The 71,920-nt window shown below is 43.4% G+C and overlaps 1 protein-coding gene and 1 long non-coding RNA gene across 8 annotated transcripts; one reads left to right on the top strand and one right to left on the bottom strand.

Moving 5' to 3' along the window:
- Positions 1–13,542: 13,542 nt before the first annotated feature.
- Positions 13,543–55,151, bottom strand: ELOVL5 (ELOVL fatty acid elongase 5). 7 transcript variants are annotated; one of them, XM_033009883.2, is made up of 9 exons: positions 55,081–55,151; positions 51,712–51,801; positions 30,631–30,699; positions 28,502–28,689; positions 21,225–21,302; positions 20,408–20,579; positions 18,771–18,895; positions 16,767–16,901; positions 13,543–15,463 (listed from the first exon to the last, which is right to left on the bottom strand). In XM_033009883.2, exons 3-9 carry the CDS (start codon positions 30,686–30,688, stop codon positions 15,332–15,334), a joined length of 888 nt encoding a protein of 295 aa, XP_032865774.1. In that variant the 5' UTR covers positions 30,689–30,699; positions 51,712–51,801; positions 55,081–55,151; the 3' UTR covers positions 13,543–15,331. The 7 variants fall into 7 exon arrangements, with proteins under 7 accessions (XP_032865774.1, XP_032865773.1, XP_032865776.1 ...); XM_033009882.2 differs by lacking the exon at positions 55,081–55,151 and adding an exon at positions 54,226–54,793; XM_033009885.2 differs by lacking the exon at positions 55,081–55,151 and adding an exon at positions 54,226–54,793 and having other exon boundaries at positions 30,631–30,696.
- Positions 55,152–58,347: 3,196 nt separating this feature from the next.
- On the top strand, positions 58,348–66,801 carry LOC116965652. Its single transcript, XR_004409518.2, has 3 exons — positions 58,348–58,716; positions 59,435–59,517; positions 65,647–66,801. It is a non-coding gene; the product is annotated as an uncharacterized LOC116965652 (long non-coding RNA).
- The last annotated feature ends 5,119 nt before the right edge of the window (positions 66,802–71,920 follow it).

Below are 71,920 nucleotides of genomic sequence, written 5' to 3'. Positions count from 1 at the left end.
CACGTGCAGGATTCACAATATGTCCTTACACATTGCTCTAGTTCATTTTCTGTCACTGTCTTTGACAACCTATGTAGAAAGTTCACAAGGTAAAATGACTTCGAACTCTTCCTTGGCTAAACAGGCCTGGTAAGTACCTCCGGTTAAAATGCTGTGGGGCAGTCAGCTGCTGGTTTCAGTTTTCCTGCTTCTCCTTCTTCCATGATACTGGTTCTTTTTTAGTATGGAAACCCAAGCTTTGCCATAGTCTTCAGACAGCAGATGACCCGGACTGACTTTCAGGATCTTGAGAAATCAACAGTTTCTACAGAGATGGCATGGAGGGCCCCACAGTGCTGGAGATGCTCCAGCATAACTTCAGGAATCGCCACGTCACCTGAGCTGTGCAGAGGGCAAATTCCCATTTGAATTGGGTGGGAACTGGAAGCAACAATTCCTAAGCACAAGTTTGAAAGGGACATTTATAAAGTGCTCAGGTTGTTCTGGAGGCAGATATTATCTGCTTGTTTTGGGTATTACTAGCTCCCATTTCATATGATGTGCCTTCATATTTATCACAGCTACCTGAAATTTAGAAATTGTTCCAGATTTGTAAAAATTTGGAGTAACAAACTTGGAAACTCACCTAAACCTACTGCTTGGCTGAATTGCTTCTTTCTGGCCCAAGCTGTATGCTGTTTGTGCCCAAATTCCCAATGTTTTTCCAGTTTTGCTTTAGGGTGTTTTTTTGTTTGTCTGTTTGGTTTTTTATTTGTTTGTTTTTGGTTTTTTTGTTTTGTTTTGTTTTGTTTTGTTTTGTTTGTTTGTTTGGGTTTTTTTTTGTTTTTTTTTTTTTTTTTTTAGGGGAAAGCTTTCTGGGGTGACCTTAATAAATAAGAAATGGACACCTATGTTGCGAAAGACCTCAAACATTACATTGGAAAGTAAATAATACACATCTAAAATAAAATATGCTTTGTACTTTTCAGTGGTAACTAAGTATCAACCCTGAATTGATTTGAAAATCTCAAAACTACTTGCCAAGTATTTTCAGAGAGATGAAATGAGCTGTGCATACTGAGATCATTAACAAGACCAAGAAAAGATATATTCAGTGCAGTTTCCCATCTATTAGATTACTCTGCCTCTCCAGCAGCCTCCAGAGAGAGCCTCTGGCAGCTTCTTAAGGTCACTGAATCATTTCACTACAATAAATGATCTCTCTCGCTGGAAATGTTGGAGAGGCTCCCTGCACCTCAGTGTTGATGTATCAGTGAGTCACTTTAATCCCTGCACTCATGGGAGAAAATGCACCACACCCAACCTGCCTGCTGCCCCATCCATTTTGTGTTCTTTGTCTTCTTTCATGTTCTTTTACTTTCCTAACAGCATTAAACTGACAGAGATCTGTGTGTTTTACAGTCTGTGGACAGAATGAGATTAGAGACCCAAAAAAAAAAAAAGAGGCAAAACCCCCCCAAGCATGACTTGGCCTCCCTGCTCTTGGGAGTCCTTGACTTTGCCACTTGTAGGCAATTGCAGGGAGGAGTCAGCAATGTTCCTTTGGGGCCCTGACAGAGCAGGAGGACAAAGTGTCCTGGGGCAGGAACAAAGCTGTCTTCTGCACCGCCTAAAGCTCGAGACAGTAAGTATTGACAGTCAGGACATTGAAAGGCGTGCCGGTTTAAGAGTAGATGACACGCATGGTTTGGCACACCATGTAATCAGTAACAAAGAATAGTAGGTCCCATCAGCTACAACTCTGTCACAGAGTGGTGGCATCCCCAAGCTGTGATCCAGCAGAACATGGATGAAGACAACCAATGTATCTTTGATAAATGCCCTTATTTCCCTTGATAGGAGATAGCAGGCTGTTTCCTTGGTGAAACAAATTCCAAAACGATCACTTTCAAGCTCTCAGTAACATTTTCTCTCCTTGCCCCCAAGTGTGCAAGACTTTTATCTTACAGCTTTGTTTTCTATTTTATCTTTATAACTTGCCTTTCTTTAAAGCTCTGCTCCCTATTTGACACTCCCTGTAGAAGATAGGTAAAAGTAAGCAGCACTCTGTTACTAATAGAGTAATTCAGTAGCACTGGTTACAAACCAGGCTATTGTCACTTTTTTCTTCTATGCATTATAGCACAGGTGAGCTTTAATGCGGTCCTTGGGAGGCAAAGGGGCTTTGAATGGGGAAGTGTTTCCTTACTTGGAGGCAGCAGAGTTCAGAAAAGGATCAAAAGAGCAAACGGACTAAGTACAACCTGGGTCTTAGGTAAAATGTTAAGGCAGCTGAACAGAGGCAGGCCAAAGAGCAAGGGACTTGGGAAGTGAGGGTGAATTTTTCTGACAACAGGTATTAACATATATGGAACATATCTAATATCTCAAAATTGCTATGGGGCTGCTTGTCCAAGAAGTTGAGTTTTATTTATTTGTTTACATAATGTTTAATAAGACAGAAGAAAACCAAGTTAATTTAGCAATGACTATGCAAGAAATGTGGAAGTCTGAGTGGTGGCATCTGACATAAACAAAAGACATAAATAAAACACTTGAAACAGATGGGTGCCAAGCATAAGCTATGACTATCAGATTTTCTTGATGGCATCTTTCCTGAGATCTAGAGAAAAGGTAAAAGCTATGCTGCATCTGATGGGGAAGATCCAGTGTAGAAACCCCAAAAACTGTGGAACACCCACTTAGGCTAGTAAAAATCAAGTTTCAGGTATTTTGAAAATTGTAATTTAACCTTCCTGGGCTGTACTCAGCTGAGACATTCAGGAAGAGAAGGCCTAGCCCTGGAGGAGAGATGGTGGTCCTGGAGCAGGACAGCCCATGAAGCATTAACTACAGCTGAAAAGAGAAGCAGGAACCCTTTGGTGCCAGCCTTTGTGCTTCAGCACTGCTCAGCTGGGGTAGTGGGGGAAGGATGATGACAAGGTTGTGCTATTTGTCCTATTATTGCAAAGCTCTTTTTTAAAAGTTCAGGTTTCAAACTGTTTGCTTTAGGGTGACATTTACTTCCTTCTCTTAGTCACTCTTAGAGTTCATCTGTACAAAGTTCACATGCTACAAACTTGTCACTGGCTTTCCATTGCAGCAATTCCTGTGCAGGCATGCTTGGTTTGGGCTGAGTCCAAGGTACTTCACTCCACTTTTTTGGAAGAGCAAAGCTATCACAGTTGCTTCCCCCTATCAACAAGATTTCAGACATTTGTCTTCTCTTGCTCTCTGCACTGCCACAATCACAGAATAATTTGGGTTAGAGGGGCCCTCTGGAGATCAGCCAGCTCAAAGCAATGCTAACTTCAAAGCTACATCAGTCTGCCCAGGGCCTGACCACCTGAAATTTGAACTGCAAGGATGGAGATCCCACAGCCTCTCTGGGAAGTCTGTGCCAGTCTTTGACTGCTCTCACCATGAAGGATTTTTTTCTTATATTTAATCTGAATTTCCCTTGCTTCAACTGCTGTGCCCCTCCAAGAAGAGCCCACTCTTCCTCCTCTGTATGACCCTCCAAGCAGCTGAGGATAGAAATGAGGTTTCCCCCCCTTTACTCTATAGCTCCCTGAATCGCGATGCTCTCTGGTAGACAGAGGACCTGGAAATACAGATACTTTGCCAATAGGCATCCTCAAAAAGTGAGGACAATTGAAAGACTTCAGCTATCTTAAGCACAAACAATCCACTTCAAAATATCTCAAGTATCCTAGAAGCCCAGTGGAGTCAGGGAAAAAGGTCACCCCTCCCACTGAACATTAGTGGGCTGGGTATCCAACCTCACTCAATTAGAAGTTAAACATGGGATGCTGCCTTTACTTATTCCATTCTTATGCTCTTGAAGGCCCAGGTAGGATTTGATCTGGGATCTTCAGTTACAAAGGATGAAAGAGTCAAGCTCTAGTGTCCTCTAAGTTTGCACCTTGCACACCTCTTCATTTCCCCACCATATTACATTATTTTTAGAATATGTTCAGTCTCCTTATGACCTGGTTTCTTCACATTATACCATGAATGATTAACATATAACCTTTCCCTCAGGAGGAACCTGCATCTCAACAGCCAGCGGTTATTACAGTTCTTCAATTCAAGCGCACTTCTCGTCCAATCATCAAATATATCTGTTATCATTATTTTGAGAGAAAGTTGACGCCCTGAAGTGATTTGATCTTTCAGCAGCTGGAAGGACAAAGCTCGCTTTACAGGTGGCTGCTTTAGTATGGCAAGTATTAAGCAGGCTCCCGGACACCGAGGACTGTGTGTCCACCTTCAATTTATGTTTTAGTGCTGCTTGTAGAAGAGTGGTTTTGTACTGTTTCTCTGTAGATCACTTTGACAGAAATGGAGACATGCATTTTTTTCCATAGGGAAAAAACCCATCTTTTCAACAAAATGGCTGAAAAATAGCAGCTAAATAAATAGCAAGGAAATGTTGTCTTAGGACCTCAGTGGCACCTGCTGTTCAGGTAATGGACATGGTATTCCCTGGGTGAGGGTTTCCAGGCACTTGCCAGACCACTGCAGTGATCGCATCTGAAAGGACAGAATTTGATGCAGAAGCATCACAGAGGAGAGAGAATGAAACCTCTCTCCCAGCCTCTGGCCACCCTTGCTCCCCTGGGGGTGCCGTGGCAGAGAACAGCACTGAGGATGGGCCTGGGGAGGTCAGTGGGACTGAGGAGAGGAGGAAGACCAGCAACCATTTTCCTTCCTCTCCCATATACCCCATATGTCACATTATTTCAATTTTCCCTCAGGATGGGTCTCAGCTCATGCTGAGCTCCCACTGCCCAGGACAGAGGCTGGGTGCCAGGAGAGAGGTGTTCCCCCACAGCCCACAGCTAGCCAAACTGCTTCACCTGAAAGGTGTCAAGGGTTAGCATGACCACCAAGAGCTGTGGCACTTGTTTCAACGTCATTATTGGGATGCTATTCATGCTACTCTGAATGTCAACCTATTTCTCCCTCTATAGATATTTTAAATAATCCTACTCATCAAGACTGGAGACAGGTATAAGATGCAGAAGAGCCTTTTGGGAAGCAAAATACTACCAGGTAGCCTACTCCAGAAGATGATACTAACAAACAGCAATATCAGTAGACTCAGTTGAAGTCCACCACCATCTGGGGAGAAAGGAGGAAGAGAGGTAGCATGACTGCCAGCTGACCTGGTAATCATTTGACCAAGACTAACACCCCAAGAAGCAAAACTGTGCCTAGACAGTGAATGTGGCCATTTGACATAAGGCCAAAGGCAGAAAGGAGTAAAGACAGAGAACACGTGTCTTAGTGCTGCTCGTCAGAAACCTACCCTTGCATCAAGCCTGAGATGCAGCTACTCTGCAGGGAGCAGGGATGGTTTTGGGTGTTCATTAAGTACCTACTGCTGAGACAGACAGTAAATATAGCCGATCAGAATAGTGATCTGGTGTCGTGTTTGCATCTATACAGAATCTCCTTGCCTTGCTGAAAATGAGAGCAATTCAGTTCATATTCTCCAGTTTCTCTTCCTGTCTCTCCTCAAATCTGCCACCAGGGCATCCTTTCTTGCCTGTTAGTCTCTCTCTCTCCTCATTAGCATTTTTTTCTGCCAGCTTGTGTGTTTTCTGCTTCCTCCAAAAGTTTTCCACTGAACCGTGTTCCCTCATGTTTTCCTGAACAGCCTCCTGCTTTGCTCAACAGAAGGGGCCAACACTGATCGTTCCCCTGTGCTCTATCTGTGATCTCTGAACAACTGCAGGACCTTGGCTATCATTAATTCTAATTAATACAACCAAATCCCTCCATCCCTCACTCACCATACTGTTTTAGAAACTCACTCTTTTCTATAATCTCAGAATTCTGTACATTTTCACATTTGCTCACAGGTGACTCTGATCCACACAACTCTGAGGTGTCAGAGCAGGCAGGATGCTTTGTTCTGTAATACAGAGGAGCTGCTGTCCTAGCAGCACCCTTCCTGGTCCTCTTCCAAGGCCAGACATTTTGAGGTTTGCTCACCCAGCTTTATCTAGTATAAAGTATGATAAATACTGAATGCTATTAAATAATTACCAGCCATTTGTATGTGCTGGACAGCTGGTGATGTATTAGGTTAATAACCATTACAGGCTAAGCTTAATGTAAAAATACATTTGATTTGACATTTTGGGCTGAGTTTAATGAGTTTGTTCTTTTTATCTTCCCTGCTTAAATGCATCGATTCACCTCTACTTGTAAAATGCTCTGAAATAGTCCTGGGTATCAGGATACACAGATCTTCATTCTGGGCATTTTAATCAAAATAGCTCCTGTTTTTCCCCGAAAGCCAGCACTCCCAAGGTTATTTGTGTAATCTAGGTTAGATGCATTGTAAAAGCCATTACGTAGAATACGCTTGCTTTTAATCTCCTCTTTACAACCCCTGTTTCCACACTAGGAAAAGCTCTTGATTACAGAGTGTTTGCAGTGGTGAAGTAAAGGGCAACATGCTATTTTATTCTTGTCTCTGTTATGCAAAATTGATTATACTCTGATCATCCGTACTACTGAGAACTACTGTGCAGATGTTTCCAGTATAGGACAGGAGCTCTGTTTACCTAATACTTCTCTGTCTGTCTAGTTGTCCTCTTTTAAAAGGGCAAAGCGTGGTCTTTGAAGAACACACTACAGTGCACTTGCAAGGAAAAAGTCTCTGGCTGTGAAAGCTGTATCATAATGTAAATATTTATACGACATCCTCGCTTGTACTAAATGCTGGCATATTTGTCCGTGGTGTCAGCTCCAGCTTTTTGTGAACTCCTTCTGGTCCTACCACGCAGAGAGGCACCAGCCCGTCCCCAGCTGTCACCTCACTGGTGAGAGGGCATCGGTTTATAGTGCATCCCCTCGGGTGCGCATCCCTGAGTTATGCTCCCCAAACCCCCCGCCCTGCTTTCCACCCCCCTGGGCTGCGTGGTGCTCGCCCTGGTTACCAGGTCCCACAACCACCTCCTCCACTTCCCCTGCTTAGCAAGGCTGACATCAGTCCTGGGTTTAACCAGACCTAACTTTTGGAGGACCTGGTTTAAAATCCCTTGGTTTAAAAACATCATTCTTAAAACCATCTGTGTAAGAGACAAAACACCTCTACAGGTGCTGCTTAGAGCTGCTCTCTCTACTTTTGAGGCCAGAATGCAAAATTTAACGTAGTTATGTCTTGGGGTTTTTTTGTCTGTTTGTTTTGGCATTGTTTCAGCAGGGTGGGATGGATGGGGTTTGGTTGTGAGAGGTCTAGGTGTTGTTATTTCCTTGGTTGGTTTTGGGGCTGATTTTACTTCTACTTTTATAAAGTAAAATCTCACATTGACTATCATTTTTTCTAAGTGCTCGGTCCAGCTGTAGCCAGGTAGTTGGCCCTGCACTTTTCAAGATTTCTGAAAACCTTGCATTGCATTCCTTTCTGACCAAATGAGAGTTAGGTGCTAATTATTCTGATCTTTCTGTGTTGCAGAGGAACTTCAGGTAAATACTGTATGTTGAAAAAATGTTGACAAACCATGCAGAGCATCCATCACCAAGTCGCCTGATCTGGTTTCAGGAGTTCCCTCTCATTTAAAAATCTACATGTACAGCTTTATAACAGCAGGAATAGGCAGCAATTCTTCCCATTTAGTTAGCGTGGAAACCAGAGTCAGATGTAAAGACGACTTCTTAGCTCTTTATTTAAACTTCTGAAGACAGAAGGGCTTTTTCATGATGATTTGAAAAAATCTGTACAATCAATTTAAAAAGGAAACAAAGCTGATAATAGTTAGCCAATAATAGTTCTGCCATCTGTATGCATGGGAGATATTTCCTGGTCTTTTTGGCAAACTCATCATTATTCTACTGAGCAAAAGTGCATTCGCATCAAAGATGTCTCAAGTCCCTAATAGCTCAGCACACCAAGAGCCATTCTTGCTCTCTCTCCCAACCCTGAGTGCTGTGGGAAGCAAAGCAAATTGATAAATTAACAGAAGATCTTTTGGAGAGGCAATCCCTTCTAAAGGTACAGAAATGTGTTAGGAACTTAGACCTAGCCAGTCCCTGAAGCACCAAGACCCCATTGATTTTAAAGAAAGCAAGGTACTTAGATAACTGCATAGGCTACAGATTATTTTTCGTTTCAAAAAGCTCCAATTTCTGCCATGTGAGCTGAGAATCTGATTTCCTACAACAGCTGGTAAAATTGTATTAGTAGCATTTGGTAAACATTTGCTTCTAGTGGCAGACAGAACAGTTCATGAAGACATACTTCCCTCTTGCTAAATGGGATGAGACACCATATGTCTAATCAGCTACACAAATACCATGCTTCAATATGTGTGGAAGAAATTTTACTTGGCTTCACTTTAAATACTTTTACCAGGTAATTTATCACCACATAGCATTACCTCTGGCTAATCCTAGAGGGAACACAGTGAATATCCACTTAGACAAGTCTAAGGCAGTAATAGTGCAATTGTGCCATAGGGGTTGTGCATTCGCCATTACACCAGCTCAGGAGCAGCAAATGCACAGGTGGAGACAATTCATACAGGATTGCATTTTTATGTCAACAGATTCAGTTACCTTGAAGTTTTACCTGTTCCTGAATGAAACACAACAGAACAAGTTTGCATTTGTCACTGTCACACAGCTGAACCATCCCTGTTTGAAAAGCGGGAGCTCCAGCTGCTTCTGAAGGGTGTGAGGCAGTTCCTCTCATGAAGAAATTTAGGACCTTTCTAATGACAACGAGCTTCCTCCACACATGGTGCCACTGCAGTACCACCTTCCCTCAGCAAACAAGAGGTTCCTTCACTGCCTTTAAAAACTTTCTAAGAATTATGGGCCAGATTCCTGGGAAAGGTTTTGCTTTAACATGAATTAGACTTGGAAGAAACAAGGTAAAAAAAAAAAAAAAAAAAACAAAACAAACCAAAACAATTGCTTCACTCCAGGGAGCATGTTTTCCTGGACTACAAGAGCTCTGGCTGTACCACGATGGCCAATTCCCTTTAGGCTATGTCTTCTGGTGCCATGGTACCTTGCAGCCTTTGATAGAACTTCCTTACAATCAAGGAAGCACCTTCTGGCCAAACTGCTGGAATTATAAGAAGAAAATGTGCCCAGGTGGGGTGGGGTGACCTTGATCAGCTGCCAGATGCCCACTCAGCTGCTCTCTCCCTCTCCTTAACGGGAATGGGGGAGAAATAAGATTAAAAGCTTGTGGGTTGAGATAAAGACAGGGAGGACACTCACCAATAATTGCCACAGGCAAAACAGATTTGAGAAAAATAACTTAATTTATTATTAATTAAAATAGAGTTGAATTGTGAGAAACAAAGACAAAAACTAAAACACCTTCCCCCTGCCCCCTACTTCCAATGCCCAGCTTCACTCCATTTCAGACCCCTCTACCTTCTCCCTGCTCCGAGTGGTGTGTGAAGGGGTGGTGGTCAGGCGGTAACAGCTCCTGTCTGCCGCTCCTTCCTCCTCATGCTCCAGCGTGGGTGCTTCCCGTGGGCTGCAGTCCCTCAGGGTAAGCTTGCTCCAGCGTGGGCCTGCCACAAGCTGCAGTTCCTTCAGGGCACGGCCACTTGCTCCACCACGTGGTCCCCCATGGCCCGCAGTGTGGCTACCTGCTCTGGTGTGGTCCTCTCCAACCGCTGCAGGGGAATCTGCTCCAGTGCCTGGACCATCTCCTCCACTCCTTCTTCTCTCACCTTGGTGTCTGCAGGGTTGATTGTCACACTTCTGTCCTCACTCCTCTCTGCTGGGAAGCGTTTTGCCCTTTCTTAAATATACTTTCACAGAGGTACCAGCAGCTGCTTTTTGCCAGAATGCAGAGTGGGACACCAGGCAATCTCATCCCCCACTCCTACAAAATTTAAAAGTGGCCAGTGCCCCATCTTCAAGTAATCCCCCAGGCCTCCACATTACTCTTACAGGAAAACTGCTCCAGAGCTGTATCCCACTAACAAAGGCCCTCTTTCAATTTCTAGCCTAAATTTACTCTTGGCTATTTATACCCATTTGTTTTGTGTCAACACAATTATAATAGCTCATTTTCCTTCATGCTGTCTACTGTCATGATGTCTGTGTAGGTTGCAACTACATTCCTCTCAACCTTGGTCTTGCTACACTCCCATTTTGCAAGACTTTTCCCTTTTTCTGACCATCCCAGTAACTCTTCTGTACAGCTGATGTTTTAGAATCAGTTTTCTTGAGAGCAGGTGACCACAGTGGAGGAAAAACGTGTATTCATCAAAAGGAAGTCTCACCAGAGCCTCAGCCTCACCCTCCCACTCTAGCACATTCCTCTTTCTACTAAAAAGAGACCGATTAGCAAATAAGATTTTTTTCTTCTCTGTTTTCATACTAGCAGCTCTAAATTGATGCATAGATGATTCTGAAATCTTTCCTTCTCTCTTCTTCAGTCATTTCCACCTAAAACTCCTATGGAAACAGCTGAAATTCTGTTACTGGTCCCTAAGGGGGATTTACACTAATCTCATCTCTCTTACTCCAGCCATCAAGGTCGTCTGGTTTGTTGCTGTAGGATATATAATCTTCCTTGGCACTGACAGTGCTTCCTAATGTTGTCATCTGCAAACATCACTGCAAATATTCCTACTTTCTATACCAAGGTCATTACTAATAACATTATTACTGGGCTCCGTTCAGGCTGAAAGCATTGAGACAAAACATCTCATCAGGTTGACCCTTGATTGTCCATCGATCCTGTTGCTGGTCACCACACTCTCTAGTTTAGATAATAATTTCTGAGATTAAGAATAGTACCTATTTCAGATGGATAGAAGATTTCCTTTTTCCTTATTTCCTTTTCCTTATTTCCTTTGTCTACACAGTATTTTTTATTAAACAACAATATGGGTAAGTCAGGTTTGATCACTTCCAGAAAAGCTGTTACATTTTCTCCCATTTTCTGTTTCCTTCCTTGTACTCAATCAGTGTTCTTCTCAATTATTCTGAAACCTTTCATCATCCTGAAATCAGACTATCAAGCCTACCAGTTACCGGGTACCACTTTTTACATCCTTCCTATAGAAAATATCTACATTATATATCCTTGAAACACAAAACACATAATTCTTTTCCCTCTTTCTCCTCATCACAGCTTGAGTGTCTTAAACAAAACACACTTCTTTTAAATTTTATTTTCTAACTGGACCTTTGTTACTCACTTTCTCCCTTTCTATCTGAGATGTTTTTAACACCTTTGACTTAAAATATAATGCTTCTGCTACTGTTATGTCATAGGAGCCCCTGGGTACTCTAGCTTCCCCTGCTCATCCAAATTCACTCTACTGACATTCAGAAACACATGGATCTTGTTTTGTATATCCATCTATTTAAATTAAATGGATTGAAAGTTGAAAATGGAATTCAAGTTCGCTTTTAAAACCAGTTCTTGTAACATCCTGATGATTACAACTAATTACCTTTGTTGATTCAGTAATTCTTGGCAAGAGGATGATAGTGGCAGCATAAGTTAATCATCTGTACTAGTGCAACTCTCAGCAGCATTTCCCTAACACAAGATCTCTACCCATATTTTAATCACCTCCTGCACTGCTCAATGGGGTTCCCAGCAGAACCCACACCATCAAAGTAATTTGGTCTCTGATTTTATATATACTTTTCTTCAGTGTCTAGCTTATCTCTTTTTTGAATAATGCGTATCTTTTAACAACATATATTCCAGTCTCATACAACACACACACACATTTCTATCAACTTACACCTCAAGACAGCTACCAAATATCAAAGGTAGAGGCAATCCCCAGAACAACTCTCAATTAGGTTTAGGGGTTTCTTCGCCCCAGTTTTGGTGGCAGAAGTCCTATCAGAAGCTCCAGTGCTTACTTAATATCTGCCTTGCATTAAATAAAATACACAATCAACCAGAAAGATTTCCTGGATTTCCAGGATTGCTCTTTGCTTTTCCACTGCCCTCTGCCAACTCAGGAATCCCAGTGCCTGAGTTCCCTGAGTTCCAGCACGTCTGTAACACAGCACTTGGGGTCTTCACACCTTGACCACAGTAAGAAAAGCCATGTTCTGGGCCCTTGAATTTACCTACCCCAATCCCAGCTTAACAGAATTATTCACCTCCCACTCCATCAATTGAGCTGTAGGGCCTGAGCATGGGATTTGGTCATCTTGTGAGCTTACCAAGATCTTAACAGTTTGAAGCTTGGTCATTCACTCTTTGCAAATAGGTATTGAAGTGTTTCATTCTCCTCAGCCAACTTTACATTAAACCTCTCCATCCCACTGGAAGCAGTTGGTCTTTTTTCATCTCTCCAGCCTTTACAGCTCAAAATGTCCTTTCAGAGGACTCTTTCATAATCCTAAACACCAATCACAGTTATTACCTATTAGGAAAACTGCAGGCGATTGGGGAATCGAGTCAATACAAAAGCTGTTACTTGCCCCAGGTCAGGTAATGCTTTGGCAGCTGAGCAGGGTAGGCAGACCCAAGGCTCCTGCCTCAGTGTGTCGTCTGGTTGTCAGTTATGGTAAAGTGATGTCTGATCCAACCCCTACAGCTCTCAGACACTTTGTGGTTGCTGCTGAGACTGTGGGAGAGTAACCAGGAGCAACAGTCTTCTACATGCAGGTATAAGCACTTCTGACAGTATACATCTCCCCAAGAACACATCTCCTGCCAGTTCACATTTTGTTACAGTGTGAAGGCTGAGTCTGGAGTGCAGCAGCTCAATTACTGCTGGCTCACTGGGCAAAGCCAGGTTGGTGCTGTGGCTTCTGCCTTCCAGTTACTCCCTGTAGATTTGACTTATCATCCAAAGAACTGCACCTTACTGAGCCCCATTTAGAAAACCCTTCGATTTCAAAGTTGCATTTGCACGTGCAGGAGGCAAAACTGTCTTAGCAACCATCTAAGGCATTTGGAGCTCCCTCCCAGAGACCAGCATAGCATGAAACCTCTGAGCCTTTCACACAAAGTGCAAAACCCACTTCCCTGGTCTAGGTTTCTTGTTTTAAGAGCCAGCAAGTGAAAAGACAGACAGCTAGGTAAGTAGTTCTATTTTTACTAAGTCCATCACCAAGCTATCTAGGCTTGTTGCAATACAGTGGTTGAACACTCAAATCAGAGAGGGCTCAGAAACAATCACTTAAGGGCAAGGGGAGCTATACGGAAATTGCAAACATGTTCCCATTCTGGAGAGAGGTATTATTAACATTTTAGAGGCAGGATATCCAAGGCAGAAAGTCCCTCTCAGCCACATTAAGATTTGCTCCTGGCACTCATCCTCTCAGAGCCATTCAGGCTGCTCTGCATTCAGTAAATCAGTAATCCCAGTGGGAGGTTTAATTAAACAATTATTATATATTCCTACAGCTAGGCAAAGGAACAGCATTTAGTAACAGCCAAAGGTTTCTTTAAGGGATTTGTTACCAAATCTCTGGTATGCTAAATTTTTCTGAATATCTGCAGCTGTCCTTCCATCATGACGGCTCCTCCTTGGCCTGATACAGGATGGGGCAATGCACTAAATCTGTACAAACCCACGAGAATTCAGGCAGAGATCATCAAAATTGTTTTAATGATTAAACCATGTCAAACATTAACAATGTAGGTATATTCAGATGAGCCAAGGGTTTATTTCTAGCACATTTAAACAGCCTATTTTGAACATTATAGCTGCTGTACTGAGCTATGTAAAGACTCTGCAAACCAGTACCTAGAAATGAAGACACACGCACAAGCTTTGATAATGTAAACATAACAGACACTGTGTCCTTCAAAATAAGGAATGAAAACCCACAAGGCTAGTAGGAGAACTTACTAATTCCCTAAGAGATGTGCAAAAATTTTTTAAAAGATTTAATTTAAAAAAAGAATTAAACATGTTAAAACTGGCATTTATATAAATATCAAAAACCAAGTAGTTGAACTTGAGCAATGACCAGCAGAACGTCTTGCACAATTCAATTTTTCAGAGCTTAATGAATAAAATATTCATAAGCCAAACTCCACCGTGGCAGATACCAGAATACCAGCAATAGATACTGACTTTGCAACTGACTTCTCATATGTGCAAGGCAAGATTTTACAAGGAGAAGTAACTTTAACAAGCACTCAAACCAAATCCTCGGATAACAAGCCAAAACATTACCGGTGATGTACACAACTCACATTACAGAAACAGACATTTCCAGCACATTTCAGTAACATTTAAAAAACATTAGGTATGACTTAGACTGTTCAATTTTGCTTGTTTGGGAAAAAAACACATTTGTGTTAGGCACATTTTAAAAATGAACATATGCTGCATGAAGAACAGTACAGATACCAACTTAAATACAGACAATTCCAGCCAAAAAGCATCTTTCTGTCTTCATTTTTAAATACACTTTCAGATATGTCACAGACTTAAACAGTAGCTCCTAAAAATGTGGATATGGCTATGGTAATAACACTTGAAATTCTGCCAGTTTCCATATCAAAAACCACTCTTCATTTAGCATTTAAGAATTCTCAGAAACAAGAAAAAAAAAAAAAGATAAAAGAAAAGATGGGTCCACCCTGTATATACTCTAAACCTTAGAGACAATATTTAAGTCTTACTGGACTGTGTAAGCGCCAATTAATTTTACATTAGTGATATACTTCAAATAAAAAAATAAGATCTATTAAAAAGGTAAAATAACTTTGCCATCCTGTTTGTGACTGTTTAGTCAATTAAAGCCAAATATACAAAACTAAATGTGCCATTTCCAATTTCACTGTGTCGCGTAAGAGATACGTAACATTGTGTATCACATACAGAACAGTAAAATGATCAATGGATTCTTCTAAATGACTTTTTAATAAAAAGTCAGTCAACTGAAAAGCTGAAACATACCCTAATTTTTAAACCAGTAATAAGCTTTGGGCCCTGCTTTTTAATTTAAGGCATGTGTGTTTATCTACTGAAACCAGCATTGTACAAATTACCTCTACAATCACATGCATGATCTACAGTAAAAAAAATGGAGGTTTAGATTACAGTGTTTTCAAATTGTGAATCATAATTCAGCACCTATCATATTGACTAGTAAGGCAACAGCAGTGTCGGATACTATGATAATACTCCCTTCCACAGTCTATAGCAGGGTCAGTGACAGCCCAGAATTATTTTTAAACTTTAACCTACTTTTATGTTCTGTATACAGTTTCTAGGGTGTTTGCACTGGTTAAGTCCTACATAAATCACACTATTCTAGGCAGGAATAGTTACAGTAGCCATTAGAGTATTAGTGCACAAGTCTTATTGTGCTTACAATCAGATGATTTTGTTGTTGGGGTTATCAAAATGGTTTTTCAGTTTGGTCTTCAATCCTTCCTTTGTTTCCTTTGTTTCACATTGTTCTCAAGGGAAGAAAAGCTGTTTGTATACCCGTTCACAGTGGCTGTAGAGCCGTTCTGATACTCTTTCCTCCTCGAGGATGCCTTCTTGTTGTAAGTCTAGAATATACGGAGACACATGTTTTTGCTTAAATAGATATAAATAACCACTTCTTACAGTAACTCAAGAAACTCAAAAATAAACTTGCATCCATCATTTGTAAAGACCTCATATCGGTGGCAGAGTCTAACAAGCTCTACCATTTTTTATGTATGAAGCTATACTATGCCTTTCATTCATCACAACAAGAGAATTAGTTCACTGGAAAAGAAAAAGGCTAGGTAGTATGCTGAAGTTCAGAGACAGAAATGTGAAAGGAATTTGCACTGGTCATCTCGGGAAGCAAAAACTAACCAGGATCAGGGAGGCTTGGGACAACAAAAAAAAAATTACAGACAGTGAAAAAATATATATAAATTAGTCTTTGTCAATGGGGCTCAGTCACCTGACAAGAGTGTGTTTCTCAAAATATGGGTGTGAAAGAAAGTTAAATTATTAAAAGTTAGAATATGAGTAAAATTGATGAAGAAAGTCAAGTAATATTTGGAATATACCATCATGTTTAATTGGCATGTTCATATGCAGCAAGTGATATGAACCACAGGACCGATTTCATGAAGTATCTGAAGATCAGATAGGGAAGCCTGCTATGTTTCCCCCCACGAATCACTCATACTAGACCCAAAATGCTCAAATCTTTCAAGAGACTTTAAAATATACAACAGAGTTTGCTTGTTTGGGGGCAGTAGGCTGTGTTTGATTTCTGAAGGTGGGGCCATCTTTGCACAGAGCCTGATTATGAACTACTCAGAACAACAGATACCAAGTCTGGATCTGTTCAGACATGAAATCAGTTTTGTAGAAACACAACTCAAAATGCAAATTTTTCATATGAAAATACAAACAAATGCCTGTAAAGGTGAACAAAAAAATGGATTTCTGTACATTGGGAGTTTCGGAAGTTTCCTTGGATATAAACCAAGAATATTCCCTTGTAAGAGCAGTAATGACCAATTCCTTTGGGTGCTTCACAGGTTCACAGGCTGCTGTTTTACTTCAGACTGGAAAGCTGTTTCTTACATAAAGGTCTTCCTCTCCCTTATCTGCAGTTAAATTGCATTAGTAAAATGCCTTTTTGTGCTACTCTGCTTACTGAAATTACTAATTGTTCTGAATTACGGATACAAAATATCAGAAGATTCAAAACTTGGAGGGCAGACCAACAAGTACAGTACTTTAAGAACTTATGTATGTTACTGGAAGATAACAAAAGGGTATTTCAAGCATATCTTTCTGTAAACAGCTTTCCAGTTAGATACAGCCAGCAGAATGCTACAAGGAGTAGATGAGTATTACTTTTACCTGAATATAGAAATTTGTGAAGAGGATAATCAAAGAAATCATATAAGAAATCTGGAAATACAGCCAACCCTGAGGAAATGCACATGGCCAAACAACACCACAGCTGGTCTGGAAGATTGTCAGGACAAACTGAGTCTGGGGAGAGAAAAAATAAAGAAAAATAGAACACATTAATGCAAGAAGGAAAAAAGCCATTAGTGACCAAAATCTCATTAGTTATTTCCAAAACAAATAAAAAATATGTAATACTGTGTGTTTGACAAGTTTATCTTCTCTGTCTTGCTAACAGTGTAAACCTGAGTTAGCAGACATTCAGGTTGTGGTATCCTATTGTTTAGGTGGTTTTATTTAATTAATATTGTTCCATTTTAGAGCATTAGAGTAAGTTGATTTATAAATATACTAAGGAACAAAGACCACCTTCTTCCTAGTGAGAACTCACTGGGGTTTGACTCTATCATCCTAACAGAGTAAATCAGCACCTCACTGCTTCAGTTGCAGTTCAGATTTGGGGTCACTGGGTCTACACACAGACCCTGCAACCCCCTCCCACAGACAGGACTGCCTCACATGTGGCTGCAGTGAAAGAATTTTTGGGGTAAAGGCTGCAGGGAAGCTGGGGAGACAGGGAGGAGGACCAAGGTTTAATTATCTTCAGTTATGTCTTTTGGAAGAACAGAGTTTGGGCCTAAATGCTACAGAGGGCCTGAGGCAAAATTCATCCTCACACGAAGGCTACCAGATTAGGGAATGTTTATTTAAAAAGGGAAAGACTGTTGTGTTCTGCTCTGCTGTTTTGCTGCCCTAACAGCTATGCATGCAAGGCAGGCAGGGAAGAGACAGCAGCTATGACAATATCCAGGGGAGCAACCAAACCACTGAGACACTTGCACTATGTAGCCCTCAAACAACCAGGGTGAAGAATAGAGCCTAAATCTGGAAGGGAAAAAAATCCCCACAAAGCATCCCCACCACCCTCAAACAAAGATCCTCACTGCTACAATACTTAGCCACCCTTCAGGAAGGAAGAGTGACACGGAAAAAAAAAAAAAAAAATAGAGAATCAGCACTCTGAATTGCTGGCAGCAAATGTTATTAATCATCACCAGCATAATGTTATTAAACCTATTCACAGCTCTGAGAAGGTGCTAAGGAGCAGGGGGAAGATAAAGACCCTCTCTAGGCTTCAGTTTCCCCACCTACAAAACGATGAAGACTGAACACCCACGCATGTTTCCTTGTGGTGTTCTGACATGCTATACACATTGAGACCTGGTTCCCGTGCAGTATCACTACAGCATGTGCCATATTGCTTAATTTCATTGCTCTTTTCACCTCCAGTATGCAGCATTAGGGCTTCATCACTGTACACACAGGAAACAGTACAAATGGATACAAGGAGTCCAACACAGAATTACAAGAGAAAAAAATCTGCCCACTTAAAGTGTAGAAGGAGACCAGAAATATTGAACAGTTTTTAATAAACCATTTGCAACTGCATGCAAAAGTGAGACAGAAAAGCCATTGTCCCACAGGACTAGAATGACGGGCCTTGTTAGCTTTGGACTGCGTTGCAGTCAGTTTCTGGTCAGTCATCTCAACATCAGCCTCAGCAACCAAGCACAGAGAAGAGCACGCTAGCTCAAGTGGGCTTGGAAGAAAAGCTTCTCCCTCCTCCCTGGTTAGCGAGTCCCAGAAACCCCAGCACCGTGACTCCCAAAGACACCTAAGCCATACAACACGGGGAGATGGAGAAAGATCCCACTGATCTCAGCACTGATTTGCGTACACCATCAGTGCCCAGCTCCCCATCGTCCTGGAAGAGAGAACGGAGGTGCAGAAGCCAGACTTCTAAGATGATTTAGGCACTTAAGGATGCAGAAGGTCCGAACCTTCGTTCTGCCTTCTTCTACCCCCTGCCAAAATTTTCTAACTTGGTAAAGAGAAGAGGTCCTCATCATGAATACCAGAGCCTGCTGAAGCACTGAAGGGCTAATCACTCACCAGCTGCCCCTGAGTGATGTACTTCTTCCACCACAGGTAAGGACGCATTGCTGGAACAGCAGACAATCCATAGTAGGAGTACATGAGGACATGGATAAAGCTGTTCAGTGTGGCACCAAAGTAAGCTAAAAAAAGGGCAAGGGAAAAAGAAAGTACACTTGCATTACCAGGAACACTCTGTTTCATGGAACCTACAAAAACAACAAGTTCAAAATGTTACTATTTAAAATATGATTTCTCTCAGGAGAAAAGCGAGAGATTTATTTTTTTCCCCTGCTTTTTCTTCTGCTCACCCAATGAATTGGCTGAACTGCTTTGCAGCTCTGCTCTTTATACCAGCCTTGTGGTTTTGTTTCCTCAATTTATTCTTTTTTACATCTACGTTACGGCTTCTCAAGGGAACTGAGGAAGCTGATAAAAAGGAGGCATGTAAACATGCCCAACAGTTGATAGCTTCACCCATCTAATTTTAGGCTTATTTCACTTCCTTCCAGGCAGAAGCCTATTTCGTCATTTATAACCAAAAGCAACAGGTATCTTCAGAAGCTGAAGGTAGACATATTTGTCCTTGTTTACAGCACCTTTCGTCATTAAACAAAATTTTAGCTTAACACCAAACTGCATAGAACAGTGATGACCAAGCAGAACATTAAGCTTGGAAAGGAAGAAGAAAAACACATTACTGGAAATAGCACAGAAGTTTTTTCATGACCACACAAACACAAGATAGACTCTAAGTATCTGCACTTTTGACTGCTGTATAAACAGGGATCAACTTCCCTGGAGGGGAATGTGGTTCCAGATGCACACTTTTTATAAGTTCAGCATTAGTCACTGTTGTGCTGATAACATGGAACAAATAAGAGTTTCTGTGTTGTTTGGCTCAGAAAGCAGACTCCTGAGCAACCCGGCCTCTTGGTCTGCACTGCCAGTAATTCACATCCACTGAATTTGAAAAGGTTTCTCTTGGATGAATGTTCAACAAAGCCAGTATCTATAAGCTGCACATCTGAACCATGCTAATGCAGTTAGGAAACTAGATGCTAGCTAAAAGCAATGAAATTAAAGAATCAAAGTAAGATTGCCAGAAGTTAGTAGGATTTAGACAAGAGAGACATGGAAATCTTCTACTTAAGACACATTTGGTCAAGTTCATTAGTGCTCAGGGGACAAGATTTTAATTGAAATCATTTGTTATGGCTAGTGGTATAATGAGATTAAATTAAGAAAGTAGCATCTCAAGTGAACTTGAGAGATATGAGGACAAGAGTCACTATTAGCCATCTTGCAGGTGAAACAAGCTTTTGGTCCTGACTTGGAAAAGAGTATTGTTTCATTAGAAGGTCTGTAACCACTGCAAAAATGAGAAAGTAAGATTGACAGGTATCTGACCTGGACTACTGCAGCTGATAAGTGTTACACAGCCACACAAATTTTTCAAACTACATAGGCATGCCTCTTTTAGAGGCTCTGCAGGCAGCTTAATTCCTGCAACCATCTGCAATAGTTGCAAAGCAGCAAAGCAGCTTAATATGGGACAGAATAGCCTGAAGGTACGAGAGATGTTTGGTCTGATCAAAAGAAACCCAAAACGAAGCCCCTCTTGAAAGTGTTCCCCACCATAACCCAGTACTTACAGTGACCACAAGGCACCCAGTTCATAACAAACCACCAAATGTTCAGCATTGTTGCGTGGTGGTAGACATGCAGAACAGTGATCTGATGATTATTTTTCCGCAAAATGAAAAAGAAGGTATCCATGAACTCAATGAGTTTGGAGAAATAGTACCACCAGAGAACACGTATGATCTAGAAAGGAGGAAATAAGTTTTAGAAGCACTGCACATTGTGGGGCTTTCAAACCTTTTTCTATCTAGGTAATTAAAATCCAGATTCTGTCCTGCACTATTTGGATTGAAGACACTGCTGAGATCTTCTGTAACGCTTCTGCCTCAGGTATCTCCACAGGAGATCTAGGTATACACGCAAAACTACAACTTAAAACAGGATGACAAAGACTGCTTTATGAGGCTACTGCTGTGCACCTGGGGCGTCCTGGGAGAAACAAGAAAATATTTAACCAGAGTTGATCCTGCAGTGCTCTCTGTAGAGGAGAGGTCTGAACAGTAACCTGAAGAAATCATCAGAATTATCTCAGAAAGAGAAGGGAAGTCACAACACACAGTGGTTGGATACAATCTGAAGACCAAGTCCTTGGTTTTTGACCTGGGAATACTTGAAAGTTTACAGATAATTACTTACTAAAATACCAACCATGAATATACTGTAGATGAACTATTATGTTTGACAACGCATTGTCCATTGTATTGTAAAAGGAGGGAAAAAAAGCATACAGTTTGACCAAAATCTGCACAATCAATACTGTTCTGCTCTCCACTTACATACAAGCAGACAATTTGAAATGTTATTAGCTGTAAGTCTCAATTACGTTACCTTCATATCAGCTTCTCCTCCACTGTGCGTATCCTGACAGAAGAAATTGTATCCTCCTTCCCATACTCCTGTCACCAGCTGAGAAGATCAAAGAATAAAGTGTTATTTGGGGAGAAGGCTGCACCTCGTGGCACGTCAAGGGATTGATTCATGGGCACCTGAGTGTGGCATTAGGTTGAATTCAGGTTCCAAGCAGTAACTGAATCATAGTGGATGGTGAATTAACAAAATCTTCCAATTGGGGTATACCAGAATAAAAATAGGAGGTAGCATCTTATCCCGACTTATCCCACAGAGCGCGTGTGTTTTGCAGAGTCACATTCCAGACAGATTCTCAAGAAATATCTTTGCTTTTTGGCTGATGATGTCATTGTTGGAGAAAGTGAACCACCAAAGTAAAGTAAATATATTTTTCTTCTGATTATTTTTGGAAAGAAAAAGTTTATTTTAAAGAAACTTTATACACAGAGATCTGACTACGATTTTTTCAACCATGTAACAGAGCAAATCTTCAGCTTTGCTATCCTTTACAGCCAACAACTGATGTTTTACAGCACTGAGTTTCTTCAAGATCTTTTTAAATAGTTCGCTCATCCCAAGTACATCACATCCTACCCAGTACAAGTGACTTTCTCCACAGGATAAGGCGTTGCCTGCCTGACTTCCTGGCATAACAAATAACACCTCACATATGATGGAAAGACTTTTAAGAGTCATGACCAGGTATTAGTCATGAGAAACTGATGGGCAGCCCATTGCCAAGGGGTTGGCTGAAACCTCTGGAGAAGCAAGAGGCAAGCTGGATGTCTGCATCCCATCCTTTCATGGGTGGGAGTTGGAGGGGCAGGTTGAGGGTGGGACGGGAGGAGGGAGCAGTGCAAGGACAGAGCAAGCTCCCCTTTAATACTGCAAAAGAAGGGAGCACAGGATGGTGTTTATAAAGACATTTTTCCTCTGGGAATAGCATGAGGAGTAACAAATTTAGATGATTACCAAGTGAAAAGAAGAGTTGTTAGGTCTCCCCAAAAAACATTTTAAAGGCAGAGGCAGATATCCTGCACAAGAAAGTTGTCTGGGTTTGGCCATAACTACGCTTGTGCAGAATAAAAAAACCTTTGCAAAGCCATGGTGGAAAACTCTTTGTACCATAAGTCATTTTAAATGATCACTTGATTAATGGACTACAATAACTGGTACGATTAAATGCTGCTCAGAACTGTGATTGGGAAGCTAATTCTAAAAGGTACAATAAAGATTATCAGTTAAATGATCCACCTTTTCCTAATGTTATTTCTTTCATGCCTCATTTTCCCCCTAAATTAGCTTTTAAAATACCTAGTCAGCCTAGGTCATTATTTTTGACCTGAGATAGAATTATTGCCACTATTTAGAGAGGGGAAAAAAAAAAAAAGAAAAAAAAAAAAAAAAAAAAAAGGAAGACATGAGTTAAATCATAACATATAGACCTGGAATTATCACATGTATTAGAAACAAATCAATACCACCCCACCACAGTGAGAGTAGGGCAGCCACGCACATCAACAGTGGACCCAAGCAATTTCTCTATCCAAGCAGCAAAGGGAACGCAGCCACGGGAGGACTCCTCTCCTGGCTGTCAGGCAGGCACAGCTGTGCAAAGCACACCCAGTTTAGAAGTGGTACCTTGCTAAAGGACCAGCTACATCCCCAAGCAAGCCTTGCACCATACCACTCCCAGGGGACCGAGGGAAAGCCTGTGCAGCTTCACGAGTGCCCGTCAGTCCCTCAGACAGAAGACCACATTGTGCTGTGACTACGTTGCTAAGAGCTTACAGATGTTTTCATACAGTTCTCATAGTTCAAGAAAGTGTTAGGAATAGAGGGATAATCACAATGTTTATACTGTAATTAATCCGAAGAGAATCCATCACTAACACTGTGGTCCATAAACTTATCCCAAGGAAAGGATAGCACAGTGAAACCCAAAGAGCTTTCCCTGCAAGCGATACAGGTTCACTACACGAAGTGTAAAGCAACCAAAAGTGCCTGGACAGATCCCACTGCTCTGAAGGGCAAAGGCATTGGTGTGACTATAGATAGCTTCAGCTAAACCTGAGCACTCCCTTGTTTCCAGAAGAGCGTATAATAATATGCTAGGAGCTGTATTACTCTCATAGCCACAGGGGTTTAAATGATACAAGCAAAGCAACATTTGTAGGAAATGGTAACATCTTTTATCATATAAATAGTTAGTATAGTTACAAAAATAATTTAATCCCTCCCTTTCCAGAAGGAACTAAATGGTGAAAAGCTGCTACCATTGCCCACAAACTGCTGCTGCTGACCACAAATGTTGCTTGGTGCAACATACAACACGTAGATAATCCTCTTCCTGAGTGAGCCAGCTGCTCCTTTGTCTGACACCACTACTTCTTGCACCCACAATACTTCCAGCACATGCTGGAAGGCTTCAGAAAACAAAACCAATGGGCCACTCTGAGACTTGACCACAAATAGTTCCCAGACGGCTCTGTTATGCACGGGGCTGGACACACAGCACTGGGGAGCTGCTTACGTGCCACCTAGAAAGCAATAAAAGGAGGTGTCATAAATGGCCAGCTAGTGCATTTAAGTCATTGCTCATGCTTCTTGTGGTCTGCTTCCAGGATGGTCAAAGTTTCTAATCCCTCCTTACAGTGACTGTACAGCAGGTCTCAACTTGTCCAGCAATGGGCTGGTGGCTCCTCAGCCACCCCAGGCTTGAGACAACCTTTCCTTGCCTGCTGTCTTTAGGATGTCCTTCATTTTCAGGTTGGCAGGAGCCCAGGCTTGCTAATGGCATTGCTGATGCACAACCACATGCATGTCTTCTCTCAAGAAATTAACCTGTGCAGAAAAGGCTGACTATAATAATTTTCACCAGAGTATGTGATTCTTAAATGACACAAAAAGAGACAGCTCCTTCCCAGCTAGAATTTAATCTGGTTACTGCTGTAAAAGACAATAAAAAATGTTTCTATAAATACATTAGCAACAAAAGGAGGGCTAAGGAGAATCTCCATCCTCTACTGGATGTGGGGGTAAACAGTGACAAAGATTGAGGAAAAGACTGAGGTACTTCATGCCTTCTTTGCCTCAGTCTTTAATAGTAAGGCCAGTTGTTCTACAGGTACCCAGCCCCCTGAGCTGGAAGACAGGGAGCGGAATGAAGCCCCCATCATCCAAGGGGAAATGGTTAGTGACCTGCTACTCCACTTAGACCGACACATGTCTATGGGTTGGATGGGATCCACCCAAGTGTACTGAGGGAGCTGGTGGAAGTGCTCACCGAGCCACTTTCAATCATTTATCAGCAGTCCTGGCTAACTGGGGAGGTCCCAGTTGACTGGAGGTTAGCAAACGTGATGACCATCTACAAGAAGGGCCGGAAGGAGGATCTAGGGAATTACAGGCCCGTCAGTCTGACCTTGGTACTGGGGAAAGTTATGGAGCATCATCTTAATCATCTTGAGTGCCATTGCACAGCATGTACAGGACAACCAGGTGATCTGGCCCAATCAGCATGGGTTTATGAAAGGTGGATCCTGCTTGACTAACCTGATCTCCTTCTATGACAAAGTGACCCACTTAGTGGATGATGGAAAGGCTGTGGATGTTGCCTACCTAGACTTCGGTAAAGGCTTTGAGACCATTTCCCACAGCATTCTCCTGGAGAAACTGGCTGTTTGTGGCTTAGATGGGCATACTCTTCACTGGGTAAAAAACTGGCTGGCTGGCTGAGCCCAAAGAGTGGTGGCGAATAGAGTTAAATCCAGTTGGCAGCCAGTCACAAATGGTGTTCCCCAGGGCTCAGTACTGGGGCCAGTTCTGTTTAATATCTTTATCAGTGATCTGGACCAGGGAATCGAGTGCACCCTCAGTAAGGTTGCAGACAACACCAAGTTGGGTGGCAGTGTTGATTTGCTTGAGGGAAGAAAGGGTCTACAGAGGGATTTGGACAGGCTGGATCAATGGGCTGAGGCCAATTGTATGAGGTTCAACAAGGCTCAGTGCTGGGTCCGGCACTTGGGTCACAACCCCACGCAATGCTACAGGCTTGGGGAAGAGTGGCTGGAAAGCTGCCTGGCAGAAACAGACCTGGGGTGGAAGCAGTGTTGCCTTTGCTGCTCTACCCACTCCCACGGCTCCTACAGACACAGCCGTGCCAGCCAGCGGGAGATCTCTGCCAGCCACCCTGCTGTACATCTTCTCCACCACACAGAAGGCCACCCCTCGCTGCCCCTGCCCAACACAAGAGTGCTATTTCCCCTCAAAGTCCAAGCATTGTAGATTTATACAGAATAAAACATCACTGTTTGCCCCTAAGGAGCATCCCCTCTTCCTGAAGTATGGGAGTGCCTGGTTAGCCTGGAGAAATCTCTCCTGCTCCCCTAGGGTCTGTCTTGCCTTTTGTATTGTCTGGGGCAAGCACAGTCCACTAGGCTGTTCTGCTAGTACCAGAAACCAGTCCGGTCATTAAATGCCCAAATAAATAATTTATAGCAAGCACACACAGAAACTACTATCTTCAGAATTCTAAATAAGAGGTATAAGATTTCTAGTGATTTTAAAATAAGTTTATATTATATTACATCAGTAGACCAAATGGTCCAAGTATACTCGCAATAACTAAACAATAACTAAAGTTATACAAATCCTACAGTGCAACTTTTCCCCCCACATTATTGCATATAAACATTCAAATTTAAAGGTCAGGAAACCAAGTAGGTCATTTTTCTCATCCTAGTTGAGAGGATGTCTCACTTTAACATCTTGTTTTGGTCATATAATATTTAAACTGGGCTGTGATGCTATGAATCATGACCTGAACCACCACACCTGTAACTCAGGAAGAACTCCAAAGCAGGGTTTCAGGTTTATCGTATGCAAGCCATTAAAGCAGCTTATTTTCAGACAGGCTATTAAACAAGTTCATAAGTGGTGATGTTTTATGACTTTCCTCAAACTAGGACTAAAAAAAGTTTAATCCAGCTGAAACTCGAAGTGACAACAAGGAAGAGAACATGGAGTTACATCTCTTTTGAATGCTGCTCTTCACCTTTTTATCTTAAAAGTGAGTACGTGTACTATAAAGTGTTACTGATGTATGGCTTATCCTTCAAAGCCAAGTTTCCACGACTGTCGTGATCCGAGCAAGGGTATCACCTGCTTTGCACTGACACAGGTAATGGCAGAGGCACTACAGCTAGAAAACATACCTGGAGGTGTAGGAAGCTGATTTTTTTTCCCTATCACCTGGCCCTTCAGCTCTCTCCCTGCAAACATCAAGCAGTGTGGTGTTATGTCAGCACAGCTCTTGACTCGGAAGCATTTTTATGGGATCAGTCCCTTGTTACAGAATATCACTTGCCCTCACCTCTAGCTTGTTAGTGCTGTCAAACACATTTCATTGCAACTATCGTGAGTTTAATAGTCTTCATAACACTGTATCTTCATGTATTCCCATTTATAAAGAGAAAGTATGTTTACAAAAAATACCAATGAGCACTTCTATATAGATAACATTACATTAAGAGCAATATTCACTTTGATGTAAAGTGTTTCACTATAGGAAGGAGGAGTCTTCATATTCACTGAATTTTAGTTGCCTCATTCCTTCGCAATATAAAAGCTATTCAGCTGGTTACAAGTATGAGGACTTCTTCAACACATAATAAACAGTACTTTCTTGGTAACCAGTTCATTGTTAGCAAGAAAAAGGCATTTATAAGATCAACAGTTCAGACCTTTTCTACTGTTTAAATTTATCAACACATTTTGTAACATGGTAAAATGTTACAGTAGTTTTCATTTGGAAACCATCAGTATTATTTCAAGTATTCAAGGTAAAAAGTTTGCCTATCCTGAGAGTTCTATCTACGCTCCATACAAATGAAGCAAAGTCTGTACTTGTAAAGCCTCAATAACATAACTGGAGATTAAAACAATAGATTATTGTATAATTATAAATAATATCTGCATAAAGTAATGCAGATGTTGTACATTAAATCCACAGCAACACTACTTTCAGACAAATTAAACAGATAAATTTTTCTGGATGATAACATACTGACAGGGAGGTTAGAAATATGAGCACATCAAGAATACAAGTTGTTCCAAGTACCTACTGAATCCAATACTGCTCATTCTGAAAAAGTAAGTATCAAAGTTCTTAATAACCCAACTCAGTAATTTCTGACTAGACAATTCACAAGAGAAACAACTTTAAATTGAAATCACTTCCTACCTAAACACTCATCTTGTAAAACACCACAGAATTAACTACAAACTTAAAGGAGAATTACAGCTTGCATATACACTTCTAAGCAAATGCCAAAAAAAAAAAAAGCAAAAAATAAAAAAGGAAAAAAAGAGATAAGAGATTAGTAGTTTCAGCTCTAGCTTGTAATCACATGTTGAAAATGAAATCTATCCTTACAGAAAGAAGAAACACTTTTGGTCAAAAGAAAGCCAGAGTATCCTGTACACAAAAGCCCCACACTCAATCATTTTCCAACCACATTCTTATTTACACTGCCACAGTTTTTCATTTTCACTTTAATAAAAAACATGTAATTCTGAGTGAAACCAGCTAAAGAGCTCTCTGACAAGTGGAAAACTTTATACTGCCTCAATTTTTGTTTTGTTAGGAAAGAAAGTAAGTTCACAGAAAGTCCAATTCAGTTTGAAATATATTTGTATGCTCAGATTTTAACTTCCAAGAAACAGATGAATCACAACAGCATTGATGCAATTGCTTCAGTAAAACCAAGAGGACATGAAGCTATTGCAAGCTTACAGAAATAGATGAAGATTGCGTGCATGATTAAACATTTAAATAAAACACAGTTTGCATGCTAAATCAAGCTGTAGTTTTGCTGTGAAGTACTTTGTACAATCCACCAGCACAATCACATTGAGCATGTCTTCTAGGCAAGGAGGAGTTACTGAAAGAGTAACCAGGTTCATGCTGAAAGATGGGCCATTCTCTTTCACTGAGTGAGAGAAGTGCATTTGAGAAGTTGCTACCCAAGGCCAGCATAGATGTTTAAGGCAAGGTTTGTTTCAATACCATCCTTAGAGGTAACATTACAACTACAGTTTTCTCCCAAGAAGTGACATTGAAGAAGAGTTGCAACATTTCTGCAGATATTTCTCCAGGTTTAGGAGGACTGTCCTCAGATACAATTTTCAACATAAGCCAATATAATTAAAACAGATACTGCAAAATAACCTTGATCCAACCCCCTTCCTCCTACCTCATAAAACATATACAGAGAAAGCAGCGTAAGTCCAAGGTTGTAGACCACTAGAATACCCCTGCATGAGAACGGTTGCTTATTCCGCATGTACTTTGGTCCTAGCCACACGATTAGTAAGTACAAGACTGAGAAGATAAAGGTAGGTGTATAGTTCTCCAGAAGAAGCCATCCTTTTACTCTGGGGTCTGAAACAGACAAACAAAAACATACACACTTAGATTTTGTAAGGGGAAGAACTCAATGCATCCAGAAAAAGCTGTGCCCAAAATGCTTCCAGCACCACAATACAAGAGAAAGATGAAGGAAGAACAGCAAGCCCTTTTATTAAGGGCCACATTGCTAATTACAGACAACCTCTGCAAACAAGATTTAGTTATACAGTTGTTAAAGAAAGCAGAAATAATTATCTTCCTAAGGCAAAAATATTCTCAAATTATTACTGCTATTATTTTTAAATACTCATTACCGTTCAGAATCATCATCCATCCTGAATACCACAGATGAGCTTAAATTATGAAGAAAAGCTTCTTCATAATTCTTCTCTCTCCTTATTCCCTCAAACCAACCTTTCCTGATAGCACACACCTTATTTCCTCACAGAGCCATCAAAGCTAAGAGTGAAGCAGATACCTTTGTGGAGGATCCTGCTAATTATTTTCTAATCAATACTAACCCAATAAGAATTATGTATGTGCTACTCAAAAGGATTAAATTTTGGAGCCCTGGTATGAGCAATGAAACACAGAGCAGTCAGTCCAGTCTGACTAACCAGTCTGGCTGGCAACATGGACTGCTCAGCTGGCTGCTCAGGAAAAGCACATAAACCACCCCAAACCAGAGGATTCCAGGGGAACACTTGGGACAAGTGCGTGATTCTTCTGAACCACACCTGTGTTGTTCGTACCCAGCAACAGCACGGTATTTCATTCCTCTCACTAAAGGCAGTCCAAAGGATTGAAACCAAGTTTACAAAACCATAAATGAACAATTCAAGTATTGCTGGCATTCACAGCCCTGACTTAATTTTAAAGGAGTCACATGTGGATTCTGAAGATAAGAAATGAGGCCTTAAAAATGTAGGTTGGGAAGTAGTTAAGAAAGTTGGGAAACTGTTTGGATTTGCCACCTTTATGGTTCATTATTTTTAAGACAGGGCAAATACAGACCGTATGCCAACACATGCAGTAAGTTGTATCAGAAAATTCAGACTAATTTAAATGGGCTTAGCATGAAGAGGGGGGCAACAAGGGCACTGAGCTACTAAAAGCAAACAGAAAACACACTTTGAAGGATCAGAGGCTTGTTCCACCTCCTGTGGAATTTGTCCTGAGAGGAAGTAGCACCACGACCGAGTTTCACTGGGACAAAGAAAGAGGTAGAAGAGACACTACTGAAGCAATCAGAGGAAGAAAGCACACACCACTGATCAGCATTGCTATGCACACTCCGTATGGGATGCTGACATTTAATCCCGCCTTGGTCAGGACCAGGTGGAACAGGGCCATCCCTACCCTAGCTGGAAGCCCTCACCAGGAAGCCACCACCTGCTCTGGTCCCACTGCCTTTCCCTTCCTTGTGCTGACCAGGATTGCAGTTCTCCACCTATAGACTTTTTCCCAGTCAAAAACCTACCAAAAACTTTGTTTCTTTAAAAAGAATGGTTTCAAAGAAGCAATGCCTTCCAAAAACTACAGACTTTTTCACTGAAAAATTCCTTAGCAGCTCTAGCTATGAGGGCAAGAGTATTTTTATTTCATGAAATGCAAATTTTAAAATGATTTTTAAAAATAAAAGCTATTATTAAATTCTTTAAGGAAGCAAGCCGGCAAATATCTGAGTGAGATAAGTAGTTATTCACTGAGACTAACACGAGCTTAACTGACTGGAAGAATAGAACCTATGACTATCATGGGTGAAAAATTAGTAGCTCTTCAGGTCAAAAGATCAGAAACATCAAATAGACTTTTTTATTTATTACAGAATCACACATTTTGATGCTTTGCAGTTACTAAAGAAAGTAGTCACCTATCAAAATCAGTATGTTAGAGAAAACCTGTTCCTTATGCTCTAGTATCTGCATTTAAATAGCAGTTTTATTTATGTATTTAATTTTTGACAAATCTTACCTCTGGGTCCAAGCCAAACATCAAAGTAGCTATTGATTGTTTTATCCAGAAGTTCCATTCTACAACCTACTGAAATGGAAAGAAGAGGAGAAAGTTAGTTCTTCAGCTCACGGAAACAGTTTAATCATCTGAGTACTATTTGTTATGGTTAGCAAAGAAAATACTAACATGTAAAAATTACAGCAGACATACTGGACATTACCAGAATATATAAAGTACATAAAGCTTATCCTAGTGTCAGAGAGTCACTGGTGTAGGAGCAGTATTTCTTAAACTTAAAATAATGAGTTCAGATTAACCTGAAGTTTTTTTTAATTCTGTATTTTGTAAGTGCAAATACGGGTTGATGTCTTGCAAGATTGCTCTGCAAGGAGGAGAAGGATGATGAGGAGGATTGGATCTTGAGAAAGCCAGCAACATTGATATTCTCAAATAAATACTATGAAGCTCTTTTAACAAAGAGCCTTGAATAGCTGGCCATGCTAGATGGGGAGGAGGAGGGAAGGGGAAAAAAAATTGAAAACTGGCTCTGCTTTCACTTTTTTGTGGATAGGTGACTGATTACAGCTCTGATTAACAGCCCATAAAACTAAGAGATCAACAGTCACCGAATGACAGGGAGGGCTGCAGAGGCAAGGGAGAAAACATTGCAGTTCGTAGCATGAACATCTCGAGTTCCAGTAGCTGCTTACGGGCAAGCCATTACCAGATAAAACACATCCATCAGCAGACCTGTCAGCTCCTCACATGGCCAGTATGCACTGGTAGCTCCTGGTATATTATCTGAGGTATATTATCTGAGGTGCCACTGCACCTCCCTAAGGCTAGAGGAGGAAAGAAGTAGTGACACTTTCCACGAGCAGGGACAATGGTACATGAAGCCATTCTCAAGAGAGGAGGAAGTAATTTTCTTCTTGATTAAAAAAAAAAAAATCAACAAAACCAAAAAAACCCCCCACTCTTCTAATTTCCTTTTTTCTATTCAGAATTGTACTGAACTTTCACTAAAATAATTTTATCCGTTCTTAATAGGGCAGTTTTCACTGCTTGATGTTTCTCCTACCCGAAGTACTAATATTAACAATTTTTCGTTACTGTGAAATAAAGTAAGCAATACATAAACTGTCAACACAACCACAGCGAAAACCAAAGTGATTACATGAGTTTACACTTATTTGCTAACAACAACAAAGCTCATTGCTTTTTTTTTTTTTGGCTCTAGCTGAAGAAACATCTCTCTTCCACCTGTGAAAACCCTGCCTCCAGGGGATTTCTGACATGCAAGTAAAATGAATAGTAGGTTCTCTGGTTTTACTCAGCTGGGACTGACACTTCCATTTCTTTCAAATCCAGCAAGAAAAGCCAAGCAGGATGCAAACGACATCCCCTCCCGGGTCCAAAGTGGGACTGGGAGCTGCCCAGGCCCCACAAGGGCTTCAACTTCCCGTGGAACCAAGAAAACACAACAGGCTTGGACATGTGCATTTATATCGTGTGGTCTTCTGTATAAGCTCACATCCCTTCCACCGCAAGCTCCAGGCAGGAGGCTGATGTGCTCACCGAGGATTTCTGGCTGCATCCCCAACCCACTGTTTCCCACGGGGCTCTCGGGGCCATCAAATGAAAAGGACTTTCCCCTTCACGTGCAACAAGTCTTCGTAACGCTTTGGACTATGCAAAAGCACAGAAACTTCCCTGGAATTTGGTCACCAGGCACAAACAAAAGAGCTTGATTAAAATAACCAGGAGAGTTAAGTCTTTTGCAGTCCTGCTTCACACCAGTTTTATTTTCCAACTGAAGAAGCCCAGACCGACTAAGTACACACTTGACAAGAAGGTGCATCTTTGGGAATATGTTACCTCACCAGCCATGACAAACTGTGAGGACTTGCGTGACTGGCCACAGCACTGGCATACTAGTGTCCTAGGAATAAGGAAATTTAACTGAGAAGCCTATGTTGTGCTACCAGAAGCATGAACATAGGAAGACTGTGAGAAATTAGTACATAATTTTCAAGAAGTTATCCAGAGCAAGCTCTTTTTTTTTTCCACCTCTCTTTTTTTTTTTTTTTTTAATGTTAGCTATTAAATATCACCAGAAAAAGCACTCCCAAGTGGATAATTAATTTAGTTGCTTGAAATCCCCATTTACTCAATTTGTCTGTTGCTCCTTTGATCCAGCACTGATTGATTTAGTTACGCAGCACTGCATCATCCAACAACCCAGCATCTGTGCTTGACTTCAGCTCCCCTTTTTGCAGAGGAAGGCTTCAGATGGCAGAGTCTGTGTCCTGTTTTTGGCTGGGATAGAGCTAACTTTTCTTCTTAGTAGCTCAAATAGGGCTGTGTTTTGGATTCAGTATGGGATTTGGTATGAGAAGAATGTTGATAATACACTGATGTTTTCAGCTGCTGCTAAGAAATCAAGGACTTTCCAGCTTCCCATGTCCTGCCCATGTACAGGTGTACAAGAAGCCGGGAGGGAGTAGAGCCAGAGCAATGGACCCAAACTGACCAGTGAAATATTCCATATCATATAACATCATGTTCAGTATATAGATGAGGGTTGGCTGGGAAGTGAGAGCCCCCCTGCTTTGTTAGCAAGGGACTGCAGCTGCCTGGCTTCTTTACCCTCTAAATCCAAGCTATTGGCCCCATTATTCCAGCATCTGAGCAGCCAAGTGACAATGCACTCGCTTTGATGATGGCTGAAATCACTTTGTATATCCTGCAGCTCACTCAGAGATAGAGATTGGGTGGAGGTGGTTACCGTTTCATCTTCTCCCTCCTCTTCCTTTTCCTCCCTAGGAAGAGCATCTTCATACTTTCTAAATGAGATGACCTTTGTGTCCATTTCTTCTTCCATATGGGGATGAATGATAACAAAACTAGGACAGTTTGTTTCAAAAACAAAGGTTCATTATACAAAAATATACAAGAAAGCTCAATTCAGAACTGACTTGCTATATGCTGTTGTTTTCTGGACACTGAAAATGCAGATATGTAAACGAAACAACTACAAAAGCAGAAACAAACTCCACCTAGATATAGCAAAAAGAGCAAGGAATGAAACTCCATGTTCAACCCTTCCGTAAAATTGGAAGAAAAACCTCATTCCCCAAGAGGAGGAAAATTTCTGAAGAGGTTTCAGCTTTTTTGTGCTGCTACCCCAAAGCAGCTTTTTGTGCCAGTATTATCAGACAGCAGATTGTAAAAGGCACAGCGAAGGAAGAACTACTCCTGGTGTCGATTTCCAGAATTTGCAGAAAAAGAAATTGTTTCAAAAGGAACTCATTTGTGTAACAGAAAAACAGAGGGAAACAATCTGCTTTTGTTCCAGAGGGGGTCATGTGAAAATGCATCAAGTCTCCTGCCAACAGCCACACAACATTAAACACTGCTTCAACCGCAGCAACTACAAGGGTTCTTTTTTAATTAGAATAGTTTCCCAATTCAGAGGAACATCGACTCCCAGAAAAATTAAACCAGTGGCCATTTGAAACACTGTAATCAGCATATTTCCTAATACTGAAAGCAAATTCTGCAGCTGACCACATACACAAGCAGATCTGATCACTAGCAGTGCTCCTTTACCTAGAAGTCATCCCACGGCAAGGCACACTATTCACAGAATCATAGAATGGTTTGGGTTGGAAGGGACTTTTAAAGGTCACCTAGTCCAGCCCCCCAGCAATAAGCAGGGACATCTTCAACTAGATCGGGTTGCTCAGAGCCCCATCCAATCTGGCCTTGAATGCTTCCAGGGATGGGATATCTACACCACCTCTCTGCGTGACCTGTTCCAGTGTTTCACCACCACCAACGTAAAAAACTTCTTCCTTATATCTAGTCTAAATCTGCCCTCTCAGATTAAAGCCACTAGCCCTTGTCCTATTGAAACAGACCCTACTGAAAAGTCTGCCCCCATTTTTCTTACAACCCCCCTTTAAGCACTGGAAGGCCACTATAAGGTCTCCCCAGAGCCTTCTCTTCTCCAAGCTGAACAACCCCAAGTCAGCCTGTCCTCGTAGGGGAGGTGCTTCAGCCCTCTGACCATCTTCATGGCCTCCTCTGGACCTGCTGCAACAAGACCATGTCTTTCCTGTGCGGAGGGCTCCAGGGCTGGACACAGCACCCCTGACAGGGTCTCACCAGAGTGGAACAGAGGGGCAGAATCACCTCCCTCAGCCTGCTGGCCACACTTCTGATGCAGCCCAGGATACTATTGGCTTTATGGGCTGCAAGCGCACATTGCCAGCTCATATTAAGCTTTTCATCCAACAGGACCCTCAAGTCCTCTGCAGGGCTGCTCTCAACCCCTTCACCCCCCAGCCTGTATTGATACCAGGGGTTGCCTTTGACCCCCCCATGTGCAGGATCTTGCACTTGGCCTTGTTGGAACCTCATGAGGTTTATATGGGCTCACTTCTCAAGCCTGTCCAGGTCCCTCTGGATGGCATCCCATCCGTCAGGCATGTCAACCTCACCACTCAGCTTGGTATCATCTGCAAACTTGCTGAGGATGCACTCGATCCCACTGTCTATATCATGAAGATATTAAACAGTACTGTTTAATATCTCAGTCCCCTAAGGGACACCACTCGTCACTGATCTCCATCTGGACATTGAGCCATGGATCACTACCCTCTGGATGCAATCATCCAACCAACTCCTCATCCACTAAGCAATCCACCCATCAAATCCGTATCTCTCCAATTTAGAGAGAAGGATGTTGTGGGTGACCATGTCAAAGGCCTTACAGAAGCCAAGATAGATGACATCCATAGTCTTATTCAGTACCTACGGTCAAAAAAACCCGACCCAATTATGCCACACACTGCTTTTTAAAACAGGTAGCTATTTATATATACACTAGTTATTTTTTCCTAACCTGACTTTCTACAATGGACAGGAAAGAAGTCATCCTCTGATACCAAATTTTACCAGTGCAGTAAGGCCCCTGAACACGAGGGCAAGCTGGATCAGAGCCTGGAAGCACTCAGGTTTACAACCTGAAAGACTCTTTGCTTCAAGTCCAAATATTTAATCCAGGAAAACTGCACACCTGATGTTTTAAACAAAACAAAATTACTGGACTTCCAATTCTGCAACACAAACATAATGAAGGCTAAAGTTGCACCTTACCCCAATAAGATCGAGTCTCATCATTAAAATACTTTTCCTAAAATCCTCTGGATTTAGACAGGGGTTTTTTGGACATCCACAGAACATTTTGCATCCTCGGTCCACTTCTGGTGCTATGAGCTGGAACACGCACTACACTCCAGCAGCCACCCATGTGTTTGGGCAGAAGATGTGAGCTCTCCCCTGCCACTCGGTCTGAGCACAGATGGCCCTGGTGCTCCTCAGTGTGGCAACCAAAAATACAGGCCAAAGGCTACACAGAAATGTGCTTTTCTTGCAGTACATTAAAAAAAAAAAATATATATAAGTTTTTCATACAGGCTACCAACAGTGATAAGCTGCTCTTCTAATGCAAATCACCACTCTCTGAATAAACAGCTACTAAATACTGAAGTATTTTACCAGCTCCTGCCCTTCAAAGGAAATTCTCTCATACGCTTTCCACAGAAAACACATTCTGGAGCATTTATGCCAAAATGGGGTTTAAGAATTATTGGTCATATTTTAATGTTTCTTGTTGGAGTAACTTCAATTTCCAGGTGCAAAGATAAGGCACCAAAATATAAAGGTTTGTCCCTTGTTCCATGCCACCCTTTTTAAGCAAACCAAACAGCAGCAACAAAACATTTTGGGGTAAAAGCTCAAAGCATTGGAAGCCTGCTCCCTTTCAGCAGGATCCTCCAGCTCTCACACTGCTGCTTGAGAATTCCATGAAACAACAGATCCCAGTTTTCACATTTAAGTGCTTTAACATGAGTTCCAAAAAAAATCCCCAAAATAGGCATCTAAATTATCGTGCTGGCTTCCGAGAGCAATGCACAGTCAGGCCTGGCCGCTCAGCCTTCTTGGAAAATTGCCACTTTCTCCGTTCTTAAATTAGGGCTTTGATGCCTAATTTTAGGCACTTGATTTTGGAAATCTTGAATTGTGTCTTCTCATTAAAGTGATGTTTCCCAGTCCCTGATACTGCAGAGGTGACTCCTCTTTTCCCTACTCCGAAAGTACAAACTATCACTCCTCCAAAACCACAACGACCATGCAGCTGTTTGCTTTTATAAATGTACTGGAATTGAAAATGCTCAGCTGCTTCAGAACTGGAAGACAGCACCGATAACCAAAGCTGTCAACCATTTTCTGTCCATTTTCCAAAGCTGTCTAGTTTCTGCTTTCTATTCCCAAAGCCTTAACTGTCCTTGCATGTATTCCCTTTGCCTTTCAACTTGCTGCCAGACCCAGATTGCCCTTTTTTGCTCGTTTTCAATACCATCTTAGGTCCCAAGCTTGCTTAACATTACCAAGAAAGAGTTTAGAATAAATCACAGTCCATATTGATCTGAAAGTGAAAGTACATTTATTTTATGGGAAATCAGGTGAAGCATGAATGCTGCGGATTTTGCACTTTAGTTTTGTTAAAATGCAAGAAACTATTTTTTAAAACTTTATTTTGCAACTGTATTTCTAGCAAAGTGATGCAGATTTTTGGCCCACCTTGCATCAGTGGCAAATTCTTCAACCTGCTGCTGACTCATCAGGACCTGCAGTGCTGAGCTTTCACACTCACCAGCAGCACCAGCATAAGGAAGTTTAGAAATAAATGATTTGTATAAAACTCAGGGAAGCATAAAAAATGCAGGACAAAGGAGAGAAGCTAGTCTCAACTAGCTTAACCTCAATGGTATTTCAAAACATTTGGAAACGCAGAGGGTAAAGGAAGACTTCGGCCAATTAACTAAGGTGACGATTTCATGACATTATTTTTCCTGTCATTCCACCTCCCCAAATCCTTCAGTAATTATCATCTTCATACATAAATACAGTTGTGGTAATTAAAGTATTTTGCAGAACAGAAACAAATACAAGAAAGGGTACTGGAAAATGGAATAACTGACTGTGCTCCATACCCAATACCTCATTAAACCAGAATCTAATAATCTTCAGATAGGTGAGTTAAGGCAAATCATAGGTCCCTGCAGTTTGATTCGCATTTTCAGCAGATCTAAACTAGCTCAAATGAGGATCTGAGTGTCCTAGGATCAGGACAGTCCCATGTATTTTATCCCATCACAGTCAACAGCTCTTGCTGTGCCACGGGATAACTTCAGCCAGAGGGAAAACACCGAGGGCGATGGTCAAGCAGGAACAGCAAGTTGGAAGCAACCACACATATGCATCAATGGAAGTACTGAGAATCCAAGGAAAATGGTACATCACTGCCTCCCCATCCCAGAAGGATGCATCCGGATACAAATAAGGACCTCTCATGCTGCAAAGCCCCCCTTAGCAGAGGAGATCTGGCATCCCTTAGCGCTACAGTAAAATACTTTTTGCAACAGCATGCATTTTCCTGGGAGAAAACATTTGAGGGGGGTACCCCATGCCCGGTTGCTGCACCCGTACCTCAGCACTGTGATACTGGAAACATCCTTGCTGCTGTCAGCTTATAGCACGGTGCTGTTAGAGTAATAAAGTGCAGATTGCAAAAGTATTTACAGAAATAAAACAGGGAGGAAGAAAAGGCAAAGCATGCAGGTTTATTCAACTGTTGTGTTCGTAATAGCACACAACTATAAAATGTGCAAGGACACCGCACAGATAACTCCCAGCTGGGGGGTTAAAGAACTTGTTTGCTTTTTGTTTTCTTTTTTGAAATGAGAACAAAACAGAAGAGAAGATCTGTAGCAAACTAGGTTAGAATATGTACATGGCTCAAGAGCAACAAGTTGGCTTTCCTTCCAAAAAAGTCAAAGCACAGCATTTGCTATATAGCTTTGCTCCAAAACCCTCCTCCTGCTTATGCAGTATGTTAGAGTTTATTAACAGTTTACTGTTCTAATCTGAAGCTCCCTCTTTTTTCAAAATCTGTGCTAGTATTGCAACTGGGAAAACATTGCTAACTGTAGCTCACAATGTCAAATTAGCCAGAGGAAGCCTGGGACACTAAAGAGAGAGCTGAGAAGATGAAGGAGTCAAAAGCTAAGTCCAGAGTGCCATAAGGACTTCAGCTTTGATTTCAGGTCTCCTTTCTCTTATTCAAGTGCCACCTGCAAGAAGGTCTGAAAAGCTCCTCTTCTCTCCATTAATAAAGGGACTCCTCTAATCTCTGTTTGTGCACTTCACTCAAACCAACTTTTTACTTTCACAAGAGAAAAATAAAGTTACCGTCCCCAAAGCCTATTTTAATGAGCCTTCCCGGTCAAAAGGCAGCATTTTCTAACAGAGCTGATGAGACCACAGCCAACAGGTCCAAAGGATGGAGAAGCCCAGTCTTGCACAACCATTACTAGCAGCAGAGTTCGAGTACTGTGTAGCTTCCAGACAGCAAGCGTCAATTTACTTTTTTTTTTTTTATTTTTAAATGCCTGTTTCTCATAAATGCGTATTAAAATTTTGAAAACAGGAAGTAAGGAAAAAAAAAAAAAAAAGAGTTACAAGTGGAGCCATCCTCCCATGTAACTCCTTATTTCTTCCACCACCCCACAGCAGCAGCTCCAGGTCTGAGCACCAAGAGAGCACCCACCACCAGCTTGCCCCTTCCCACTGCCAAAACACTGCTACACGAAGGTCTGAAGCCAGGGGACATCTCAAGATTAAATCTGAAAGTATAGGACAGGTCTATAATTCTTGATTATCTTCTTTTCACTTATTAGCTTGACATATGAAACCTTGCTGCCTGACCCGTATAAGCACCTGCAATTATCCTGCACATGTGAACCACCCTACAAAGCAAGAAATGGCTGTGTGCAGTTATCCAGTAAACAGGTTTAGCTATAAAAAGGTTATCGGGGGTTCACATGCTAACTAGATACAGCGATCGAATAAAAGGCTGAGAAATTAGAGGAAGATCATGAAAGCTGAGGGTGACAGTCACAGAGGTAAAGCTACACCATGAAACACTGGCTGGTACAAGGGTAACAGTACACATGAAACCTGGACTGAGATGCCCTGCTAAGATGTGTAGCTACAACCCCTGTTTTCAGATGGGTAAATGATACCTTTTGGAGGATCACTCAAGTTTGGGAAACAGATGACACTGAAAAAAGCACACGCACAAGCCACCCTTAGGCAAGTTACCGCATGTTAAGTATTTATTTGTGTGGTTACTTTTATTTACAGTGAGCATGTGGTAGTAGTACCTGGAATGCCATGAGAGAAGTGAAATTCCGTGGTGGCCAATAACACATAAAAAACTCCAACATGTAATACACTGAATGAGTTACATTCCTCAATAAAAGTGAATTTATCCGCTTTTACCTAAAGGAAGAAAAGGCACATACTGACACTGTAAATGCACACCACAGCTTGCCTTTCTGCTGTTTCTTCATACAGCCAGCCACCCTATAAGAAGTAAATCTTAAAACTTTTCTATTTTCCTGCTGTACCCCTGTGAAACATGAGTTAATCCTGTATGGCTGCAGCTGCATCAATACTTGGTGCCTTCGTTTTAAGATGATAAACATCACGACAGACAGTACAACCATGCGTAGTGAACAGTACTAACAACAAAAAAGTCAGGCAAGTACAAGTGACAGCTAGCGTTAAATAGAAGGTACTGAAAATATTCCTTCTCCCACCATTCTGAGAATTAAGAGAAAAAATAAAAGAAATCACTCCAGGTACAACTGTTACACTGTGGCCTCGTGCTGCTCAGGACAAAACCCTGTCGCTAGATGCCTTGTTAAATCCTCTGCCTTCAAAACAGTACAAAAATAATAGGCTCATCATTCAGAAAAGCAACTGCCTTTGAAGATCTAATCTCCTTGCCAAAGGACAAAGGAGTTAACACTATGTAAGGCGAGATTTTGACCTTGCTTTATTCCTGCCCAGGACTGACAAGGAGTACTGAGAGTGAAGACTACATGTCTTAGTTAAGAGGCAGAAGAGAAGGAGACAGAAGATTTTTTTACAGATGAGTCAGCTGGATCATTCCCCCCCTTTTACTTCTTGTACAACACTTATCACATCTGTAAACAATGTGTTGCCAGAACCACGCATCCAGCTGATGGCATTTCTGCTACAGAAGCTCAGGGCTGGAAAGTCTGTTGGGTCCTGAGGAGCTGAACGTCCTTACCTGACCCAGATCCATGAGAAACCAACCACTGACAAGAATCGGCAAGTTTTAGGGTGACAAATGATTGCTGTAACAAGGGCCCCTGGAAAAAATGACTGAATCCTGGAGTAGTTAGAAAAGAAAGCATTTCTAGCTGTACATTTCCTTGGTTTGATGGCACTTTCCTAAATGTTCCTTCATCAGAAGACCCTGCTCCAGGAGGTAATAACTCCCATTTCTGGTATTTTATTCTTTGCTTTAAGAGGAGAAAGAGCAACCAACCAATTAAAAGGAAATATTGAAGTGGTAAAACTTTGTGTGATCTTATCACTGACTCTTTCTATAAACTTTAAATAGACTACTGGAGGAAAAAACCCACACTGTCCACACATCTGGCAACTGCCAAGCTGTTTTCTACAAGTTCATAATATAAAAAATTCAGGGACCTGCAGAATTCATGTAGGGAATTCCAGCAAAATAAGTCCATTCCCTCCAAAATTTAGCCACTCTTTTCTATCAGTAAGAGGCCACAAATTCCTGGTTCATCAGAAATCCCACAGCCATTAAAACCCGTTCCAGCAAAGAACCCAGCTAGACTGAGCCCCCAGCTTTAGTGCCAAGGTGCAGAAGGTTTTACTACATTTGCTTCACACTTTCAAAAGCACCAGAGCAAAGGCAGGGTCAGTACCATAATTTGCTATAATGCTGTAATTGCTTTAAATATAGGGACAAACCACTATCCTCTCACAATCAGCAGGCACGAACTTTCCTCCCCCACCCTACAGCTATCCTGTCCTCCACAGGGCAGCAGTCACCTGGAGAAGGGGGTACCAGGTATGTTTCCTCTGCCTCGCTGCTTGTGCAAAGTCTCTCTTGAACAATGTCTTTGGCAACTCACTTGTTCCTAAAGATGAAAAGCTCTCTTCCTGTTGTGGTTTAGGCCTGGTTGGCAGCCAACCACAATGCAGCAGCTCTCTCTCCCTTCCCCTCCGGCAATGAGAAGGGACAGAGAGCCAGGCTTGGGGTTCGAGATAGGACTGGGATGGGGAAAAATTCCCCTTTATGATCACGAGCAAAAGGCAGACTCGTTAGAGGAAGAAAAAAAGAACATACATTTATTACAGACACTAACAACACATAACAGAGTAGGACAGTGAGAAGCATTGCCACATCTTGGGAACACCTCCCCCCACCCCTCCCTTCTTCCCGGTCTCAGCTCTGCTCCCGATATCTCTACCTCCTCCCCCAGTGGCGCAGGGGCAGGGAATGGGGGGTGAAGTCAGCGCTGCCACTTCCTTCATCTTTGGTGAGGGGAGTGTCCGAAACTTGTTCCCCCCTGTTCCATCGTGGTCCCCCTCTCACAGGAGACAGTCCTCCACAAACTTTCTCCGACATGAGTTCCTCCCATGGGCCGCAGCGTTCCCCACACTGCTCCGTCATGGGTCACTAACTTTCTCCGACTGGATTCCCTCCCACGGCTGCAGCCCTTCCCGAGCTGCTCCGGCGTGGGACTCCCCCGCATGCTGCAATCCTCCCAGCGCTGAATTACAGCAGTGGGGCTACCTTTTCCCATGAGACCCCGGCCTTCTTCAGGCACAGAACCTTGATCAGGCAAGCAGAAGCCACAGGCCATAAATCAATGTCTGCTCCACTGTAGATCTTCATGGGTGGCAGGGGGGGCCGCCCTGCCGTCTCACCACAGGATACAGGGGGGTCTCTGCTCCGGCACACCTCCCCCCTCCTTTCTTCCTCCGTTCCTCCACTGACCTTGGTGTTCATGCAGCTGCAGCAACTCCTCCTCACCAGTCCCCCTGCCCGTCACCACGTCCCTTCTTAAATACGTTATCGCAGAGGCGCAGCTGATGGGCTCAATTTTCCAAACAGAAGTGGAGCTGACTTGGAGCTGGGGGAGCTTCGAGAAGCTTCTCACAGGGGGCCGCCCCGATAGCCCCCTCCCCTGCCACCAAAAAACTCCACCACTCACTCAACCCAGGACACTTCCATACAGGCATATTTCCTGCTCAAATCTGTTATGGTTCTGGCTCATGCCCACCAGTAACCCTCAGGCTGACAGCAATCAGATCACCTAATTCTTGCTCCAACTTCTCCATTCAGCAGGGTCCATGGATATAAAACCATACTCAGGACATGTGGAGTGACAAGGAGCAACCAGGAACAGATTTTACGCTGCAGCAAGGGGTGCTTTCAATTCCTTCCCAACCTTCCACCCCGCCTAGGTGCAGGGAAAAACTGAGATAGCCCCCCAAAACCAACCAAGCAAGAAGATGAGCTTTCAGCTGTGTCCATCCCAGCACCTGATTAACTGCAGCAGAAGCATCAGCATGAGGCAGGCATGTGGGTGACAAAAAGGTCTTACCTGACTGGAGCTGAGCAAATCCATCGGATTGCGCCTGGCAAGAAACCAAGACTGTAGCAAAAAGAAAGGTAAATAAAACGGACAGACAGAAAGATGTGGAATTTTTAAAGCAGAATTCTAAAATGCTATTAAGAAGGCCCAAATAAAATGCATTGCACACACAACATTTTACATACAGGAATGGTTTTAGTGAAAAGTACAAGAATTGCAGAAAAAAGAAAATGTGAAACAAAAGGTCATACAGGCTATGTTAATGTCATGCAGAACTAACTTCCAGAGATTTCTTAAATGTAAACATTACAGAATGGACCCACCAATTACTGCACTGTAAAAAGCAAGCAACAACAACAAATAAACAACCCTGACATGTTCAGAATGCAAAGACGACAGATTTTAAGATGCGTTACTATGTTTCTGTCTTTAAAACTACAGGATTAAGGATGGTCTCAAGGCAGGTCAGATGTGAGAAGGCAGGAAGCACAGGGAAGGGGGAGAACGTTAACCATCAAGAGGCCCAACAGATGGAGACCAATGACAGATTTCTTCCCAAAAAAGGCAACTTGAATGTTTTATTCAGTCTAAACACAGCAAAAGTATTCCAGTAGAAACAGAGCTAATGAAAAGAAATACATAGAAAAAGATTGAAATCAAAAGCTAATAGATGGTGACTATGACCAAAAACTCTTACTATACACTGGTCAGCCTGCAGCTGAGGACCCTAAAGTCAGGTGGGAAACATCCCCCTTCATTCTCAGCCTTGAAGCATATTATACTCTAAGAAACAACAATCAACAACCTTACTAGTGATTTGAGACACACCTTGAGTGCAGTAGCCTAAGACTAGATTTCAATGGGAAGTTTGATTTTATGATAATATTAAACATTTTTTACTTGAAGCCCAAAGCTTATAATTAAATTCATTATATGAGAGAAACACATTGCTAGATAATTATGGAAAATAAAACTCTCCTTTACTATGCTGCTTGCAGCAAAGTTGACACTTAACTTACAGTGTATTTTATAAGAGCTCATATTTTGCCAGGAGTGACAGATACAAAAGAATTATGTTGCATTTCATCAGTCAGACTTGTAAAGCAACTCCTGAAACTCTGGGCAAAAGACAAGCTCTTTAACCTCTATAGTATAATTCTGTGCATATCTATTATATGGATGGCAATATATTAAAGTTGCTCAGCAGGTAAACCCAAACCTTTATATTCTGAGTGCACTTATTTCATGTATATTTCATACAGACTGTGAAGGATATAGAATGATGCTTCAGGCAACTAAATTGCTTATTCATGTTGGCAGCTCTCAAAGTTTCCTGCTCTGGAATCTTGCCACCACCATGGCTCTATTTTTACTGCATGCTAAAAGCAAAACATACTTTTGTGCAAAAACCTCTTTCACGAACCAATTTTGCAAATATCAAAAGACAATTCCAGTGGTTGAAGGCTATTTTCTACAATGTTTTTCTCTCCCTGGAATACAAGCCCTCCACACAGATGTATCATCTCTAAAATAAACACCAGCGAAGGGACTCTTCATTTAAATAGACCTGCTATTCTGGACCAGGAAACCTAAATGCTTGAGTTCATGGCCTCATGCAGGATCTGGTATGTGGTGGAGGAAGAGAGGAAGGGGGAGAAAAAAAAAAAAAAAAAAAAAAAGAATCACCAGATTTGGTTAATATTCTGCTCTTACATTATGACTGAAAGCTTAGGTGAGAGTTTGTAGGGTTCTAGGCAGAGCGATGCTGCTGTAAGGAGGGATGTATCAGAGCTGCTGATGGCTGGTCAGGGCTCCTTCATCAGCTCAGCCCAAACTCCAGCCCTGCTCCTCTGTTCTGAAAAATAACCTCCCAGGGCATTGGCTGAATAAGCTTTTAAAAGGCTAAGCCTAAAACATAGATACAGAGAGAAATATGAAAGTGAGAAAAGAAGCTGAGAAAAAAAGCAGCAAGAAAAAACGAGGCAGGAAGATGGGTGGAAACCCCCTTAACGTCACTCCTAACCTCCTTCACACATGCAGTTGGCATTCACTTACAATCCTTGTCACTGTAGGTTCAAAGATGGTCACCTCCTCCCAAGGCCATACATCTCTCCTTTGGAGGCAACACAGCACTAAAGGATGTAAAGCACTCAACTCTGAGACCATCATTTTTCATACACTGTAAGCGTTGGTTAAAACCTGGTGACATCCCCCTGTTCTCACCAAGTGCATCCTTCAGAACTCAGATCTGCGTTTTAAGAGCTTCCTAAATGTATATTTTAAGACACAAAATCAATCCCCATAAACGCTTAGAAAACTGAACTGTGCTATATGCAACTGATATCCATGCCAGTACATCATTTGAGCCTGACGTGTTTGGAGAAACCAAGAAGTACTAGGTTTGAACAACTGGAAATTCATGATAGCTCTGCAATTGCTCAACTAGAGTTTAGATATCTTATCTAAACAAGCCCTGCACTGAATTTAGAAGGAGCAAGTCAATTAGATGAATTTCAAAAAATGAGAGGAAAACCTTTGAAAATGACATTAGCGGTCCCTTCCTGTACCTTAATACAACCACTTAGCAGTGGTGATAGAACAAGAAATCAATATAAAGAAGTACCAAAGGATGTTATTTTTGTTCTGCAAGGCACAGCCAGACTCATAGTGTGCTTTTGCTTGCTTCAAAGGGAGATGACAATGGTTTTGAAAGGGCAAAGAAAGGGCAGGGAAGTTAGAGGTTCCGGGAACCTGTCAAATAAAAGTGGAGGACCAAGTATGCCTCTGAAGAATTACTTGGGAACCTGATGAAGGCTGTAAAACCTGAGGACAGAGCTGCAACCATTTAAGCTCTCGTGACAAGTAGTCTGACACCATCACTGGCTCTAAAAATGGCTTGCACCCATGCAGAATTTTTACCTATAAGCAAGTAGAGGCGGCAGCAGCTCACGCATCAGCAGGGCAATGATCTATACCGAAACACAGTGGCCTTTCTGTGACTACCTGTGTTACTATTATTTTTTTCTCCTAATTTTTAACTGAACAAAAAAGGTTTGCCAAATGCAGTACTCCTTACTGACTGGCTTAGTGCCACCTCTCTCCGTTTCTATATAATGGGTCTGCCACCCCATATATTGCTGGTGTTCCCTCACTTGTGTTTTCTCCTAGCCCTTACACTGCGTTTTAACTTCTTGCAGAAGGTGATGGGGACAACCACCCAAAATTTCCAAGCCCACAGTCGGAGTCCAGCAGCTGGGGCCGGGCAAACCCAGTCACTTCTGCTGTAGCCAAAGCAAACTAGAGGCTGCAGAGGCAACCATGGTGTAAGCTGCACCTTCTGGGTGGCACGCAAGTCAGAACTGAATAAAATATTAAAAAAAAAACTTGCTCAGATCTTTCGCAAGAGGCTTTTCTGCTTAGGTCTGTTAAGGAGGCAGATAAAAATCTGTAAGTAAGCAGGCCTGCTGGACTAGTAGCTTATTTTCTGTCACTGTATCACATATGTTAATGAAAAGGAAAATTCTGGGCGGCGTTACAAGTGCAGGTATTTTCCCCATTAATGAGGTCCTCATGCATGCACTAAGTCAAGCTCACAAGGCTAATGTAAAGTTTAACACCACACCAAAAGGCCACTGTGTAGGAGTGAACCGAGGGATAAATATACGACGCAAGGCATAAATGCATGACCCTAATTTAGGACAAACAGCTGAGAGCTTGCCTCAGTTTGCAGGGTCTGGGATCAGATAAGAGCAACCTCTCCATGCCAGTACTGCAAAAGAAAAATGAACCTCCAAACCAAGACCAGACTTACACCCTAAGCATCTGCTACCCTGCAACCCACATAAGCACATATGTAAAAATGCAAGCACAACTATCAATGTCCTTCAAAAGCAAATCCAGATTCCTGTGTCTCTATCATCATTGTCCACAGTTACCATGTGAAGTCTTGCTCAAAAGCATGCAAGCATCCACGTGAATGAACTGAACACGTAGATGCTTTTTGGTAAGCATACATGCCATGCACCCAAACTAGCATGCTATTTGAACTTTAGCATGTAAAAAGGTTTCTCGAGTTTCTTTTTCTAAAGGGCAGGGCCATGTTAAACATTGGAGAATCTCATCCTCCTTACCAGTTAAAGGTTTAATTATTGTTACTTAAGTCAAAGGTTCTCCCTACTGTTTGGCTAGGAGATAACTCTCAAAATGATGATTCAAAACATCAGCATTTTTAAAAGCCACCCAAGAGCAGGAGATAATCCTTCAGGAAAAGGTTAACAGAACAAGCTCAAGAACTAGACTCCTATGTCCAGACCCCTATGCTGACATTTGATAAAGTAGTGGCAAATGTACAAGTAGATTTCTTTTGCTCATTTCTAAGAGCTTCAGTACCTGATTTGATCTTCAATACCTCTGTCAGAATATGGATGCCATGGTTTTAACTCAGCAAATGCAGAGGAGCTCCTCCACCAAGCTATGGCCTGCTCCAAACCCGCAACCATATAACATATAAGGTAAGTAGATTTTTTCCCATAACAAGCACTTGCTAGGGGCTCCTTAGTCAACAAGGGCACAGCAGAAACACTGCCCTAATCCAAAATGCTTCCCAGCAAGTTTGTAACAGCATAAAGTAAAGGGAGGGGGGAAAAAAACAAAACCAAAACAACAACAACAACAACAAAAAAAGCCAATAAAAAGCCAACCAGGCACCAATGCAAACTTGCATACTTATGAATTAATTAGCTAAACATATGGCCTAAACCCATACCATACCTGTTGCGACCTGGACTGGGAGCTCAGGGAGTTGTAAAGGTTTTGTGATCCCCTCGGTTTAAATTAAGGTGAAACACCACCAAACAACCAGTTAAAATGTCTTACTTGCGGTAGAAACAACTTAAATTTGGAGAAGGCTAGTAAGCAATGAGGTCTCTTATTGATAGATCTATAAGAAAGAAAGGAAAGGAAAGAAAAGAAAAGGAAAGGAAAGGGGAAGAGTCCAGTCACCACCCCTCGTTCCAGTGTTGTCTCAGGTCTGGAAATCTTGGATGGTGGGTACACACAAAGTTTTCTGTCGCCTTTTAAGTTCGCCCTTATCAGCTGATTAGCATAGTAGACAGAGAGAGGCAGGTATTCCACAAACTCATTTCCATGAGTGACAAGGAAAGGGTGGAGCATTGGTTCTGCATATGCACTGAGGAAGTATGGGGTGCACCAATTCCCTTGTAAATCAAGTCGGTGGTCATGCTCGCCCCCCCTCCCCTTTACTTTTTCCTTAGTTTTTGCTTAAGTCAGTCTAGTGCCGGTTATTTATCTCTCTTATCAGTCCTTTAACCCAAACACATGGTTTCACTCAGTCCACATTTCCCTCCTTTGAGGCTTATCTAAGGAGTTTGGCAATACAACTGCAAGGGAGTGGGGATGTGCATCCTTCAATACACTCCACACTTCCTTGGGTGGCGTTCCTTAGACTAATCACAAAAGCCACAGCTTGTCAAAGTTTTCTGTGTCGATAAACGTTTGAGGCACTAATTCCTTCAGTTCCTTACAATATCAAGAGGTATATTTTGTTTCATAAACTAAACCACATTATTCCGCAACTTACTACCTGTTAGTTTTTACCTAACACTGGCAACATCCTTAAGAACCCTGACACCAACAGAAACATCCACCAGCACACATATGCCTTAAAAGCTGGAGTGCTATTTGAAGTCAAGTCTATGCCCTTTGTTTTAGAGCAGAGAGCCTGAACTTGTGCACTGGGAGAACGCAATCACCCTCCAGTCACAGCAAAGAGCCAACAAGAAGAGAAACAGTTTTCTCAGGGTCACGAGCAGGAGGGAGAGGAGCGTTTCCAAGCAATAACAGAAGAGGAATAGTCACTTTCTTCAAATCACTGACCCAGTGTCTCAAAGGATAGGGTTACGTAGGGATCAAAGAGCAGGGCAGAATTTGAAAATGCAGGGGAAAAAAAGGTTTATTCCATGTTTGTTGTAGCTTTACACAAGCAAGTTTTGTCTCCTATAAATGTTAGTGCAACTCAGCGCATTTAGTCATCACCCAAAGCATCTCACTTGGCAGGCAAATGTTTGGTATGAAGCTTTGACACGGAGGTCAATTAAACCCAGACAACTTTAGCATAAATACAAGTTCATGGAAGATTTTTATATTACTACTTGCTCAGTATGCCACTGGTCATCAACAAAGCTACTGTTAACGAAGCATAATCTCTACAGCTGATAATGCTTTAATAAGGCTATGCAAAATACCCAGAGGCAAAGGGATGCCGAGACCAACTCTTAATTCACAGCACTGAGTTCAGCAGAAGTAGCATGATTCATTTGTTCTTGGAGAAGTGACACACTTAGCAGCATGCATCTGTAAAAACTCTATACCTGGTAAGGGAATATATTAGACTGTCATTGTGCTTTCTAAATGCCTGATGCTTTGTGTTTCATATGAGTCAACCATTTCACTGAAGAAATTAAATAATTCTCCTATGCATCAAACACACCAGGAAGGCATTTGCTGACCACATACTTTGGACAAGTTTGCTCTTATGCTCTTATTTACCCTGTAAGATAATGTGTCCTAAATGCCAAAACACAAACAGAGAAACCAAGGCAATAAGTTTTAGATTCATTTCATTAAACAGATCTAGGGAGAGCCACTGTGTACACAGTCCACAGCAACTCTATGAGTTTTCTCCATAGTAACACTGGAGGCATCACTTACTTCATTTGTCAATAAAAAAAAAAAAAAAAAAAAAAAAAAAAAAATCAATCCAGGTCACTGTTTGCAATACCTTTATCAAACAAAGAAATAACTGCTGTTCGGTCAGATGCAGGGGACGGGCTGCAGTGCCCTCAGGAACCCAGGTACAAACCACATTTACCAATCAGCACTTGGGAACTCCAGGGATGTCAGCCGAAGCAATGCTCCCGTAACTGTATTGCTGCAATACCGAATTTAAACAGCCTTAGAAAAGACCATAGCAAAGAAACTTGAACTGGAAATAAGTTTTTAAACAGACTAACTTCTATGTAATTCACTGATTATCCATTTGTTCTCGTGTGTGATCTTCGATCTAGGCAAAAAGTGCTTCTGATGCTAGCGTGCATAAACAGTTTGGATTGCAGGAATCTTCTGCATTTTTAACACATTTAATAATCACAAAACAAATTTGTGACTATATTGAATATGACAGAACAGCTACAGATTACAAGGATTATTGTCTGCTTTGTGAAGCATTTGGATACACACAGGGAAGTGTGCTCTAACTGGCATGCAGTAAACATCAATTTCTTAAGTCTACTGGGTAGTCAAACAGCTTTCAAAAGCATATACTGCATCCTAGAAGAACATAATTGTGTACACTGTAAAAACAGGAAAACAAGAGCATTCTCATGAAGAGCTTAGGCCAACATCCCTAAAAGCGCTCCTATGTTTAAACAGTTTTATAGGTCTCACCCCTATAAAACTAATTTCAGACACAGCAATGAGAGAAGGTAACAAAAGAGAACTAAAATTAAGAGCACAAAATAAGTACAGTGTTTGATTACACAGGGGAGGTTATAGCAAACAGCACCATCACCTCTACATGCTTTCATGACCTATACAAAGAGCTGCCAAATCTAGGTGGAGCTTTAGTAGCTTTGAACAGGCCAGAGAGTTTGCTTGTGACCCATCTCTAGACAGCATGACACCCGTGAGAGGAAAAAAAGCCCAAGAAATAATAGGTAGAAGTATTTGTCGCTCTGCTCCTCAGCAGTGAGCGAGCATCCCTGCCTCTGTTTGTGAGAAGTCGAAGAACAAACCCTCAACATCTGGAATAAAAAATCCACACCACCAAAAGCCCATTTGCTTTCCCAGCCCGAAGGAGCCCCCCCCCCGGCACAACCCATCCCAGGAGACGACTCTGTGCATGGCATGGGAGCCCTGCCTTCCTGCCGCCGCGGCAGGCACCCCTGGCCAGGCAGCAAGCAGAGTCCGAGCCATCTCCTGGGCTGGCAGCAAGGTGACACCCGAAATGCCGCCGAGCCCACCCTCCCGCCCGACTGCTGCCCCACACCACCGCACCGCTCCTGCCCGGCCCATCGGGCAGCAGCAGGCAGGAGCGAGGGTGAACGCTCATCGGTGGAACCCTTTTAGGGCTAGCTCCGAGAGGGTCAGAGAGGACAAGACACAGAGTCACAACGCTGTTTTAACATGCGACCATATGCAATTGCCGCCTCTCTCCCAAAGATCTGTCTCGGGTGGGATGCAGATGGTGTTAATCGAGAGGCTCACTTCGCCCACCGCGGAGCAAGGACTGGGGAGACCACTAGAAGACAGGCAGAAGACGAGCATTTTAACCTTCCAAGCACCACCACCTTGATCTGTATGGGTGGTTTTTGTTCCAGGCTCAGCAAAACCAGAAGCATTTGATGTTGCAATGTTTGCTGCCCAAAAAATGAGGAAGGTAAAGGAATGAGGTCAGCTCAGTACCTGAGAGGATTTAACTAACTACCAACTGAATGTCACTTACAAGAAATATGCTCCCCAAGGGGCAGCTCTGGATCGGCTCTCGGTGCTGGGCTTTTCACCTGTGGCTGCCAGACTTGAGCACCAGGTCAGCCTGAAATGTTAAAATATGGTCAGTTCCACCATTGTTCCAAAAATCTCAATCTTCAAACATATTTCCAAAATCTGCTCCTAGAGAGTTGCAAAAGAACAAGCAATTAAGACTCAAAGGCCTGACGGATTTACGGTATTATTTCCAATTTACTTTTTTTTTTTGTTCCGTTAATCGTATCTTCTCTAACTTAATTCCTCTTGTAAACATCACAAAATGAAGGTCAGCAGGGAAAGAAGAGATTAGACCAGAGAATTCAAAATATTTTATTATCATCTCTAGCTGTACTAAAGGCAAAGAATGCCACAAGAGGAATTCTTGCTGAGAAATGTAAAGACAAGATCAACTTAGTAAAAATACTGCAATAAGTACACCCAGACACTGGTCAGACAGCACATGAACTGAGTATCCTTAATGATGCTATATTTATGTACCAAATACGCACCAGTTTTAGTCAAAGATAGTTCATTTGATCAGCTGTTGGTATGTAAAGGATATGAAATCACATGAAGTGCAATTGCTTTTTAAAAAGCACAGTGAGGCAAACAGACCAACAGCCAGACTCTTCCCCAGCTTGCAAGACAAAGCCTCATGGCACATTAATTTCACTGCTGCTCTCTCTGGTTGCATTTGAATGCTAAAATACAGGAGACTTAAGTTAGATCACTTACAATAAAGTCACTTAGCTACTTATGGATAAAAACACAAAGAAGTCTCTAAGGGCTTCCAGCATGCATTATGTACGTAATGCGTACCTTAGAAGAAATTCAGTAAAATCCAACAAAATCCTGGCCTCTCTTTTAGCGTCCTTGACCCATGTCAGCTGGCAACAGCACCTTTGATGACAAACCCACTTTTAACTTCAGCAAACTCAGCAGAGGTCCCTTTCATCTGCTCCTCAGTTCGTGTACAGCTGGAAAGGGATCTCTACCCAGCTGAGCCCCCGCCATCTCCAGGCACCACAAGTTTTCAAGGGAAATCCTCACTCTGCGCGTGCAAATACAGCTCCCCCCAGGCAGAGTACATGACTACTCGCTACTCTGAAAACAGATTATGTTTAGTACACTCTAAATAGACTAATATTATAAGAAACTCCAGCTTTCATTGCTAAACAGCATCAGAGCATGCATGCCACAGGCTTATTCTCCCTGACACAGCTTCAACTTCTGTTAGCAGCCATGAGGACACACCAGTATTTATCTCGAGCTACGGAGTTTCCTAACAGCAGGGAAAAACCTCAGGCTGCAACTGCACCAAAGGAACAAGGAGGGCTTAGAGTGAAATATCAGTTACACTGCAGAACTCCTCAGCGTTATTCACAAGTTCATATTAAAAATAAGTAAATCCCCTCCCTCTACGCTAGAAGCTTAATACTGACACAACAACACTGTTAGCCCACATCTACAAAAACCTCACAGCTGCAAAACCCTCCGTCCAGCTGGGGCCTCCGGCGGCCGTTTAAGCCTATGGCTAACGGCAGCCCCACGCTGCCCAGTCCTGGGGGAGAGCTGCTCCTGCAGAGACAACCTCGCCCTGGAAGCAACCTGGCCCAAAGCTCCGGCCCAAGGCTCTGGAGTGCCGCCGGAGACGCCTGCACGCTTGCTCTCCTCTGGTTTCAGTGGTGGGGCGCGTTTCCATTTACACAGAGCGGTTTCGGAGACTTCCTGATCGGAAGCATCCTAACTGCGGCCGTGCCCCTGCCTCGTTTCCCCTCACCGTCGCCAGCAGCCGGCTGAGCGATTTGCTCACGTTTTTCGCCGCCGCCCTGAATCCCACCGCACCAGAGATCCCCCCGAAGCGCCGAGAATAGCGGTTAGCCGTACGGGACACTGCCGTCCACCCGTGGCTGGGACACGGAGCAGGCAGTACAGCCAGCTGCCGGAGGGAGAAACACCTCTTGTCATCTGCCAGGAGCCCTTCTTGCTGAGCAAGCCAAGGTGTTACTATTCCTGCCCGGGTCTGCAAAACTGGCCTTTTGTCTGCAGAATCAGAGAGCGGATCAGTGCCGGAAAACTCTCCGGAGTTGGATCCTCAGCGTCCCTGGGAGGCGGGGCGGGGGATGAGGGCAGAAAAGCAGCCAGCACAGGCAGGGAAGGAGAAAACACTTATGTCACCCAACACGACACTCTGCATAACCTCGAGCATTGCCAGCTTCTAATGCTGCTGATGCCTAAGGGTTTCCAGGAGATGGAAGAGATAAAAGCGAAGTCATAAAGTTTTTAGGAAAGCCCCTGCATACGCATCTGACATACTGACACATTTCTATCGCGTGCCCTCCCTCTTCTACTTAATTCCCAACGCTTGTACACGTTAATTGTTTAGATTTTAGAACGGGTAGGCACCTTTTAGCAGCACTGCACTTCCCCACGGCGCTAGTTTAATGTGGCATCTGCCCTGTCCCACAGACAAACCCGGGAATTACCGTACCAGCGGCTCCGTTTCAACACCAGTAACGCGGTCCGGGCTTGCCGAGCAAGATGATGGGCTCAGGGACGAGGAGGAAGAAGAAGAAGAAGAAGAAGAACTCTTTCCTTCCGAGCCCGACAAGACCTCCCGCTGGCACTCGGCCACGATCCCGGAGGCTGTTCACGCCCGGCCGCCCCGCGTGTTCGCCGAGCTCGCGTGAAGCACACGCACGCCCGCGATGCACACGCTCACCGCGGGGGGGGAAAAACGGGTCAAGGCTTTTTTCGTGTGGAGCCGTAGCAGCGCTGAGCCCTCCCCGGGGAGGCAGCGTACGGCCCAGGGCCGCTTCCTCGCCGTTAAACGCAGCCGGGAACGGGGCGGGGGGGGGGGGCGGGGGGGGGGGGGGGGAGTTCCCCCCCCTTCCTGCCCGTATTATTTCTCCCGGCTCTGTGCCCCGCCACGGCGGAAGGAGCCTCCGCCGCCGCCCGGGGATGCAGTAGCCATGGCAATACGGGATTGCATCATGCTCTTGACTAACTGCACCGGCGAAAGACGCTCCCGGCGAAAACCCCGGCCCTTCCGCCGCCCCCCCCCCCCCCCCCCCCCCCCCCCTCCATCTTCCCCTCCCTCCCTCCCCCGGCCCGCCCGCCGCTGCCGGCCGCCCTGCCCGCCTTCCGCCCCGCCGCACTTGTTGCGCGCCCCGCGGATCGGCACCCCCGGCCCGCCGTGGCCCCCACCCGGTACCCGACCCCTCCTCCTCCTCCTCTTCTTCCTCCTCCTCCTCCTCCTCTTCCTCCGGGCCCGGGCGGCCGCACATACCCCGCCGCTGGGCGGGGAGCCCCGTGTCTGCCCCCCCGCCCCGGGACGCGGCCCTACCTGGCGGCGGCGGGCGGCGGGGGGCGGCGGGCGGGCGAGCACCGGCCGGCTCTGTCACGCTGCGGCGCCGCGGGGGCGGGGCCGTGGGCGGGCGAGGGGCGGGGGGGGTCCCGCCCCACAGCCGGCCGTGGGCTGACCGTGACGTAAGAGTGGTGCGGGGGGCTAAGGGGCGGTGGAGGGGGGCGCTATGACGTCACGGCCGCCGTGGGCCAATCCGGCGGCCGCGGAAGGTTCGGGAGAGGGGTGGGGGAACGGGCAGGGCCGCGGGCCGAACCCCCGCGTCCACGCGTGGAGATTAAAGGGTATATCGGGCGGCGCTTCGTTTTCTGGCCCAGGCGAGGGAGGCGGGAGGCCCTACTGAAAAACAATATGGGGTCATGTAATTAAAGACAATCATGATGAGATGAACCGCAGGCCGAAATTAAAGGTCGCGGGCAAATGCCGTCGATCCGCTTCCTGTGTGGGGGGCACCGGGCTGCGCTGCGTTACAGCGTCTCCAAACGCAAGCTCTGGGTGCGGTAAATGTGTAGGGTTTTACCTTGGTCATATCCCATAATCAACATGCCGTTTTCGCGGTGGTGTTTAGATGCATGTACTGAGCCTGCGTTCCCACAGTGTCGGGTGTCGGAGGAAGGAATCTCCGAGCATCCTCTTTGGCTCCCCTCCAACGGCCGGGACGCTCGGCAGAGGGGGAGAAGTCCCCTCCAGCCACTCCAGATGCTTCCTTCCCTCCGTGAGCTCCTAATGGGGCAACAGCGAGGGAGCCTCAGTGTTAGCATGGCCAACGGGAAGAAGGCGCGTTGTTTCTTTCCCTCTCTCACGTTCTCCCACATGCTGGAAGGTGACCTTGTAATTTCTTCCCCTCCCCACCACCCTCCAGGAGTTTGTTCCATCTCTTTGCTAATTAGATTAAAATGTTACATAAATAAAGAGCAGCTTTGCTTTGCAAAGAAGAGGAGTCGGGCAGCAATTTGCATGGGTGTTACTCAAGATCAAGTATCTGCGCTCTGTAGGAAACAGCAGTTTTGGAAAGCTGGAGGAAAAAGGGTTTCCTGGAGCTTCCTCTGTGGCTGTAGAAGGCGGCCGTACAGGTGAAGCCATCAAGGCCAACCATGCCAACCCCATGTCCAGTAGCTTCCCCCGGGCAGTAACGGCCCGGTCCCACGGCCATGGCCATTTAGCCGAAGCACTGTGTTGCAACCTGACCTCACCTGGTGGAAGCTCGGTGTGCAAACAGCCCCCAGAGGTGATGCTGGGCTGTAAACAGGCAACGTGATAACGCGGCGTGTGTGCCCGGTGAGATCAGAAACAATCTTCCTTAAGCTCTCGCTGCGACAAGAAAAAAATCCCTCTCCAGAGAGATATTGAGGCTATGCCATAGATTTTTTTTGTTTAATCTTATTTATTAGAATAAGATGTTAATAGGAATGCTTTTTGGTTGTTTTTTGGGTTTTGTTTCATTTTAAAGCCCAAGTCTCTATTTCCTTTTCTCTTTGAAGGACCGAACTGCTGTATAATTACTGAGTGTGTGATTTGAGGCTTTGTAGCGCTTTCCAGTAAGGTATGAGCACTCACAGCTGTCCTTGCCTATGTGTTTTAACACTTTGGAAAAAATCCCCGAAAGCCAGCGCAACTCTCAAGCAGGTATGCCTTTCTGAAGGCCCTTTGTCCAAGTGTGTGTTTTGGATGTTTCTGAGGCACCCCTTCTCGTCTGAGGGGAGTCAAGTAATCTTGCTCCTAGCAAAACTAATTGTATAAGCATGAGTCCCTTTTTCTCCTCACTTGAGCTAAAATGTCCTGAACTCATTCAAACGTGGCCAGAATTAGGTCTTTTCATATCTGTAACTGAACTTGACTTTTCAATGTGCTTTAAATAAAGTTGCTTCCCGACAGGCATACACATTTGTTTCCATGGTTTATTGATGAGAGATGATTGCACTTGAGTGTTACTTTCACAGCGAAAACAGCGTTCTAAATCTGGAAGATGCTTAAATAATTAAGACTCAATCTGGCAGTTTAAAAATAAAAAATTAGAACCACTTGCAACTTCAGATGCAAAAAGGGATGGAGCGGGGCGTAGGGAGTTGTCCTGGTTTTGTCTGGGATAGAGCTAATATTTCTTCTTAGTATCTCGAATAGTGCTGTGTTTTGGATTTGGTACGGGATTTGGTATGAGAAGAATGTTGATAATGCACTGATGTTTTCAGTTGTTGCTAAGAAATCAAGGTCCTTTGAATTTCCCATGTCCTGCTAGTGCACAGGTTCACAAGAAGCTGGGAGGGAGCATGGCCAGAGCAATGGAACAAAATTGGCCAGTGGGATGTTCCATATCATATAATGTCATGCTCAGTATATAGATGAGGGTTGATCAGGAAGCTTGCTCTCGCTTCCAGGATCGTGGTTTTGGGGTTCTCACTTCTTTGGTATCGCTGGCTGGGAACGGGCTGGGAATCGGTTGGCAGGTGGTAAGCAATTGCATTGTGCATTACCTGTTTGTGTTTTCTATTATTACTATTATTATTATAATGATTATTTTAGTTTTATTTCAGTTATTAAACTGTTTTTATCTTGACCTGCGAGCCTCCTTACCTTTACGCCTCCAATTCCCCCCCCCCAGTTCCCTGGGGTGAGGGAGGGTGTGCGAGAGGCTCGTGGTGTTTGGCTGCCAGCCGGGTTTAAGCCACAAGAGGAGCGCGGGCGGAGAGGCGGGTGGTAGCTGGGACACGAGCGGCTCCCGTGCGGGAGAGGGATGTGGGGCTGCCCCACACCCACGCCATGTCCCGCCCTGAGAGCAGGCAGGGGAGCGTGTTCCCCCCCACACCCCCTGCCAGCCACTGGCATGCGCCCGCTTCGGCTCCCCCCGCCACAGAGCTTGCTCTCCTGACTTGGCAGTGGGGTTTTAATGAGCCTCTGTACGCCCGGGGTGTCGGGTGGCTGGCACTGGGGAGAGGGGACACAGCTGATGATGAGGGAAAGGATGAAGCTGGGCGGGGGGGAGGCACTTGGGCTTTGCCAGGCCAGCTTCCCTGCCCACCCACATTGCTGCTGGTTCTTCCCTCTCCTGGCCTTTCCAAAGTGCTCATGCTGTTATCAGTCAGAGAAAAAGAGCAAGGTCACGGTGTTGGAAATGTCATTTCAGAATTACCCACTCGGGAGAACTAAGCAAACAGTGAGGGGTGGGGCCTGGCCAGTGTCGTTCTGGGCTGCAGAGGTACTGAATCTCAGCATTGTACCTGTCCTCTTGGACCAGCTGGAAGTTTGTCAGGAGTGAAGACATCACCGTTGGCCTCTCTGCCAAGCACTGATGAAATTGCTGCTGGCATGTTTGCTCAGGACAGGCTTCAGAGACCTCGTTATCGGCATGGGATCAGTGAGGCTGGACTTCAGAGAAGGGCCAGTTAAATGTTATTAGGGATTCAGACAGAAGGATTGCTAGGGCAGATTTAAAATAAGTTATACCTTGCATTTATTTTTTAAACCGTGTCTCATGATTATTGTAGTTCTGCTTTTCAAGAGAGAAGAGGAAGAATCTGAGCACTGTGGAAAGCCAAGTCCTAAGTGACCCAGCCTGGGCAGCAGCAGCAGCAGAGGTGACAAGAGGCCTCAGCAGATAAGGTTATCCTCACTAAACCAGTGGTAAGCAAAGGGAAAGCAGTTAAACAGATGCTAGTGTTTGAGAGTATGGGTAGAAGGAGAACAGCTAGGAGTGAAGAGTCAGCAAGGGCTACAGCACTGGGGAGATGAAAGAATTTGGGTTAGATGGTCCATCAGTGTGGTGTTTGAAATTAGCCTGGATAAAGTGGTAGAAGTATATGTTGTAGGGAAATGAGCCTGAATGGTCTTCTTTAGGGAGGGTGAGCTACCAAATCAGTCTTCTTTTTAAAAAATCTATTAGAAATCCTAGCTATGCCTATTTAGTAGTGGTTCATCATACACACTGTAATGAATATGTCCTTGTTTTGATTAGCAACAAATTAATCCAGCTTTTCCAGAAATAAATTAACAAATTGATTGGAATAAATAACCATCATTTGCCGCTCAGTCATCTTAACGGGAATTTTCAGTTCTGCCTGGGTTTGCCTTGGCTTCCCTCCAGGCTGACTGCGGCAGCTCCATGTTCTTTATCAGCGAGATAAGTGGGATGCGATTACTGTTCTCTTTAAATCAAACACTGGACTAAAGTATCAGGCTTGAAATTTCAGCATCTACCTCTTCTGAATACGGCGTTTTCTTCTGTTGAGCAAACCACAAATGCTTCATGCTGTTTGTACAACTTTGCCTAACTTTTAAGTACTTGATCTTTGTAAAAAAAAGCTTCCAACCAAGGTTTTCTGCACAATTTTATACTTGGCAGGTCTCATAAGCAAGTGGCTGGATGAAGCTATTTTGAGATTCCAACACAAAACTGGTGTGAACACACTAAGTCTCTGTTCTGAGGTACGATCGCGTTACAAACTGGCGTTAACTTTTAACGGTGCTTTTTGCTCTCTGCCATCAAGGGCAAAATTCTCACAAGCTAGAGTGGAGGCAGGTTTTTGGCCCTAACTATGTTTCTAATCCAATTTCACGAATTTTACATTAACAGCAGTTACTTTTCTGCATTTCTTCTTACATCTCCCTGCAGTGTGCAGTGCTGTAGGCAAATGATTAAATAGGACTGAAGACCTGCACTGACTCACCAAACTTGCAGTGTATTTTAAGAACCAGGTTTACCCCCAAATAGTGTCCCTTGAGAGCAAAGTAAGGCTCTATTCATCATATTTGAGAAGCTGTGGCAGTCCAGTCAAGTTCCCACTGACTGGAAAAGGGGAAACATAGTCCTCATTTTTAAAAAGGGAAAAAAGGAAGACCTGGGGAATTACAGGCTAGTCAGTCTCACCTCTGTGCCTGGTAAGATCATGGAGTGGATCCTGCTGAAAACTCTGTGATGGCACATGGAAAACAAGGACAGGGAAAACAATTGGTGACAGCCAACATGGCTTCACTAACCACGCCTGACAAATTTGGTGGCCTTGCACAATGAGGTTACATCATTGGTGGATAAGGGAAGAGCAACTGATGTTATCTGGATTTGTGCCAAAGTATTTGACACTGTCCCACACGACATCCTTGTCTCTAAATTGGAGAGACATGGATTTGATGGATGGACCACTTGGTGGATAAGGAATTGGCTGGATGGTCAGACTCAAAGATGGCTACAGTCAACGGGTTGATATTTGAGTGGAGAGCACTGACAGGCGGTGTTCCTCAAGGGTTGTTGTTGGGACCAGTGCTGTTTAACATCTTTGTTGGTGACATGAACAGTGGGAATAAGTGCACCTTCAGCAAGTTTGCCAATGACACCAAGCTGTGTGGTGTGGTCAACATGCTGGAGGGAAGGGATGCCATCCAGAGGGACCTGGACAGGCTGAAGAGGTGGGCCTGTGCAAACCTCATGAAGTTCAACAAGGCCAAGTGCAAGGTCCCGCACATGGATCAGGGCAATCCCAGGCACAAATACAGGCTAGTCAGAGAATGGACTGAGGTCATCCCTGCAGAGGTCTTGGTGGTGTTGGTTGAGGAAAAACTCAACATGAGTTGGCAATGTGAACTCACAGCCCAGAAAGCCAACCATATCCTGGGCTGCATCAAGAGAAGTGTGGCCAGCACGTTGAAGGAGGTGATTCTCCCCCTTTGCTCCACTCTTGTGAGACCCCAGCTGGGGTCCTGTGTTCAGCTCTGGGGCCCCCAACACAAGAAGGACATGGACCTGTTGGAGCAATTCCAGAAGAGGGCCACAAAGATGATCAGGGGGCTGGAGCACCTCTCCTGTGAAGACAGGCTGAGAGACTTGGGGTTGTTCAGCCTGGAGAAGAGAAGGGTCTGGGAAAACATTATAGCGGTCTTATAGTACCTAAAGGGAGCCTGCAGGAAAGATGGGAAGGGACCTTTTATAAGAACGTGTAGTGATAGGGCGAAGGGTTATGGCTTTAAACTGAAAGAAGGTAGGTTTAGATTAGCTATAAGGAAGAAATCCTTTACTGTGAGGGCGGTGAGGCACTGGCACAGGTTGCCCAGAGAAGCTGTGGCTGCCCCCTCCCTGGAAGGGTTCCAGGCCAGGTTGGACGGGGCTGGGAGCAACCTGGTCTGGTGGAAAGTGTCCCTGCCCATGGCAGAGGGGTTGGAACTAGATGATCTTTAAGGTCCCTTCCAACACCAACCATTCTATGATTCTATGAAAATATTTTGTTTCTTGCCAAATAGGTCAAATAATTAGGAAGTTTTCTCTGCCACTGGTGTTAGTATGTTTTTCTCTCTTACCATGCTGCTTGTCATCTCAGAGAGAAAATTTGATTGAAGTGTGCATTTTTATTTGGTGACATCATTTGGCTGCTAAGGCTTTAATTGCCCCAAGCTGAGAAAATAACAAGCCCTGGGAATCTTGCCACTATACACTAGCTGTTTTGCCCCTATGGCAGTGGTACACAGCTGTCACTGGTAGCTGCTGTGGTTGCTAAGAAGAGACATACGGAGAATTAAAAGGTGTTTCTGACGAGCAAGTATTAAAGGAGCAGGTGGTTTCAAAATGGACATGAAGAAAGTGGTCACTTAGCCTAGAGGCAGATACTCAGCTAACCCAGGTGGGCAGTGCCCGTGGGTCATCCTCACTCTATCTCCTCTTTTTCAGTGTCTACAATAGAAGTGACAATCAGAAGCGTCTCATTTACATCCCTGTACTCAAACCATACCTCTGGGGCAAAACCAGTCTCTGGCAAGGCACAACCCACCTTAGCCCATATTGGGCTTTTGGTGATGGTTTCAGTGTGCAGGGGATCATTCTGGCACTCCTCTGTCCCGCTGGCTCTGCTGCCACCCCAGAAAGCCCCAGCAGCCTGGCCCTGCTCTCTCTTTCCTTATCTGCTTTTGGGTATTTCCCTCACGATTTGGGCACATCTGCAGCTAAGAGTAGAAGCTCTTCAAGGGGGAAAGTGTGTTGCCACTTCATCTAGCAAGCCGCTTCTGCTGCCATAGAGTGATTTTATCACCTCGTGGTAATCACACTAGGGTGAATAAACTGCATTATTTTGCATTAGTAATTGGAAGCCTGCTCCTCACCTGTTCCTGTTATGGTGCCTTTTTGTTGACTTACTGTACAGATTACAGCATCTAATCCTTCAAAACAATGCTCGTTCTTCCAAAACAACATCATAAATCCATCATTGTTTACTGCAGCCTGTCACCAATTTTCTGCTTCATCTCAAAACTAGTGGGATTGGGATTCGGACCTGTCATGTTACTCAGTATAATGGAGCTGGTAGGAGTACAACACTGTATTTCCATTAAAAGTATTAGATGTTCTCATTTGGAGGAGCAGTTAAGGGCAGCATTTGCTATCCCTCTTTATGTGCCATGCTCTCTATCGCATTCTCTTTAATCACAGCCAGCGTAAAGTGTTTCAAATAATCCTGTTGTTGAGAGAAAACATTGTCTCATTGCTTAGAGCAGTAAATCGTGCTGTCTTAATGCAAAAAGAAGAGATGAGGGAAAGTATTTTTGTAAGTGCTCTGATTTATCTGAAAATATGTACATGAACCTGGTTGTTATTCCACGTTGGGAATACTCAAGTATTAAATCCATTCAGATTGCCTTATTGCTGAACTTCATGGCACCAACTCTTACCTGATAGTCAGGATAGTTATTAAGTCATTACTGCAGTCATGCTTTTGAGGAGGCGGTTTTCCTACAGAGCACTCAGATCCTGATATAGATCCTTTCCTCTTTCGGTCTTAAGTGCTCACAGAAGATCTTTTCTCTGTTTTGAGAAAACCACTATACCTGCATATTTGTCCTGAGTTAAAACTACTGCATATGATTTTAATCATCTGTTTTACTGTGGGATCACTGTCTGTGCAGACCAGCCTGAAGCTTCCTTTCCTGGCTGCAGGATGCTAAAGCCTCAGTACACAAAAGTGAGCTCTCCCCTGCCTGTCTTCTTCCCAGGAGATCAGTTCACTGCAAATCCAATGTGCTGTCTCTGTTGCTTGCTCAGCCCACGTCCCAAGGTGAGAGTCACCTTTTTGCCTGATCTAAAGTGTCCAGATATCCTGCCCCAGTTACAAGGATTGTTTCAGCTCTCACCTGGGAAGGTAGGACCTGCCTTTGCCCTGTGGTCTCTGCAGCCTTCTTGGGACTTCTGCTCGCACAGCCTGGGAAGAAGAAAGGCTGGGAGTGTATTTTCCAGGCAATTGGAAAAAAATGCCAAGTTAAAGATGAAACACTCAATATAACCAGTGTTTTGGGGTTTTTCACCTTCTTACTGACCATCTTCAGAGGATCCTCTGAGGATGTGCAGCTGAAAAGTGAGCCACCCAAACCAGTGGCTGCTCTTGATGTGTCTAGCCCTGCTGCTGACCTCAGGAGAACTGGAAGGGGACCCTGGGTGTGTTCCCTGGCTGCAGGCTATTGGGAATAATCTCTGGTGAGTGATATAGCCATCAATCCAGGTTAGTTTTTGTAGTACACAGGATATTTTAGCAGAAGCTTGCTGCTTTGTAGATGAAAAGTAGTTTGGTTTTCCCTGGGAAGCAGAGATGGTTTGGCTTTTATTCTCCTAAGAATGCATTTTTTTTCCCAGCTGCAAACAATACTGGCTATAGGTAGACACTGAGAGAAACAATGGTGGATATTCATCTCTTCCTCCCTCACTCTTTGCTTGTTTTGACCACTTACACTGTAAACTCAGGACAGGGACTCTTTCCCACTGTGTGCATACAGAGCGGACCTCAAATATTTAGGAGACGGGAGAAGAGTATAGAAATGTTGCACCCCCCTGGGGTTGTTTTGACAATGACCCAAGTTGCTCGAAGGCAAGACTAGATGCAGGCCTGGTAGCTCTCCAAAGAGGCTTCATGGATTGATCATGAGGTAGTAAATAAGCAGCGGTCTTAGAGGTGATCAAATCCATTCCCTCACCCTTAGGCACAGTGAAATTTTCCTGAGTGTAGCCAAAGATACTAAACTGTTCCTGGTAGGCAAGGTTAGAGGACAAAATGAACATCCCCAGCCACACAGATCACCATGTCCCAAGTGTATAGGTTGAGATTGTGACTGCCAACCCGGGCCTTGTGTTAAAGTCCACAGGAGGTCATGGTGGGGTCCTGGGAAAGAAGAGTTCTTGCTTCAAGCGGAGGCTGCTGTCTCTGGGGGCACGGTACTGCTGTTGTCCAAAGAAACAAGCCTGATGTACACTTTTGAAAAGAAATTATTTTAAAAACAATGCCCTGGTCAGTCTCATTTATTTCTTCTTGAACCCATTGTCTCCCTCAGAAGTCTTTTAACCAAAGAAATACTAATAACAACAATTAAAAATAACAAGTGAATACTTACGACTTCAGCATGAAAGTAATATTTTAATATATTTGGTTTTGCTGACAAAAGTATTTTTTTTCATGCTGCTGAGGTGACATTTCTCCAAAGACTCTTCTTTTATGAAGAAATGCATTTGAATAGTTGACAGTCCTTTTAGTTTTACGGTTTTTCATTAAGCTTTACACCTATTTTGATGACACCTAACATTTCTCCTGTGCCTCTGGTACAGAATTTGGTCTATAGTCTTAATTCTGACCACCTGCTTACATATTTTTTTTCATGTATAACACTTCCAAGCTGTAGTCTGCTAAAACCTGTTAATTTGCTTGCTGCAATCTTTGTTTCCAGTCCTTTGACTCAAATTTTCACTTTGGTACTTGAAAGGTCTCACTAACAATTACTAGGGTTTATTGCATATATCGGTTTATTTGAAAAGCTGTAGGAAGATGGCATGATTACATTATTATCAGAAACTATGTGCTAGCTTCTCACATCAATATCCATCCTACTTAGCTGCAGTGTGCTGATGATGTGATGTGAGTTGTGTTCTGCTTTGCTGAGTAAAAGGCTAGTACACCTACATCTTTATGAACATATCAGAATTATGAAACCCAGCCCTTGTTTTTTTGTGTGTCCTTATTTTTCTCATATAACTCCATTTCAAATGAGGTGAGTTCCTCTTTTTGAGTCCTGTTACAGTTCTGTCTCTTGCACTTAATGTCTAGCATTTCAGTGATTTCTATGATCAAAGATTCTGTTTCTGAATTTGATCTTGTTTTCTGGTTTGGCTGTATCAATGTCTACTAGCTGTACCATTATTATTTGATAACTTTAAATACCAAGATTTATCAAATTAAATTTAGAGGAATTCTGTATTCTTGTAATTATCTTTTTCTCAAAAGGAAGAGATTTAGTATGGTTGGACTAGTATCTGTATTTATTTTATTGTTGAAGTAATTTTATGCACTGAATTTTTCTAAAATCAAAAGCGGTAGCAACATATATTCAACCTCAAGTTTTTCTTGTGTTTTCAAACAGAAACCAGAATTGGGGGGTTGTGCTCTGGAAAACTGACAAAAGAACCACAAATATATAAAAATTGTAAATTTATTTGAATTTTGCAGTAGTGCAAGGCAAATATCTTATGTTTAGTGTCATTATCTCCTGCATTGTGACAAAGGCGAAGACTCACGCGAGTTTTTTTCTCTTCTATTTCAGGTTGTCTATTAAAATAAGGATATTAAGTATATTAAAATCTACTTCACTTCAGCTGGGTGATCTCAGCTTATCATCACATATTTTATTAAAACACAGTAAGGGCCAGAAACTTCTGAGCAGTCGCTGCGGTTTGTTCACTGCAGCCTCCAGCCTCCGTGTGGGAACAGCTGCTGTGGGATGTCCCCAGGCCCTTTCATCTCCAGGATGGCTTCTCTGTGTCAGGATGAAACAGCTGGAGTTCAGAACTGTCAAGTTACTGCTGTTTAATGAGTACCACATCACTTCAACCACGGAAATAAGTTGTTTGTGCTCTTACTTCCTGTTGGAAATGAGAAATTAACTACCTTGGCTTAAATCTTTGCAGATCGAAACTAGCATGCTTTGTTTTTGCTGGGGACTGAGAGCTTTTAGCTACTGCTCCTGCGCAGGGACTTGTTCAGCTGCCGGGACCACTTAGGTGTCTGAGCCCTTACATATATTTTAACAAGAACTAAATTATCTTGGTGTGTACCGGGGACACTTATCATTGCTAACAGCTCTCCTTGGCACCAGAAGCTCTTCTAGGCATAGTGTCTCTGTTCTCATAATTATAGTTACACTACCAACTTGCTATAATTAGACAAGTTAAAAATTCTCTGAGCTCCTACTTATTGCTGAAACACGCTAAATTCCGGATGCAGTTGTCGCTGAGAAAAAACACTTCGAAGCTTTAGCTCCAACATAGGCAGAATCCTCACACCCTCCTCTCCTTTCACTTCAATGGAGCTTTTTGGGTGGACTTAACATGTGTGGCTGGACTTTGTAAACAGCTCTTCTTGTCTTTTTATTATATACCAGGAGAAGTATTGGAGGTTCAGTGGAATGTTTTTTTTAAAGAATTTCTTTATGCCACCTCCCACCCTTAATTGTCAGGTTTTTGTTATTTTATTACAACAGTTTTTCACTGAATGTACTTATTTCTGTGTTGGGGGCTGCATAGAGCATCCTCTGAGACTTGGGAAGAATAATCAGTTCACTCCTTTATTCTGTGCGAAGCATCTGCGCTCCTCATCCCTTACCTCTTGCAGATAGCGGGTGTGAGCTCTGGCACAGCATGGACAAGCGGTTCTTGCTTTGAACTGCTGCCAAATTCAATAAACCGTCAGCTTCGATGTATCTTGGTTTCTTCAACCTACTTTTATGAGACAAAAAAAAGCATCACCGAGCCGTATTTGCTTTTTGCTATAACCACTCCTTCTCATATCATTTTGACAAGGTAGTTGCCTTGTTACATCCCTTGTACAGATCATTGATCTTGTCGCTTTTTATAACCACTGCATTTTTGCTCCAGCCCTGCAGTGAGAGCGCTGATGGCAGAGGAACAGCAGCTCAGAGCTGAGACTTCTGGCCCCGTTCTCACAAGCATAGTAGCAGGGGATTCATCATCAGAGGCTCTCATCAGAAATCCCCATTCTTCACATAGTTTCTTATTTGTCTCCTACCTCTCGGCAGGCTTTCTGCTTCCACCCACATGGTAAAGGCTTGTCTAATAATGGCAACAGCATGAAGCCCATTAAGATCACAGTTGCAGACTAACTGAGCCTAACTCCCCCTTTTGATAGTAGAGAGTTTTCTTCTTCAAAGGAAAGCAGGAAAGTGGGTTTCAGTTCATAATAGCTGGCTGGTTTCTGACACTGAAGCAGTAATGTGTGTTGGCCCTGCGAGTGCCTGAAAGCTCAGGCGGGCTGGCGCGGCACATCTTCCTCAGCCGTGTTTGCACTGTGCCTGCTGCAGAGAGGTCCTGCCCCATCGGCAAGGAGCTCCCGCCCTGGGGGCAGGATTATTAACCTCCCCTCCTGCTTCCAGCAGATATCTTTGTTATGCTTGGATCCTGCATTTTATTTCAAGATACGGTGCTTGCCTTTCCCTTGCCCTTTCCTCAACCCTAGTCTCTGCCAGATCCACTCAAAGCCTCAGTCATCTGATTGCATCTGGAGCATCGCTCTGATGAAGGGGCATTCCCAGTGCCCTGGGGTTTAAGGGATGACTGTCCCTAGGAGTGGCAGGACAGGCCACACAGGCACTGAAAGGCTTTGAACTCTGATCTGTGTATATTAGCACCATGGTCTAGTTCCTGTGTTTAACATGTACATTAATCAGTGTTTCTTACTGCACTGTTATACATACAATACATAGTATGTATTTTGTCATGAATAAGCAGGGGAAGCTTACGTTCCCCAGTGAATTATGTACAAGGTGTTAGCTTTATAAAATAAGCATCCCTAGTTCATGATCACAGTACAGCATCCTGCACCTAATGGCATGCATGCAGAACTGTGCCAGCAGCCTGCCTGGGTAGGACGCAGTAAAGGCATTTATCTGTTGTCGAGATCCTGTTTTAGCTAAAACAGGGGGTAAAGGCCTTTAGGAAAATGAAACTTAGCTATTTAAACTCAGGTTTTGCCTAATGGACTGTATGTGTACAATTTTCATTCCTGGTAAACCCCAGAATGCATCAAGCAGACAAGTCCCTTCACTTGAAAATTAAAAACTTACATGGAAGTCCTGGTAACTGGAAGACTAAGGAGGGGCTGGAATAAGTGACTGTAGGCTTACAGCTGTGGAGTAGCTCCCTGCAACATCTTGGCCTATCAGATCTCCCTGTGTTTCACTTTTCACTGAGCCCTTTCTCCCCAAGAAGATGGGGTCTTTGGAGAACCTTGCACTTATTCCCCTGAACAGTGCCTGTGACATCTTTTTTCAAGCTCTATTGCCTGGCTGCCATCAGAGGACTGGTCAGCTACTTCACCAGTCACTTTCTGCAACCACTTGTTCCAGGTGTCCCTTGTTGCCATTCAACTGATCTCAGGGTTGAACCCTGACTGGAATCTAACCCAACACAAGAAAGAAAGATGTGCAGAAAGCTACACCAACATGAGGGAATGAAACTTGTCCCAGGCTGTTCTCTGACACTGAGAATGCTTGTGCCCACACTGTCAGACTCACTGTAGAGTGACCACCCTCAGCAGGGTGTCCACACACAACCTCTTGGTTGAGAGTGATTCCTCCTTGTGCTAACCTCTGGATCATGCCCAGGAACATGGAAACTCAGCTGTGAGATGGCCATAAGGCATTGCTCTTCTTATTTAAGCATGGATGCCTGAGCTCCAGTGCCCGGCCACATTTCCTGGCATGCTTAATTAAATGAATAGTCATGGTCCATACGGCTGTGTGACCAATCAATGAACCTCTAGTGTGGAAAAAGGCTCAGATGAGGTAGACAAGGATGGTGTGGTCATGAAGCTCGGGAAAGAATGTAGGAAATGACCATGGTTGTTTTAAAGGAAGCTGAACTTAACAGCAAGGGGATGGGAGGGTGACCTCTGTTGTAGATAGACCAGTGTATCGGTTGAATGAGTCAGCTGGTTGTGTAATTGGCCTGCCCTAAAAAAATCAGTAGAAATTATCTTCCTGAGCCAGCCAGACCAGCATGGGGGGAAGTGTATATATGTCTCATCCTTACATGGAATATAAAAATCAAAGAACCAGCAAAGTTAGCTGTGAAGAGGACAAAGGCCTTGAGTTGGTTTCAACCCACTTATTTCTTCTCAGTGACTGGAGATGCCCAGCATCCTGATAGCGAGTGTATAGAGAATGGTAATGGGATTCATGTTTGTATTGATTCAGCTATGTATTGTATTTGCTATATTATACTTGTGTTGTGATTTCAGTATATTGCTCTATTGGTCTGCTAAATCAAAGTCTTGTGTAGCATCAGATATCTTCAAATAAGTAACTTAGTATTAAAATATTAAACCCTGTTCATAAGGTATATCAGAAAGTATTCAGAGTGTTCAGAGAGTATTAGGCTCTGGCAGACTGCATGAGCATTGCTGTGGGTGCAAGGGAGAGGATGAGAATGAGAGCTAGGAGCAGGGGGAAGATGGGACCACCCCTTCCTACTTGAGAGTGCTTGCACTGGATTAAGGGATCATGGAACCATGGTGTCAGTGGTCACTGCAGACACAGGTGTGGGTGCTACATGCTGTTGCAATTGCTCCTGTTGATGGACTACTTTTCTAGAAGGTGCCTGGGATCAGACCTCTCATTTCCACTTCTTGTTTCAAGCAGACTTTTGAAAATAGTGACTTCTTTTTCTGCTTTAATTGCTTGCAATCTCTTGAAAACAGCCACTTAATACATTTTCTGATTATATTATTGTATATTTTTTCCCCCCCCAGACGTTTATTTTCCTGCATTAGCTCCTCTTTGGCTGAATTCGCAAGGAGGAAGAAAACCATGCTGTCAGATCTCATACAACTAGAACTGAAAGAAAGCAGCTTTACAATAGCATGTATTGACTAGACCTCTCTCAGTTCAATTGTTTTTTCTATTTGTCAGTGAAGCCTTAGAGCAAATTAGTGCTGTGACTGGCCCCTGCAAATTGCAGCATGTCCACAGGTGGTGGGAGTGATGGCTCTGATTCCCAGGGCCTCAGGAATGTCCCTGAGGCTTGTTAGGATGTGCAGGGTAAGAGCCCTCAAAATCACACAGCAGTGAAAAAACATCACCTACATGAAAGCTGTCCAGTCCTATGTACTTTGGGAAATTCACATACAGTTTCCAAAATGCCACAGATTCAGCTCAATGGGTAATATGATTTAAAGGAAACATTTCAGTCAAAGGAGTGAAATATTTTTTGAAACCTCTTTAGAAACATATATTTAGAAAAAAGGGAAACGTAACCCACTTTTGTTGGGTTTCTTTTTTTTTAAAAAGAGCAGGGCCAAGAGGGAAGGATCTGGTTTACATTTTCAGAGAACCAGGGCCCAGCTTCTTCTTAAACTTAAATTGCCATTGATTTTAAAGGCAAAAGGAATGAGCCTCACATTGGTTTAGACAACTAATCATTGGATTTCATGTGGCAAACCATTCTTGGATCCTGACTAATTACATCACTTTGGGTAAAAGCTATTAAAACCCCCATATTTATCATGTTCCCCTTTTAAATGCTATTTTATCTGAAAAACATCTCTTGTGAAGGGAAGAAAACCAAATTCTGTATTCAGTTCAGTTTTATCTACTGGATAACACTTCTGCATTCTGTAAAAACCGTATGTAGAGGAATGAAATTACAGATACCAGAAATAGTGGCTGGAGAGCGGGGTCACCCTGGCTTTGTAGGTCAGTGCTCACCCACCGAATCTCCCATCCCAGTGTCTGCTCAGAGGGCAGCCACAGAGCCTCAGGTGCAGGCGTTTGGCCCAGCCCATGCCGGGAAGGTCGTGTTTTGTTTTTCCATGGCCTTAGTCATCGCTGCCTCTTGGCCACTTGCCTCAGGATGTGCTGTTGTGGGCCACTCCCTGAGGTACTTCAAGGCGTGGGTTTTTTTGCCAGCGAGGCCAAGATGTTTCTATTAAATCCAGGCTGGGCTTGGCTTGGTTCAAGCTCCCTCCTCTCCTGGGAGAACCGGGGGAGGTGCCCTAGGAGGTGCACTGCCCCAGCTTGACCTGCTGATAAGGCTCCAGCTGAAGGTTACAGCAGATCTGTAGGGACTAATTATTTGTGTCATGCCCTCTTTACATTGTTTTAGCCTTGACTGATGTGCAAATGTGCCCTGCCCTGATGTGCAAATGTTGCCTCAAGGCAAGCAGTGCCAGGCCACAGCAAGCATCTCTTTGGGGTGCATGGCAGAGGCAGGAAGGCAGCGCAGGGTTCCCAGAACAAACAAGAAGGACGAAGTCCTGGACATAGTTTTGCAGAGGAAAATAAGGACTAGAAAGGAGGTATCTTACGAGGCTTCTGCTGCAAACCATGGACCTTAACAAAGGAAATCAGTTGGCATTATTCAGACTCCCCCCTTTGCTGAGCACGGGATTTGTACAGTAAGTGTCATTAGCAGAAGCTTTGGTTGGTTAGAGGGATACGAGTCTCTTCTTGTGTTTGAATGGTCCAGATTTTTATTAAAAATCTAATTTAAATATATTAATTCTATCAGCCAGTGCTAGATGCAGCTGTCCTGATGCCACACCTGGCACAACGTCATAGTCTGCATGATTACAGAGACTTGCTCTTACCTGTCAGGTAGGGTAGTGGGCTGAGCTGAATGGACATGAGCTAAAAGTTGAGCTAATCAGAATTTGGGACCCAAATCACCTTCATCCTTGTCTAGTATCTAATCTGTTGGTCTTATCTGTTCTCAGAGCAGTTTTGTGTTAGCAACATGAACCTCCACTTGGGATTTTCTACCCCCACTGACTATTGTCTCCTCTGGGTTGTCAGTCTGTACTCTTCT

The sequence above is a fragment of the Tyto alba genome, unplaced genomic scaffold (genome assembly GCF_018691265.1).
Source record: "Tyto alba isolate M040663 unplaced genomic scaffold, T.alba_DEE_v4.0 Super-Scaffold_40, whole genome shotgun sequence".
In the NCBI taxonomy this organism is placed as follows: domain Eukaryota; kingdom Metazoa; phylum Chordata; class Aves; order Strigiformes; family Tytonidae; genus Tyto; species Tyto alba.
Note: the sequence above shows the minus strand (reverse complement) of the source record. Positions and strands in the feature narration are given on the sequence as shown.

Excerpts from the sequence above, each read along its gene's own strand:
- ELOVL5 (XM_033009883.2), bottom strand. The coding sequence starts at position 30,688 with ATGGAACTTCTGGATAAAACAATCAATAGCTACTTTGATGTTTGGCTT. Across the intron at positions 21,303-28,501 it reads CTCTGTATATGTTTTATGAG|CTGGTGACAGGAGTATGGGA; the intron begins GTAGGAGGAAGG and ends TGATCTTCTCAG. Across the intron at positions 18,896-20,407 it reads CTGGGTGCCTTGTGGTCACT|CTTACTTTGGTGCCACACTG; the intron begins GTAAGTACTGGG and ends CCCTTTTTTTAG.